We start from the raw sequence: 72,089 nt of genomic DNA, 5'->3' as shown, positions 1-72,089 counted from the left end.
ATTAATAATTCACTACAAGGCAAAAACAACGGATTTATATAAACTAAAATAGAAACAAGAGGACATCTGAAACTCAAAAATCCTTGTCGACATTTCGACTAACGTGATTTATTTAAAGAGCAAAGCTGAAAAACGGCAAAGGAAGAGACAGTACACAATTTAGGGGAATATATATATCCTTCAGAATGTGAGAGAATATACAACTATTTCCACAGACGGACAACGTCACAGCTCACAAGAACCATAATAGGAAACAAACTAGAAGCCCAAAACTCGAGTTTCGCCCTCATTTGGGATCATCAGTTGAACACACCCGACCTCGTGATTCGAAACTCGAGTCTCTTGAAGCAAGGCAAGCACCTTACTAATTAAGCACACCGCCACACACACAAGAAGTCTATTAACTGACACCGATCAAGCAAACCGCGACGAAAATCCAACAATGGAATGAATCTACTTCGTCTCAAACAAGGGATGTGATCATCACGACCATCAATCACCCAAGCCGATGTCTTACAAGTAGGAATTTTATACTCGCTAAAGATGCCAACACGGCAAGCTTAACTAGCAATAGAACTTTCGGAATGTGAGAGAATATACAATTATTTCCAGAGCCAGACAACGTCGCAGCTCACAAAAGCCATGACAGTCAACAAACCGAAATCCAAAGACTCGGGTTTCGTTCTCTATGGAAAATTAAATTCTGGAGCACAAAAGTTCGCTCGTATTAATAGTACTACTCCCTTCTTCATAACTCTTCACAAAAAGAGTTACGAAGTATTGAAAAATAGGAGTCTTTACTTTTGGAACGACATTATATATATATATGGCAATTAAGCTAGACAAAATATTACGCATTTTATTCTCGTGAGAATTCGTCAGGCTTATGACACTGAATATTCTGTGTAGCTTAATTGCTATATACATTTTTATAATTACTAACTAGCTCTACCTATGTATTGAGCACTGTTGAAGTAAATGCTGAAAATTTACGCATAAAATTGTATTTTCGTATATTAATTTATGTTGTTAAATGAAGTAGTCATATATATATATATATATATATATATATATATATATATATATATATATATAGATATATATATATATAGAGAGAGAGGGAGAGAGAGGGAGGAGAAATGTAAAGCTGCCGCATTCATTCAAGCGATCATTTTTTTATTAAAAAAGATAAACATTGTGCTTTTATTTGATCTATGAACCATTTTCTGCAAAATTTTAACAAGTATGCATTTAACATTCCAGTTCATAAAATCCTTGCAATAAATAAAAGGAAAGCATCATCCAAACAGCCATCATCTCTTTCACATCGTTTCGACAAAAATCGTTGCAAAAATTACCAACTCGAATTTCTTCATAGAAAAATACGCGAACGTAAAACGGGGTTGTCATTCACACACGGATGTTGTCATTAGAAGTTACTCGCGGAATTCGTGAAAATTCCACAATGGTTTCTACATAAATTTGTATTATTTATTCTTAATAATAATATTTATGTACTATACGGTCTATTGTTCCTCTCTTTAATGCTATTCTCACAACGATTCGGTCGATGTATAATCTCCGTGTATAATCTTCAAGTGTATTCAAGACAACTTCACAAATTTTTCTGGCGAACTCAGGAATTTTGACAGAATTTCGAACGGGATCCTTTATTTATTCCGCAAGAGTAGCATACTCTTTTCAGTCAGCCATGACTGAGTAGAATTCCTAAGTAACTGCAATTGTATTTTGCGTACCTCGTCGAACTCGAGAATCCGCAAGTATCCGTGGCGAACGAATAAAGTAATTTTAATTCATTGACACTCTTCTGGAGGTTGAAGGTTTAATCTTTAGTGAGGTGACTCTTAAGATTACAATTGCGAAACACTTAAACTGTCATGGCTGAAGTAACGGGAGAATGCTACCCCGTCGTGTTAAATAAATGCTTATGTTTGAAACTGTGCAAATTTCCGAGTTTCACAGAAGGATTTTCAAGTTCAACAAAATACGTCTGAATAACGTTACATCGGTTGAAACGTTGTGAGAATAAAACTCAAAATGAAAAGTAGTCTGAACAATATAAATAATAAAAATTATCCACATCTTAAAACTTCAGAAACATAATAACCTAAGCTTTTAAAATAATATCTTAAAATTCAGAAGCCTAATTATCTAATCTTTTAAAATAATATCTCAAAATTCAGAAGCATAATTATCTAATCTTTTAAAATAATATCTCAAAATTCAGAAGCCTAATAATGTAACCGTTTAAAATAATATCTCAAAATTCAGAAGCATAATTATCTAATCTTTTAAAATAATATCTCAAAATTCAGAAGCCTAATAATGTAACCGTTTAAAATAATATCTCAAAATTCAGAAGCATAATTATCTAATCTTTTAAAATAATATCTCAAAATTCAGAAGCCTAATAATGTAACCGTTTAAAATAATATCTCAAAATTCAGAAGCATAATTATCTAATCTTTTAAAATAATATCTCAAAATTCAGAAGCCTAATAATGTAACCGTTTAAAATAATATCTCAAAATTCAGAAGCATAATTATCTAATCTTTTAAAATAATATCTCAAAATTCAGAAGCCTAATAATGTAACCGTTTAAAATAATATCTCAAAATTCAGAAGCATAATTATCTAATCTTTTAAAATAATATCTCAAAATTCAGAAGCCTAATAATGTAACCGTTTAAAATAATATCTCAAAATTCAGAAGCATAATTATCTAATCTTTTAAAATAATATCTCAAAATTCAGAAGCCTAATAATGTAACCGTTTAAAATAATATCTCAAAATTCAGAAGCATAATTATCTAATCTTTTAAAATAATATCTCAAAATTCAGAAGCCTAATAATGTAACCGTTTAAAATAATATCTCAAAATTCAGAAGCATAATTATCTAATCTTTTAAAATAATATCTCAAAATTCAGAAGCAAAATTATATAACCTAAAATAATATCTCAAGACTTAAGAAATATAATAATATAACCTTTTAAAATAACATATCAAAAGTTCAGAAACAGAATAATGTAACCGTTTAAAATAATATCTCAAAACTTCAGAAACATAATAATATAACCTTTTAAAATAACATATCAAAACTTCAGAAACATAATATAACCTTTTAAAATAATATCTCAAAACTTCAGAAGCATAATTATTAACCTTTTAAAATAATATCTCAAAACTTCAGAAGCATAATTATATAACCTAAAATAATATCTCAAGACTTTAGAAACATAATAATATAACCTTTTAAAATAACATATCAAAACTTCAGAAACATTATATAACCTTTTAAAATAATATCTCAAAACTTCAGAAACATAATAATATAACCTTTTAAAATAATATCTCAAGACTTTAGAAACATAATAATATAACCTTCCCACCGGACTACAACTTGGATGTCTTCAAGTCCAATGTTAACAAATTCCTAATGAACCGCCCCCTTAAGTAAACACTTCATCAAATCTCCACAATAACGTAATGTACTTGCAATAACCCTTATCCCTGAGTGGCTTCCGGGCCTTGATAAGTGGTGATCACTGTGTAAAAAAAAAAAAAGATCAAAACTTCAGAAACATAACATAACCTATTATTTGGATTTTCAGACTACTGTTCTCACCTTAAGTGTTATGTTTCAGTCGATGTAACCTCTGATCATCTTCATAACCTGTGGCGTAGTGTATAACGTACTTGATAAAATTCAGTTGTAAAGTTATACTCTTCTGGAGATTGAAGGTTCAAACCTCAGTGCGAGCGACACGCAAAATACAATTGAGAATTACTTACTTCTACCCAGTCATGGCTGACGGAATGAGAACATGCGTGGATTAAATAAAGGGTCCCGGCGGAAATTCCGTGCAGATTCCCTAGTTCAACAGAAATTTTCCCGAGTTGGACAAGATGCACCCAGAGAAGATCGATGTTTACATCGACCGAAGCGTTGTGTAAATAACACGAGATGAGAACAGTATTTCGTAGAAAAATAATCATTATTTCAGATTAAAAGTATACAAAAGTAAAACAAAATAAATAAAAAAACATTAACGAAGTTGTTGATAGTGCCCCAGTTGTTGATAGTGCCCCATAAAAAAGTTGGATATATTTTTATATGATTTAAAAAAAAAAAAAAAAATACATGGTTACAATAATAACAAAATTACTCTTTCGATCAAACGATCACCTTCATTGGTTAACTTAAACTTCCGATTACATAGAGGCATGCTCTTAAAATGAAAGCAAAAAAAAAACCCATTAATTAAGGGCCCGAGTCACGTGATTTACAATTCTAATAAAAGAAAGGGAGATGAGTATAAAGATTGATATATTCCGGGTAATGGGTCACAGAAGGGTTGCAATAGTTAAACAGAAAATAGACAGGAAAGAGAAAAGGATGGATAGAGACGGGAAGAGGGTGTGCGGAAGAACTAAGATGAGTTCATACGAATGGGTGGTGAAAAAAAGAAAGAAAGAAATATGGTGAAAAGATGAGTTAGTCAAAAAATAGCTAGGACCACCCGTTGCTAAGGTGAAGAACAACATTATGTATTATAAATAATAGTTAATTTTAGTAATCCAAAATTTGTTAAAATCTTATGTAAATAATAGAAAACAAGAAATAAAATTTGAATTAACTCTAATATTCATTTTATAAATCCAATTAATAAAAGTGAAGAAGAAAACAATTTAAAATTTAATAATATATATGTATGTATATTAGTGTTGAGACGATTAACGAAATCAAAACTTTTGGAGGTACCGGAATCAGTATCAGAATCAGTACTGCAATCAGTATCGGAATCATTACCGGAATCAGTATCGGAATCAGTACCGGAATCAGTATCGGATTCAGTACCGGAATCAGTATCGGAATCAGTTCCGGAATCATATCGGAATCAGTACCGGAATCAGTATCGGAATCAGTACCGGAATCAGCATCAGATTCAGTACCGGAATCAGTATCGGAATCAGTATCGAAATCGGAGAAATTTGTGCACATTTTTCCGATTCTTTTAATTACTTTTTTTTTTAAATTTGATTCTGTTTACAGTGTTAGCAGTGGAAGGCTTTGTGCCTTCCACTGCTAGTCGTAATAATAAAATAATTTATTTTTATTGATTTGAAACTACCAGCAACGCTAAAATCTATAAATCACCCCCCCCCCAGTTTATGTTTACGTTTGAGAAAATATGTGCACTTTTAACACGTGTTTTACGGTAATCGGAAAAATAGCAATTTTATAGTTAGATATTTAAGGATTTATGAAGAATCGGAATCAGAATTGGTAATTGTATCGGAATCGGAAAAAATACTGGAATCGTCCCATCACTAATATATATATATACATATATGTACACACACACACACATGCGCGCGCACGCACACATATATATGTATGTATACACATTGCTCTTTATTATGAAATATCAGATATAGGAAGTGATTAGGAAATAAGGATTGTGAAATCCTTCGACAAATACTATAAGTATATCAGAAATTGCCAACCTTGTCCCTTCTTTATTTTTCTCCCAGAAGTTTTCCATCGACCATTTGATTCCCACAAGGCAATAATAAGTAGAACGAATGCATTTTCTCGCTGCAGGCTTCAACCACCGATTCTTGCTCCTTTCGGTCATCCATAACTGCTGCTAGTTAATCGTAGAGATGTCGACGCCAAGAAAAATTAATAAAAGCGAAAGTCCGTTTTGCCCGTGTCAGTGGGAGGAGGTGCTGGGCGCGCCCACCGCTTGACAGTTATTAAAGCCCGCCAGCTGCGGTGCGTCAAGACGGTGGGAAGAGCGGCGAGATTGCGACGGGCATGCAGAAGAGGTGAGTGTGTGTGTAGGGCCGATGGGTTGTTATTTAAGAATGCGAGGGCGGATGGTTTGGTCAGTCGTGCCAGAGACAGCGGTAAGACTGGAAACAGCTTTATTAAGGTTGGTTTGAATATTAGTCATCCTAGTAAGGCCAATAGACAAGAATCCATGCGTTGTCAATGTATTTGGTAAAGGTGGACCTTGGCAGCAGCTCTATTGTGGAAGGCGACAGAGAAGGTCATGCCATTTGCTTGAAAAGAACGGAGACGCACAACTAAGATTCACTGAAGTTTATATCTGCGCGATCTATAAATTTGTTTCTGAAACTTTTTCTTAATGACCCCCCCCCCATTCTTAACTTTTGACAAAATTCAAGGCCACATATGTTAAAATATTTTAAAACAGAAACGAGAAAATTGCGCAATAAAGCCGCTAGAAATCAAAGACGGCGCAAATATCTTTAATTTAATGTTAAAGTTAGACACTGATATTTTCAATAAGTGTTTTCTTTGGTTGGAAGACATACTTAAATAGACAAGATAATTCATGTATTATATTAGCGGCTCAGTGTATGTAGTATTATTGCTTTTAATTAAGGTACATATTTAAAATTCATTTTTTTATTATAATAGATGTTTTTAAAACGATAACAGGTGTTTCTTAAAATTATAATATGCTTTTAAACTATAATATATGTTTTATATAATATAAAGTTTAAAATAGAATTTTCTTTGCCCTTGTATTATCTACAATCTTGTTTTCATATAAACTCTAGAAGATATAACTTATAAAATACTAATTACTTGTAACGGATACACACTCCATGTTATTAATAAGTAAAGGAAAGCGAATGAAAACGTGCTGTTATTTTGCTTTTAGGGTTTGTATTAGTTCCTGTGTGGATTTGACACTGTATTTAATGGGTAAATATTGGCTTAATAGGTCATTGAGTACTGGAGGAATAGATTGGTATCATAACTTGCGATATGATGGATCGTAAGGAAGTTGGGTTTATGCACTTCAAACAGGTCCGTATAAATAACTCGGTTTGTAGTCTCCAATAACTTTGGGAAGTTGGTAGCTTCCGATTTGGACATCATTGGCAGTGGTGATGTGTTCATTTGTGTTTAATATGCCCGTGGGGTTATTGTTAACTTTTAAAAAATTTGAGCGGTTTGTATGTTTGGTAAAATACAAGAGTTTGTTTTTCTTGATTTTTCTGGCTCTTTTCTCAATTTGACGAGCACTTGTTTTGTTATCTGCTGGTAAATTATGTAGTAATATTTTTTATTGAAGAGGCTTTATTTGATTGTTTATATATATATGTTTTTCTCTAAGTTTTCTGGCAGGTAGAGAAGGATAAGGAAGAGCTTTGGCCGAGTTTATTCATGTGTTAGAATTACACGCACATATATGTATGTGTATATATCAGATTCGTGCAAAGATAATGTCGTTTTTTGACGTTCAACTATATATATAAAAACGACATTATTTTTGCACCAACCATATATATATATATATATGTGTGTGTGTGTGTGTGTGTGTGTGTTTAATATGTAATTACCTATATTCAATGCTATTTTGTTAATATTAGGCTGTATTTATTTTTAATTAGAATTGCTTCTATTAGGTTGATGCAAAAATAATATCGTTTGTTGACATTCAGTTTTTGCACCAAACTAATAGTAATTTCAATATTTGTGTACAATTATTTTAGTATTTTTTTAAATGTTATTATTTAATATATTTCTTAGCTTTAGTTTTTATTATGAAAGATAATATGGCGTTGAATAGTACTGTTTTGTGATGGGTGATATATGGGGCATTTGGAGAAGGTTGTCGTTGTATGACCAATATATGTATATAAATTTGCATGATGGTTTGGAAGACATACGTCGAATAGACAAGAGAATTCGTATATTATATTAGCGGCTCAGTGTATGGTTTGTAGTTTTATTGTTTTTAATTAAGGTACATATTTAAATTCGTTTTTTTTTTTAATTATAATAGATGCTTTTAAAATAATAACAGGTGTTGTCTTTAATTATAATATGCTTTTAAACTATAATAGGTGTTTTTAAACTATAATAGGTATTTTTTAAAACTATGACGTGTTTTTTTTAAAACTATAATTGTTTTTATTTTAAAACTATAATAGGTGTTTTTAAAAACTATGATAGCTATTTTTTTATTTAACTACAATAGATGTTTTAAAACAATAACACATGTTTTTCCCAAATTATAATAGGTGTTTTTTTAAAAACTATAATAAAGGTTTTTTTAAACTATAATAGGCATTTCTTCAAAACTATAATAGATCATTTTTGTTTAACTATAATACATGTACCTCCGAAGGCGCTACCTCGCCCCTCTCATACACAAATAATAAAATCTATCTATAATAATAAAGATACGATTTTATAGTACTAAGGGTATAAGTAATGAATAGGGCTAGGACAACAGCATATTCTTTTCATTGTTTTGACTCTCGAGTGTGTATCCGTTGATATCTTATATGCTTTTATATAGAGTAATGTGGTTCTCGGTTGATTAACCGTGTCGGATTTAAAACAATATAAATTAATTATCGAGTGTATATCCGTTGATATCTTATATGCTTTTATATAGAGTAATGTGGTTCTCGGTTGATTAACTGTGTTGGAGAGTCAAAACAATAAAAAGAATATGCTGTTGTCATAGCCTAGTAAGAAATACATAAAACAATACTAATCGTAAGTTTATGGCAAAAAAGCTATCTGTAAATACACCACTCGTTGAGTAGACCGTTCCCATGTTCTCTCAAGTAGTCTAATCTCTAAACAACTCCCAAAATTTATTACAATCGATCAAAAATCAATGGAGAAAAAAGTAACTAATAATTCTATACGTCACGTGGAAACGAGAAATACACACACACAGTTTGAAATAATAATACTCGTGTGGTTTCCTTGGATGATAGCTATGAAGATGCACCGGGACATCAAACCCCATATAAACTGGGACACAGAGAAAATATATAAATAAACAACATCTTTACTACGTTTCATTCATCTTACAAATCATTTATTTGAAACTAAAACAACAAATTCCCGAATATTGCCCCATGGGCTCATCAGAAATAAGCAGAAAAATTTCAATCATACAACTCCACCTCTAAGGAACCAACTTATCTCTCTCTCTATTATGTATATACAGGGTAAGCCCAAAGTAGATGAACTGTAATAAAAAAAACATTTATTTAGAGATTATGTACAACAATATGTAATAGGACAATCTATATATCTATAAAATGAACGTGTCTGTGTGTGTGTATTTCCCTACGCAATAACTCTGTCAATTTTAAGTCTACAGACTCGAAATTTGATATACAGGGTACTGAGATTTGAGAAAATCTATGTGATCGGTTTTCGGCCAGAAATTTGGCTGTTAAGGGGTCAACGTTCAAAGATTTGAGCTTTGAGAAATCTATCAAATTCCTCCGACAATTTTAGGTCTAAACAATTGAAATTTTAGATACAGGTCAAAGTTAAAAAAAAAAACTGACCGCTTTTTTTTTTGCTAAACATACACCTCCAAACACCCAGGAAACGCCGGGCTGAAATGCTAGTTATCCATATATTTATAAAACATATATAATTATTTACTATAATCTATCTATCCATATATCTATAAAAGTGAAAGTGTCTGTGTGTGTGTTTCTGTCTGTGTACATTTCCCTACACAATAACTCTATCAATTTTCAGTCTACAGACTCGAAATTTGATATACAGAGTATGGAGATTTGGGAAAATCTTTGTAATCCGTTTTCGGTGAGAAATTTAGCTGCTAAGGAGTCAAAGTTCAACGATTTGACCTTTGAGAACTCTACCAAACTCCTCCGTCTATTTTGGGTATAAACACTTGAAATTTTAAATATAGGTTCCTTGGACATGGATCTAACTTAATAACTTTATTAGAGCCCAAAATAGTAAATGTTAAGGGGTCATAATAGGGGTCAAAGTTAAAAAAAAAATGACCTCTGCAGTCTCTACCAAATTACTCAGACAATTTCTGGTCTAGACATTTTAAATTTTACATAAAGGGTATTCAGAGATAGGGCAAGCATTTTAATCGATTTGGGTCGAAAATTTGAGCTCCCAATATATATAAATGTATGTATGCTTCCATGTCAGCCTAATACTTTCGACAGAGACAACAGATCCTCACAAGATCAGTATCGTTTTGAAGCTCGACTCTTCAAACCACAAATATCGAAAAATTGGCTAAAAAGATTAATTTCTTATCTACAGGGAGGGTCGCTTTTTTTTTCACCGATATTTCCGAAAGTCATCTTTTTTCGATTGTCTAGCTTTAATTTAAACCTATGTTACTTCCGATTTGGCGGTGGTCGTAACAGCAAAGACGTCACGTTTTCCCACAGTTCTTTTTCTCCTTCGCGGTATGGGTTTGTGCCTGCCTTCCTAGTACCACTTTTTTTTTTGCTCAACACACACCTCCAAACGCCCGGGCAATGCCGATGTAATACCAGTCTACGGCACTCGTCTGCTTTCAATACTATCTCTCTAATTATCTCTCTTTCGTGATATCATTAGTGAATTAGTAGCAACAGTAGTCGCTGAAGCGACATGGTTGCTTTGGAAACAAGTCATAAAAACGTCGCTCACCTCCTTATTTTTTTTTTCGATTTTGAACACCAGAAAATTCATCATAACTTTTGTTTTACTGAACGAAACGTGAACATTTTTTTCACAATATAGCTGAGAATGTTATCCATAAACTATAATAATTGTTTGAAATTTGGTCGAAAAATGAGTGAGCGAAATGACTATAACTGCCACCTAACCATATATTCAAACACGGTAATGTTTGAATGATATATATATATATATATATATATATATATATATATACATATATATATATATATATATATATATATATTTCATTTACTCACATAAAATTAATATACGAAAATATAAATTTATGCGTAAACTTTAAGTATTTACTTCAAAAGTGCTCAATACGTAGGTAGAGCTAGTTAGTAAGTTATAAAATATATATGGCGATTAAGCTACACTGAATATTCCGCGTTTCATCCACTCTAGGATTTTTCAGGCTTATGCGCGAATTTTATGGTTGTCTGTCCTTTTTATACACGCACCTTCTATTGAGATTTTAGTTAGCCAATCAGCTTTCTAGTATCCACCGCGCGCTTCCTATCAGCCAATGGGCATGCACTTACCGGACAAAGGCCTATTTGACCTCTGGTTGACTTATTCCTTTGTGTATGCTTTATTTTGCCTGGATATATAGCTTTAAATTTAGGTTAGTTTTTTTATGTTAGTTTATATATATATATATATATATATATATATATATATATGTGTGTGTATGTGTGTGTGTGTGTGTGTGTGTGTGTGTGTGTGTGTGTGTGTGTGTGTGATAGTTTATGTATAATCATGTTTATTTAATTTATTTATTTGTTTATTTTCTATTGTTAGGTTAGTTTTAAAATTATTTTGTATCGCTATCCTAGAGTAAATTTTATTCTGTGAACACAATTGTTCGCTATTTCTCTTCTACAGTTTAAGAGATGTTGGGGTTCTTTACAGTACAGGATAGCAAATTTTTCATGAAGGCATAATCTACATGGATCGTCTAGGTACCTACATGTGGTAGCTTATTTTATTATTTTCCATTCAACTACCGGCGAATGTCCGCTTTCCTTGAGTTCCCAGTATTTATTTGCTAGCGTTGTTTTCATACGGTGCTTTTTATTGTTGAATGTACTTTTTGCATTTGCTTACCATATTATGCCAGCTGATATTTGGGCCTTAACGATCTTAAAAATAGTCTTTCATCTCTTATAAATAAAAAATAAGAGTTTTTACGGGGGAATATTTTACGTTACGCCGGTGTAACGTAAAATAATTTCATGTATAAATTCTTTTTATCTATAAAAAAAGTGACTATTCTTGATTGTTTTTTTTTTTCGATTTTCGATACTTCCCGGAAGAATTTCTGTATAAAACATGGCCAGAAATATAAATTAACTTTGTGTGAAATTTGCAAAAGTTAAGCTGTTTTGAAACACACATTTCAATACGAACTCATTTTTAATTCTTAGTGGTGCTCTCTCAACATTCCATCTAAAGATCTTGGAGACTATTTACGTTCGGTTGAGGACGCCTTGTCTCTGTAAACAGACAAAATATCTCTTAGGTTTGAGCGTGATTAATCTCTAGGATCCTCGAGAATATCATGACGTAGTTTTGTTTTAATTACTTCTCTGTTTTTTTTTACCCATGAACAGAAGGCAACGTAACTTTATTTTAATAATGTACATATTTTTGATTTTTCCATTTTTAAATCTCTCGATACAGCTTTGAAAACGCGAGGGCGTAAACGGTCAGTTGACTCTCCCCTTTATTTTTCTTTCCTTTTCTCCTCCTCTTTTTTATGAAAACGTTTTTTGCTGTTACATGAAAAAGCGCTGACCCCTTTCCATGTAAATAAGAAGAATATATTAGATAAGTGAAAAATGAGATTAGGATAAGCCTAGAATCGAACCCTGTAGGCAAGGCTAAGAAATGGAATGTTGGAAATAAAGTCTATTGGTAAGTCTTATATAAATCTGAATATTAAATATGTCAGTAAAAGACTGAACAATGCAAATTAAATTATATTGTTTAAAATAGGTTCGATTAGAATTGAGAATTCTTTTGTTGTCAAAAGTGTGTTAGAGAAACATATGTAAAGCCACGTGAAATTAGCCACGTTTGAAAAACACACTTCTCACGTCATAGACAAAGGACGTTTCTTCATATTATGAGTTCGGATTTTAGTAAGTCAGGGCAGATGAGATGAGTTGAGAGTTAAGAGTCGGAGAGTTGAGAGTCAGTCAGTTGATCCTTTGGAAGCGAAGGGAGAACATTTAGATTATGTGGATCCAAATTTGAATTCCTGACGTCATCGACCGGCCGATCAGATGAATAAAGAAGTCATCATTATTTGTAACTGTTGTCTTGTGTCATCGTTCATCACGGATGAAAGTTAATTGTGTTTATCATCTTATAATGAACATTGTGTAACCCTTCGAATATTATGTAACTCCCCCTCCTCTGTGTTAAGAACTGTGCATCATATCACCCTCTTCTTTAATATGTGTTAAAAGAACTGTAATATATATATATAAATGTCATTATCATCTATCTGTTTTATAAGAACTGTTGATACGAAGTCCCTCCAAAATATAAGAACTGTATAAATGTCAGCCTCATCATCGTTATATATGTCTCCGTCATCCTTAAATATGAACTCCTCGTCATCTCCAATATGTACAATAATACAATATGTACCACAATAATACACCATTACGTATCTTACTTTTATCATGAATAATAAAAGTCTTCCCTTTATGATTGCGATATATATTACACACACGCATACACACACATATATGCATATCATATATATATAGTTGTGTGTGTTTGTGTGTTTGTCTGTGCTTATGTGTGTGCGTGTGTATACGAGGGACGTGCCAAAAGTAATGATCCTATATCTTATTCAACCCGAATGGATCAGAGGAGATTGCAGATTACCTTGTTATGATGACTAAACTTATGCATTCATGCCCCGAAAGTTTCATCTTTATGTTGAAGATATTGACAATGTGAAAGTATAAAAAAGCCAACCCTGTCATAAACGTTCGTCAGAAGCAAAAATGCATCATTAAATATTTGTTTGGTTGAATATCAGCGCAAAACTCTACATCTTTTTTTTTATCTGTCCATTTTTTTTTTAAAATATGACGTGCTAACTTCCTATCGTTTATATTTTTTTTTGCAAGAGAGAGTAGAGAAATTTGCCAAACGTACTATCATTTTCAACGCACATGTGTTATCTTTAGGTACTGTGGTATAGTGAATGTTCATAGACTGATCAGATGATGCGTCTAACAACATATTACGCCTGCCTATCTTCGAGGTATTGTTCATTCGAGCCAAAAAATAAACATTAACAACCAAACCTGTATAAATGAAAGAGTAGTCCCCAAGTATACGAATATATATATATATATATATATATATATATATATATATATATATATATATATATATATATATATATATATATATATATATATATGTATAGTCTTCGAAGTTTTATATACATATATATACTGTGTATATGTACTCTGTGTGTGTATATATATAGACACACGCACACATACACACATATATATATACACACACACGGCATAATCACGTTGACACACTGGTTCTCGTCAGATTACCGAAGTTAAGCAACGTTGAGCCTGGCTAGTACCAGATGAGTGACCATTTAAGAATTCTAGGTGCTGCATATGTTTTCCGCGTATCTCGACATTGTTTACAGTCTCCAGTCTCTGATATTCAAAAATGTCGACTCAGGAAATGTGTGGTTTCAGATTGCGCTACTCTTGCCACAAAATTCCACGCGCAGGCACCCTTACAGTGAGTATCCATATTATATATATATATATATATATATATATATATATATATATATATATATATATATATATATATATATATATATATATATATGTACAGATATGACTTCCTTCAGTCTTGGCTAAGACTGAAGGAAGTCATGTCTGTACATATATATCTACATCTTTTACACCTCAAATTAAAAAAACTAAAGTTCAAATTAAAAAAACACAACTTCAAATTAAAAAACACAACTTCAAATTAAAAAAACTAAACTTCAAATTAAAATACACAACTTCAAATTAAAAAAATCCAAGTTCAAATTAAATTAAAATTTTATTACATGATAGATAAACCATTTATTCTCCAACAGGGAGGTCCTCTTCCCTGAGACATCTAGCGTGATTGCGTTGAACCCGATTACAGAATGCCTGAGACATGGCAGGAGTTACCACTTGGTAGGCTCGGTCGATGGCGGTCTCCACAAGACGAAGACGGTGCTCCACTTTTGTGATATCTTCCGGTTGTGGCACATGTATAACGCTCGGTAGATCCCTCTTGATGACGGCTTTGATGGCTGACCAGGCCATTTCGATGGGGTTGAGAGCCGGGCTGTATGGAGGCAAGCGAATAAACTCCACTTCTGCAAAAGCTGCCTGGTCGTGTACTGTATAATATAAAGCTGAATGTATGTGTGTGTGTGTGTGTGTGTGTGTGTGTGTCTGGTCACGAATAGGCTCCTATATGGTTGACTATTTTAATAAACGTATTACATATAATGATAGAAGATGTATCGAGACACAGGAATGGGTATGTTTGATCTGGCAGAACGGTGGTTCATTAAAATTGTGGGGTCTGCGTTCGCGCCTGGTCCACAACGTATGGAAATAAAAATGTAAAAATAAAAAAAAAAACGTTTAAAAGTGTTTTTGATATGGATGTACATAAAAATACGTTCATAAGTATGTTTTAACTTAAATAAGGATGGTATAATAAAATTGTGGGGTCTGCGTTCGCGCCTGGCCTCCATAGAATGGAAATAGGCACAAACTTTAATAAAGACTTTTCATATCTCTCTGCGTAAGAATACTTTGATAATTATGTTTCAGTTTGAAGAAATATGGTATAATAAAATTATGGGGTGTTCGTTCGCACCTGACCTCCATAGAATGGAAATATGTCACAAAGTTTAACAAGGTTTTTTTAATATAGATCCACAGAATATTGTGATAAGTGTTTCAGTGTGAACAGGTATGGTATAATAAATTATGGGGTTTATCTATTTTATTTTTACTTTCATCATATTTTGCTTTGGTTTTGATACCCCCAAATTGGAGGCTATCTCTTTACAACCCTTCCTTTTCATAACCTATCAAACTTTCATAAATCAGAGTCCATTTTCTGTAGGCTGTTTTTGAACCTAGTCAACGACGGGTACTTTTGCTATCATATATATATATAAATTCGTATTCCTGTCTGTTTGTTTGTGTGCTTGTTCACAATTTGATTAATATATACAAAAGTTCCTTACTTTACTCTTTCATTTATTTCTATATATAGTTTCATTCTTGCAAACTAGATACAATTAAGAGATCACGCCATTTGCATATGACATTAAGAAAATCGATTTTATTAAATAGCGGTATCTTAATTAATGTTTTTAGCGAGAGAATTGTTTTATGTTTTCTATTTAAAATTGTTTTTTAATAAATTTTAAACAATAATTTTATTGATAACATATTTAATTTATTTGGACTTATTATTCCAACATCGAATTAAAAAAAAACTTTTAGAGTTATTTGCCCTTAGAATCTTCCGAACATTTCATTTCTTTGTTATTATTCTTTAAACAGCTACACGGAAATCGCTAAATTTTTACGATGTGACCCAGCGTCGTTTAATACCTAAAAAATAAAGATCTACTGCCCTCCTCTCTGAATTCCACAATTCACACTTTTCTTTATTTTTTCACGTTAATCTCATCGATTACAAACTTAAATTTCGTATTAAAAAAAATGGTAAATTTTTTCGACGTGACCCAGCGTCGTTTAACCCCTAAAAACATTAGGATCTACTTTTTTTTACCCTAATACATTAAAACAGCCTTTATAAATAATATGAAAGAAGAAATTAAGAAAAAAAGAGGATCACTTTTTCACATAAATTTAACGTAGAATGAGCACCCACAAAGCGTTCAACGAGACATGTCATCTCTAGCATTCTTTCAAGTTTGGCGATCGAAAGGGGTGGAGCAAAACATGACAAATACTGTTTTTTTGTGGTGGGGGCGGAAATTACATTTGTAACATAAAATAATGATAATTTAATTAATTTTTATGACACCATTCTGTACTTTCACCTAACAATTTATAAACAAAATGAATCCCAACATATGATAAATTCATTTTTTTATTTTGGAGGGGGGGATTACATTAGAATCATAAAATGACGAAAAATTTAATTTAATTGGTTTTGGAATTAATTTTTGGTAGATCTTCATTTTTTTAGGGTTCTACCTACTTGGCTATATATATATATATATATATATATATATATATATATATATATATATATATATATATATATATACAGGGTGGGCCAAAATAAGGGTCCTATCTTTTTATTTTGATTTTTTTTTAAATAGGACCCTTATTTTGGCCCACCCTGTATATATATATATATATATATATATATATATATATATATATATATATATATATATATATATTTGCGATCGCACGAGCACTCGCTGCTATTTTTATTGAAGCAAAAGTTGTAATGATTTATTTTTAATTATTTATTTTTTAGGAAGGGGGTTCTTTACAGTACTCAATACCCGGAGAATAGTTTCTTCTATTTGTATCCATTCTGCTGAAATATCTGGTAGAGAGGGTATCAGGTACTTCTTCTTTTTGGGGGACGATTACATTTACATGTTTTTATCCGTTCTTTTATTTTTGGAATTGTTGTGAGGGTATCCACGTTGCCCATGATGAAAATGATTAGTATAGCAGGTGTGTTCCAAACGGAACTTCATATCAACCCAGACAACGCTGGGTACCCATGCTAGTATATATATATATATATATATCGACATGTAAATGTCCTTATGAACTTATTGACATGATGACACTGAATCTAATAGATGAGATTGCGACTGCTTGATTTAATAAAATTGTAAATCTTTTGATCAGTTGTAGAAAAGAGTAAAGTCTGATCAAATTGGCGAAAAGCAATATCAGATGCTCGTTCATACACAACGGCTTTTGAGCGCCGTTTCAAATCGGTGGATCAGGAGAGAAAGAGAGAAGAAAAAAAAGCACACAAAAGACACGTTTATTGTAGCTTCGTTATGAAGTAAATGGTTACCCCCCCTTTTTTTTTTTTAGGGAGAATGTTTTGAAACCCAGAACTTCAGTAGAAGCAGACAATCGCTAAACACCGGAACTAAGAAGAAATAAACCCACAAAAAAGAAATCGATTTCAATTCACGTGACATGAAATAGATAACAAAAACGAACTAATATACATTCGTTCAATGTACGCATTTAGCGATGAATAAATATTTCAAAATTAAGTTTTGTAGACAGACCCACATACAGAATCTCATACAGAAATGCGTAAACGCATATGAAATTATATTTCAAACTTAAGCGTCACATAATAAAGAAAATGCTACTTAAGTTATAAACCGATGAAAAATCTATTGAAAACTGCACATAACTCCTGACAGACGGGTTAATATTTAAGGCACGACAAAGTACGACAAGGCACGACAAGGCACGACAAATGGCTCTGCCCGATTGTCTATTCAACACTTGTCATTCGGACAACCTAGGAGTTTTATGTCAAGAACAAGAAAAAAAAACTGATTTTAATTTAAACGGACTGCCATTCACTATTTTTTTTTTCATCTAAATTTTTGTATAAAAATATATTTTTTTTAAAACATAAGGGAATGTTTTAAAACAAAAACAAACTATGAGTCAATCGTTAAAGGAAAAAAGTATCTCTTAAATTCTAAAATGTTTGGTACACACTTATTATTAACAAAAAAATAGCATAAACAACTTTTACGATTAAAAAAAAAGTAAAAAATATATTTTTTTAACTAAAAGGATCTTTTTTTATGCTTGACTCGTTTTTTTCTTTTTTTTTTAAATATTTCTTTTAGGTCTAAAAATAAACAAACAAATGGTTTATTTTTTCCAAAGATTTTTTAACAAAATAAACAAAATGAAAAAAACATAGTCCGTCTAAATTAAAATCAGTTGCTTCTTTTTAACGTAAGAATCACACGTTGCTGGAATGACGTGGAAAATATCACATAGGTAGAGAATCAGCATGAGGCATTAGCCGTGCATTGTCGTGCCTTAATTTTTCGAGCTCTTATTTGTCGTGCCTTAATTTTTCTTGTCTTGATTTGTCTTGCCTTAAATTTCGGACCTTAATTTATCGTGCCTTATTTGTCGTGCCTTAATTTGTTGTGCCTTAATTTATTATGCTTAATTTCGTATCTTAATTTCTCGTGCATTTACTGTCGTGCTTTAATTTGTTGTGGTTTAATTTGTTGTGGTTTAATTTGTCGTGCTTCAATTTATCGTGCCTTAATTTATCGGACCTTAATTTGTCGTGTTTTAATTTGGTGTACTTTAATTTGTTGTGGGTTAATTTGTCGTGCCTTAATTTATCGGTCCTTAATTTTTCGTGCCTTTATTTGCTCTATGTTAATTTATTGTGCCTTAATTCGTTGCGCCTTAATTTGTCGTGATTTTATTTATCGTGCCTTAATTTTCCTGCCTTAATTTGTCGTGCCTTAATTTTAGTCTTATAATTTGTTGTGTCTTACTTTGTCGTACCTTAATCTATCGTGCCTTAATTTGTTCCGCCTTAATTTATCGTGCCTTAATTTGTCGTGCCTTAATTTATCGTACATTAATTTGTTGTGCTTGCATTTGTCGTATCTTAATTTATCATGCCATAATTTTTCATGTCATTATTTGCAGCACAGAAATAGTAAAATCGGTGTCAGGCAGTCTCAGTAATTACTTCCTTCTCACTATAGCCAAATGTGACAACGCCGGAAAGAGGAGGAATTTGGTAACACGAAAAACCTAATGATATTGACAGTATATCGACGAACAACACTATGAGAGGGTTGGAAACAAGAGGTGGACTTTCTAAAATCCGATTTTTAATAGGATAGACCTTCTAGCTGGGAACAACGTGTAATATCTGTTTTGATATAGCACTTAGTCTCTTCTGTCCTGAGCCAATGAATAAGAAATCCTTCTCTATTAAAGAAACTTTATTTTTTATTTCAATCCAGAATGTCGCTTTTTAGGCAAGCTGGACTCTCTTCACATTGAAACCGACACTGTGTCTAGAGTTGCCCTCTCGGGGAGGCAAGTAAATTGTATTTTAATACGTACTTATTTACATTTGATAAGAAGCCATCTCAAAGAAGTACACTCTAAACTAAAAAAAATAGTCTAAACAGTCGCGTCGGCATTTCCCTTTAGGAGTGCCTCAGATAAAAAGCCAGCTCCCTTCCAAAAAGAAACGGTAACGCCTGGGAAATGCATGCACTAGGACTGAGCAAAACCCTACGTGATCCTGATAAGTCATAGTGCCCCATACATAGTCTGACTGATTGTCAGAAAACGTATCTTTGACTGGCATTAAGAGAATAAAGATTGCAAAACAGACAGACAGCGCCTGTAACAAAGATGCAAGGACGCATTTAAAAGCATGCCAGAAAAGCACATGAAAAGTAAATAAGATAAAGAGCAAAAGACATGTCAAAAAAAAAAAAAAATGGATGAGGTGAAATATTATTAAATCTCAGCCCATATATACTTGTATGTAAACACTTCCACCTTAAATAAAATGGATGCGGAATTGGCGTAATGGATACTGTTACGGACTATAAAATCGACAACTCTAGTTGGACTCCTATCGGATATAATTTGTCCAATTTATGCACTAAACCGTTGGTAAATTAGCAACTTGAATTGCATGTTGAAATTGCAATGACTTTTTTTTTTACTGTTTTAAAGATTAATTAATCAGTGAAGGGGTTGGATTTTTCTGGTTGTCGAGTTACTCAAAATGTATTTACGTCGATAGAGCACCAATGCAGCAAGTTTATAAAGACGTAAAAGTAATTGAGAAATTGGAAACAAGGGGAGGTTTTTAGCCACATAAACTACGTTATGGCAGAAAATAGGGGGAATATAAAGGGAAATCTGGATGCTAAAAGCAATGATAGCCAGGTGACATTGGATAACCATAAGCAAGTTTAAATAAAATAACAGTTCGTAAACCTAATGAAAATATAGATATACTACCAGGACCCGTTTCTGAGCGTTGCCCGAGGAGATATGAAAGAATGCTAAGTGTAGAGAAAATATGAAATAATCATTTTGCATTGGTAAGTACCTGCGTTCAGAACAGATTAGGTAAGTGAAACATTTGTTTCGATTGTTTTAGCGTGTTTTTTTTTTTGTCTGACATGCCCTAATTTCGAAAGTGTAACAGCCGTAATCGTACTGATATAAGTAATCGAGTAATAAAAATAAGTAATTACAACAAAAAAATCATGTTTTTATGCAATTTTTAGTTTCATATTAGTTAAAAGAAAAAGGTTGGCACTCTAGCAGAATATGATCCTGTTCCTCGGGATTTTCCGGCAATTATTGTTCGGGTTCGACCGGCAGTCCCAGCATTACGCTGAACTAAGTAATAGACGCAGACGAATTTCAAAACAAACAAAATATCATATATAAATACAATAAATAAAAATAACAAAAATCTACTGTAAATTTACTGAATATAAATGCATATATTTTTTAAGAAACGTGGCACTTTGTATTGTTTATTGACTTTTATTACTGATTTTGCAATTTTTGGATTTTTTTACGACAGTATCCAGCGTAGTATAAACACCAGCAGCCTGGAAAGCCGTTCTTAATATTGGTATTTTGGGGATGTTTATTTCGAAAAACGTTTTTAAGTTGTGGATGTCGGGGTTGTTTGGAGTACGGTGGGTACTGTCGTAACAATTTTTTTAATAAGCAAAAGTTTTTTTTGTGTTTTGTTTCAATAAAAGATGAATATTGTTTGGTACTTTGTTTGGTTTTCAATAAAATATTACTATTGTTTGGTATATTGTTTTTTATTTTCAAATACAAGATAAATATTTTTTAAAATTATATTTTCACTCCAAATAAGGCACAGCGCCACTTTGACGTAGCGGGGCTACTGTCATGTCTGTTCACATTACACTTGAACTTCTGTATGTCAGTACAGTTGGGGAAGCAGGAACCCGGAAGAGAATTCCAGAGTCTAGCAGTTCTAGAGAAGAAACTATTAGAGTAGAAGGCGTTCTTACATCTTGGGATCTCTATTGTGAAGGGGTGAGATTTTGCTGCTGGTCGGGTTTGACAGGGTTATTTACGTCGAGTGGGGTACAAGGGTTTTTAGTTCGTTGTTACTTATGTACTTATGTTACCCTGCTTAAATAACATCAGTATAGTAGGGTGTTTTGTAATTATACTGTACTTTTACCTAACGCATTAATAAAAAAGATATCGTAAAATTTAAAATTAAGTTCAAAATACTATTTTACAAATTAGCGCGGTAACATAAGTACATAAACACCTAATTCTTTTTATTTATCCGTAAATTGTTAGATGAAAGCAAAAGTTTTATTTTATTTATTTTTTTTTTCAAGAAAAAAAAAACGAATGTTTTGGTCATTTGTTTTTTTCTTTATCGATAGAAGATGAATATTGTTGGTACTTATCGACTTATGTGACCATGCTGAAATAACGTAATTATTTAGAAAGCCATTGTTAAGATACATAAGTACATAAGCACCTATTTTTTGTTTATTTATCTGTAAATTGTTAGGTGAAAGTATAGTACCTGTACACAAACAGATACAATCTCAGCAAAGGTTATAAAATAAACGGACCCCTATCATAAAAGAAATATTTAAACAGTTTTGTAAACAAAAAACAATGACAAAACGTCGATTAAGCGGTTTAACATTTGAACAATGCTAGGCTTATTCATATCTTTTAGGCATTTGTTTTGAAAGCAACACTCCGTTTTCTATTATACTTTTGTGTAGTGTTGCTATCGACTAGCCTCCCTCGAGTATCATAACAGGAAGTACACGTTGCATGTATCCCTAAAAAAAGTAGACATAAGGCACCGCCATATTTGAATTCAATGTAACGCGATTTCCCAGTATTCGTTATTACAAGAGAATCGCCGTTCCGGAATAACGGAATGCATAAAGTTGGCCAATCAGATCACTGGGAAATATTTGCTGCGAGAGCAAAGGGACGATTATTGTGTCCGTGTATTAATAGGTGTGATGAAAGCGTAACGAAATAAGACCGGCCGTCTTTCACTGTGTAGTTTTTATCTCCGGTGTATAATGGGTCGGGATGAGGACTAATTATTTAGAGAGGGTGAATTATGCGACTCCCTCTAAATGTTACTTGCATGAGAGAGTGACCGCGGATGGAAATGTAATAGAAATTTAGAGTAACGATTCAAATCGAAATATATTTACGCAGACCGATGGAGAAATGATATAAAACTAATGCGGGCATACTGTAATTTTACATGATGCGCGTGTTTGGAAAGCTACTAAGTAATTTTATGCAGTCAAATTATTATATATGGAGAAATATACGAAAATAAAACCAAGGAACTGAAACTTCTTGATTAAATAATAACAATAAATATATCTAATTTGAGCGCCAGCCTGAAATCGCAAAGGGAATAAGAGTTGATACCAGAGAAAATGAACTCAGTGGATTTGATTGGTAAGAAAGTTCGAAGAGGAATCGAAATATCAACGCTTCGGTGAAATTTGAATAACATCAGTAATTGTTTCTCTCTTTTTTTTCATTTTTTTTGTTAATTTTTAAGTCTATTTTTTAGCCGTACTCAAAACATTTGGTTTGTCAACAAAGATGTTAACCACTACAAATAATATACGAATTAAATGCAATGCCGATAGCAGCTGGCATGTTTAACGGATGAAGCATAAAAAGGCCATAACGTTTAAAGTAGTATATATCTTTTTATTATGGACATCCTTTGGAGATGAGCAATTTATACATTTATTTATTTGCGGACTATTTCCGGTTACAATCCTACCTAAAGCGGGCCAGAAGCTTAGTTGGCAAAAACGTGATGAAACGGCAACAACTATGGAAGGCAGTGATTACTGAAAATACAGTTAAGAGATTCAACCTTTCTATCTCGTCGCGATTTACAACCTGACGAAGGCCAGAGGAATAGTTGGTCGAAACGTTGTGAAACAACAACTATAAAGATGAAAATAATAGTCCGTCAATAAATAAATATTTATTTTAGGGCAGTTAATCGGAATCGGAAATCAGAAAAATCGGAATTGGGTATCGATACAATTCTCGGAACCAGAAAAAGATTTAAACTTATTTCCGATGTGAGTTTTTCGTTGTGATTGAACTTATTTCAAAAAATGATCCTCGCAATGCTAAGACGACCAACTACAGATTTGCGGTCTTTGGAATATGCCATATTTGCACATCTTAAATGAACTTTAACAAAGATAGGGGTTATAAAATTCCAAGCAATCACCGATAATAAATGAGTAAAAATATTCTAGTGTATATAATATTAAAGTAGACATTGTGGACAACAGGACGAACTAGTAAACCACATTATTAATAAATGCAGCAAACTGGCCAAAAAGGTATGTAAATAAGCTGGATAAAGACGATTGTTTACTAAGGTCTGTAAAAATGACTTCCCTTTGATAGACAAACCGGAGTAACTATTTGGAAACGAAAGAAGTAAAAAAAAAAAAAAAAAAGGCTAAAAGGTAGATTTTTCTCTCCTAACAGTTTTCTGGGTGGAGCTGAAAATTACAAATTAAAATAATACAGGGTAAAACAATAAAATTGTCTCCCTCGAAAAAAAAACAACTTAATACCGTTTCCGTTTGATGAAAACCGGTTTTCTTTTTTTTTTGATGCAAACAATTTACAAGTTGTACAAATCACAAGAGCGATAGTAGCCTTCAATCACGTCTGAAACTAACACAACGTTAAACGAGCGATATTGAAGATGCACCGCTATAAAACTCATGCTCTCTACAGATCCAAGTTATGACAACAGGACCATTGCCAGCACCATCAGAATGAAAATCCACACGGTTCAACGTTTGAGAACGTGCTCAGTGTGATGAAAACAAAGTTTCCGGCAATGGTATGTTGTTTCAAGTAAGGGCCACATCATGCCACCTCACATCTTCGAAGTCGGGTTGAAAGTCAACATTAAAGTGTATCTGGATGTGTTGAAGAGTATGGTGATCCCTTGGGCAATCACGTGACCCCTGGCAGACTCTAATTGTGGCAGCAAGATTGGGCGTCAACCCAGAAGTCCAAAGATACACAGAATTGGCTTCAGAAAGAGTGCTACGACTTTGTATCCTTCTTTCCCTGTCCCCCCCCCCTTTACTTCCCCGAACTGAACCCGCTGAACTACTTCGTTTGATCACACGTCGAGAATATCACCAACATGACCTCTCACAGCACCAAAGCCAGCCTGATCGCCGCCATCCGTCAAGTATTCGCGGAGCTCACGTACTGAGGTGATGATTGAGGCTAAATAACACTTCGTAAACACAATTAAAATACGAAAACGAAACGAAGGAACTAAACATTTCTTAAGTAAATAAAAACACTTAAGCGCCGACGTTTTGCATATGACTCGACAAAGAACACAAAAAAATATCATAACATTTAAAGTGGTATATATTAGTGTCGGGACGATGACCGTAATCAGAATTCGGAAAAATCGGAAGATTTAGGGTATCGAAATCGATATCGAAATCAGAAAAAAATTAGACTCATTCCCAATTCCAAAAACAATATTTTATTTATTTCTGTTTAAAACTGAGTTTTCCAGTATTTTTACTGGGATGAAATTTTTTTAATTAATTTTTAACTACCAGTTAAACTTAAATCTATACACCACTAGCAGACCACTGAACGTTGTATAATTATACGATTAAATGACATATTTTAATTCATGCAGATTTCGTATTTGTTATTATCGAACAAATTCTCTATTCTACCCAATATATATATATACAGTGATGATCATATTTATTGGCACGGTAAAATAAAAGTTAAATTTTGTCTAATAAATTCTAAAAAAGGGATTAAATTAAAGAAAATAACAAAGTATATTATGTATTTTTAACTGGCCTTTCCGATGCAGCAATCGGATTTTAGAAAAAATAGATAACAAAGGAACAACAAACATAATTGCAAAAAACCCTTGTTCAAAATTATTGGCACGATTTATTTAATAATCAATTATATAGTCTTTGGCCTTGATTACCTTCCTCAGTCGCTTTTCATAGTTTACAACCAAGTTGTTGCACTCTTCAGTAGTAATTTTAGCCCACTCTTCCTGACAATAATCCTCCAATTGAATAAGATTCTTAGGTTTCCTTTGCATTACATAGACATAATAATAAAAATAAATAAAATAAAAACCTTCATATATATATATACATATATATATATATATATATATATATACATGTACATAGACACACATAAGGATAATTATATACACGTTTATAAATTATAACAGATCCTATATATATATATATATATATATATATATATATATATATATATATATATATAAAGTGATGCTTGTTTAGTTCCGACGAGAGAAAAAATGTATATTTAAAAGAGTGTAGCCATCAACAATCGTCGTATACGTTATGTCTAATCCAGAAGCAAGTTCTCGAACAGTTGTGCGTGGATTGGTACAGACTAATGCTTTTAATTTATCATTGTCAATATCCGATGGTTAGCCATACGCTCATCATCTTAAAAACTCTTGCCGCCGCCATAAAATTTCTTAAACCACCATTGTGCTATGCGTTCAGTAGTGGTTCCTTTTTCGACTAGCTTAAAATAAGAAAATGATGCAAATTTACCTTTTTTCCACCTTGTATTCAACGTTCTGAAAAGAATACATAATTGTTTTAAAACATAATTTAAACGATTAGATAGGGTGAAGAACACCCTTTAAAATGATATGTAAAGTAAAAGTATTATAACGAAATGTTATTTGAAAATACCTCATTTGAAATCAAAATTAAACATTCCACAAGAACTTTTTTGTCACTCTAATATTTAATAGTGCGAAAGGTTTACACGCATTGAAAAGCAGCATTTGAAGGACTGGGTTCTATCTGGGCTTGAACACTGACTAATTCTAATTATATTAAACAAAATGTGTAAACTCGATTGCGGGTTTCTGATTTGTTGGCATTTATTTTGCAGGTATTTCCCCGGAATGTGTTTTGATGAACTTACTACACTTGTATCCCATCAACAAAAATATCCCCAACCTATTTGACTAACAGCAAAATTTCCAAATATTCACCAAAAAGATCCCTAGATATTTTAAGATTTTCTATCTCTAACTGCTATTACCTACAGACCACTTGCCTATGGAATTCCATTCCTGTTTTCCGTTTCTCTGACTGTATCAAATTATAAAGATTTAATCGTAATGTGAAGAAATACCTCGCTGCACGATTCCCCACTCACTTTGCTCTTTTATAAATCTGCCCCCTATCACAGAAGCTCCTTATGTTTCATTTGCGATACGTATTTGTAAAAAAAGTAAAAATAAAAGATAGAAAAATATTGGTAAGAAAACCTTGTTCAGAAAGAAAAGTATGGGTTATATAGCAACTTGGGTTCAATTAATTAAATACAATGAAATTCGACATTAAATAATCCACAGAGGTTGATATGGCGTTATGCTTACAAACCAAATCAAACAAGGTGAGATTGTTACTATTAAACAACTTGCAATTGTTAATGTTAAATACGAAACTATTAATGTTAAATACGTTAAAATCAGCTTATTAAGAACGAGACTTAAACGAGAAATAGTTGTTCTGAGATTATATTCGTAAGGAAACAGTTAGAAACTCGTCCTTAACAATAAGTCCGACAGTGGTCTTGTTTATGTCAGGCTCAGGCATGGTTCTATGGAACTCTAGGAGGGCCAACCTCCTAGGCTTTACCTCCCTTTTCTGTTGTTAATCGCCTGAGCTACTAAAACATTTTTTCTATGAGAAAGGTCACTTCTAGCTCCATGCTTTAAAAAACGTCACCTGATTTTGTCTAATCTCTTAAAGTGGAACAATTATATAATGGTTTACATTGCCTTTTTGGCTAAAAACAAAGTGTAGTATCTGTTCTGATACTATATTAAATCTTTTCTGTCACTAGTTGTGAAGAAGAAATCCTTCTCGACTAAGTGAATTTTTACCTTTGTTTTAATCCAAAGTGTCCTTTTTGGTGCTACTGAATTTTTTCCTGCATTAAAAACCGACCATTTTATCTCGCTCTGCCCTCGTGGGGAGGCGAGTAAATAGAGAATTCTAGCTTTGTTGTAAGCAAATACAAAAGCCAACTTGATAACAAATTTTGTTTGCCCCCCCCCCTCCATTTTCTTAATTTGAAAAAAGGATAACAGAAATTTTATTGAAAATTGGGGAAACATTTTTATATTGGACTGGGATTTATTCCAAAGCAAGCACCGTAACGGGGATCACAAAAGTGTTCAAAGAATTGTTGCGGGCAGGGGAGGTAAGAATCAGGGAGAAAAGGGAGATAAATAAATATATAGCGAGAGAAGGAAATTGTGTGAGGTAGGAGCAAGAAATGTAAAGCGGAGAGGAGAGATAGAAATGAAGTGAAACAAGATTAAAAATAAGGAAGAAGAAAGAAGAAAGAAAAGAGAAAAGGTATATAAAAAGCTGAAAAGAAACGAGGAGAGAACATAAGGAGGCTATGAAGAAATACAGAAATAAAGTGAAGGAGGTGGCAATAGTATACAGTGTGGAACAATAAAAGTGTCGCCCAAAAGAAAACAACACTTCATCTAGATTTTAAAACTTTTATTGAAAAAAAATAAATTCAGGTAATTTGATTGTGAAGTAGAACTGACATCTATATAATGTAGATGATTTCAGCCTCAATGACTACCTCTATATGGGTCCGGAACTGGAAGCATGCCTTTTCCACAAGCGCCGGCGAGAGCTCGGTGAATACTTGGCGGATGGCGGCAGTCAGGCTGGCTTTGGTGTTGTGGGAGGTCATGTTGGTGATGTTCTTCACGTATGACCAAACGAAGTAGTCCAACGAGTTCAGGAGGCAAGTGAGAGAAATGTACAATGTCGTAGAACTCCTTCTGAAGGCTGGGTAGGTTGGCACCAAGCCCTGCTGCCATATCCAGGGTCAGGCAGCGGCCACCTGATCGCAGTAGGGGATCACCACACTCTACAGTACACCCAGGTACACTTTGGTGTTTTTTTTCAAGCCGACTACGAAGATGTGAAATGGCATGAAGTGGCCTTCAATTGAAACCACACCGAGGATCATAACCATAGCCGGAAACTTTGTTTTCATTACCCTGAAAACCTCCCTGTTATTAGTGGCAATCCAGTGATGCATTTTAAGGCTGCTAGTAATGGCTTTGTTGGTATAACTCGGATAAGTAGAGAGCATGAGTTGTACAGCGGCGCATCTCCGATCTCGCTCGTTAGACATTGTGTCACTTTCAGACATGATAGAAAACTCCTATCACTCTTGAGATTTGTACACAACTGGCCAACTAATAGATGGTCTGCAACAAAAAACAAAAACCCGGTTTTCATCAAACGGAAATGGAATATGTTGTCTTTTATAGGGCGACAATTTTATCGTTCCACCCGTTAAGACGAAACAGAGAGGAGAAAGAGAGAGAGAGAGAGAGAGAGAGAGAGAGTAAAATATGGAATAATAGTAGGCAAAGGAGATAAAGGAGAAGAAAAGATGATGAAAAAAAAGAATGAATATGCAGAGACAGTTACGGAGAGAGAGACAAAGAAAAGAGAGAGAAAGGGAAGCAGACTGAAAGAGAGAGAGAGAGTGAGAGAGAGAGAATATTAAACATACAAGAGTAAATTGAAAGATAGACGAGCGAGAAGAGGAAGAAGAGAAAGGAGGCAGGAGACAAAGAAAGAGGGAAGCTGGATAAAGAGAAGAGAGAAAGAGAAGGAGTGGGAGAGAAAGTGAGAGTAAAATAGAGATAGAGAAAGAGATGGCAGAAAGAAAGAGAGTAGCAGAGAGAGAGATAGAGAGAGATAGAGAGAGAGACAGACAGACAGAGAGAGACAGAGAAAGAGGAAAGGAAAATTAGAGCAAAAAAGGTAAAAGTAATAGAAACCAAACGGATGGAAACAGAAAATCAAAATGTAGAAAAAAATGGGGAAAATAAAAAATTAATAGAGAAAAAGAGAGAAAACTAAATAAAAGAACTAAAGTGGCAGATATATTTAAGAGAGGGGAACGGAGTGAGAAGTTAAAGGATATATGAAAAATCTAAAGATAGATGGAGAGATAGATAGAGAGAGAGAAAGAGAGAGAATAGAAGAGAGTGAGGGAGGGAGAGGAGTTAAAGAGGGATAGTTAGAGAATTGATCTTCTATTAGACAATGGGTGAATGGACTTGATGAGGGTCGAGGGCATATTTGTGTGAAACCACGTGGTCTCGGCGCAGTGTTCTATGACCTTGTCTGATGTCTGCTCCAGTAAGCTGCAATAAAAACAAACAAATTCAGTATCCCAATAAATTAACACCAGCAGCATATCATCACAAATTATTAAATTCGCGCTCCAAAGATGACAAGCACAAAAACGCATACATCTGTTCAAATCTGACTTGATCAGCCAATCAGAAAACTCATTCACAATTCAAATTTGTATTCATTAAGAAAAAAAAAGAATATATATACATATTTCGTACATTTTGGTTATTCTTTATTTTATTTGTTAGTTTAAAAAACAAATCTTTATTAAAAAGACAAATCACGGGAGACGCACACAGAAAATGGTTCAGCTTTTCTAAAAAAAATTCTTTTCCAGGCAAATAAAAACTCCAAATTTTTTTTTAAATCTTTGTTTTTATTCCTTAACGTCTTTATGTTTGTTTTCTGTTTTATTAAGTTCGTTACACAGCTTTCCTCGTTTAATTTAAACCGTCATCATCATCATCATCATCATCATCATCATCATCATCATCATCTATATATTAATACGATAGTGTGTGTTATTTTCTGTGTCACGCTTACATCCGGGTCGTTTAATTGCTGTGTACTTCTATTTCTTGTAAGTTTTGGTTTCGGTTTCGATTATAGCTGATGGCACTCAAGTTATTTAATTTTTATAAATAATTTTAATAAGAATTCTTCATAATTTTAGTTTCGGTTTCGATTATAGCTGATGGCACATAAGTCATCTATTTTTTTTTATAACTAATTTAACCAAGAATTCCTTATAAGTTTTGGTTTCCGTTTAGATTATAGCTAATGCCCCCCCCAATAATCTATTTTTTTAAAATAATTTTATCAAGAATTCTTCATAAGTCTTGGTTTCAGTTTCGATTTTAACTGATGGCACCTTTGTAATCTATTTTTTTTATAAATAATTTTATCAAGAATTCTTCATAAGTTTTGGTTTCGGTTTCGATTATAGCTTAAGGAACTAAAGTTTTGCAGTTTTAACCCCCCCCAAAAGCTACAATAATATCAGAGCGTCTCCATTTACACTGAACATCTACAGAATGCTAACATCAATATGTTACATATGAATGAGTCCCCTGTGGAATTTCCATAGGTCTTGCTAGTTGTTGTTATTATTATTATTATTATTATTATTATTATTGGCTCACAAGGAACTTTCGCACAGGTCATCAAAAATCTCTCCTTGAAACACGTTATGGTGTTCCCTAGAAGCTGAGTGACAAGTAGTCTCCCCAGATTTCCTGTACCCTCTACCTCTTTCGATATCATTTGTAAATGAATTTGCGTTATCACAACAACTGCTTACCTTTGATTTCTCACTGACAGCGGCCATTGGTCTTTACTGGAATTTGAGTGGCAATAAGCCTCCCCAAGGTCCCAGTTCTCTTCGCACTTGTCCAGCGGAGGTCTGGTCAGCGCTCTTTCCTCGGTCTTTTCATTCTCCTTGGCCCTTCTCAACTATTTGGCATCACTCTTTGAGGGAGAGGGGATAGAGATCTTATAGATATGCAGCTTCAATGTTCTTGGTTCCATGTATAGTGCTTCTTCATCTTTTGCCTCTGCAACAGCTCATCTGCCTCGCGTATGTAGCTAAGGGTTTCCTTAATATTTCTGCTGTTTTCATTATTGTTATTCGTTGTATTTTTTTCAGCCATTCATCTGATTCCAATTGCCCCCATTCTTTTTTTTATAAGTTTTTCGGAATTGTTCTTTATGCTCCTACTATAATAGGTATTACCTTGGTTTTCTTCATCAATCATATCTCTTTCAGTTCTCTGGGTAGCTCTGTGCATTTGCTCCGTTTCTCATTTTCTTTGATATTCACCCTGTGGTCAGCTAGAACAGAAAAGTGTACGATTTGACGGGACTTTTTTTTCTTGTTAATTATTATGGCATCCGGTCTTCTTGCTTGGGTGGGTTTGTCTGTTTGTATGTCTATGTTCATAGGAGTTTGTGATTCTCGTTTTCAAGTACTGTTGCCGGCTTATGATTGCGTATGAGATGCAGTTGTTTGCATAATTCTCAGTGTACTGCCTTCTCCACTTGGTCGTGCCTGGTCTTGTATTCCTTTTGGGCCAGTTTGTTGCATTCGCTTACTATATGGTTTTATCGTTTCGTCTCTTTGTCCACAGAGTCTGCATTTGCTTAATTTTGTCGATCTTTGTTTGGATGTGGTTGGTTCTTATCGAGTTGTCTTGACTGCAGTTATTAGGGAGTCAGTTTCTCGGTTTACGTGTCCATTTCGCATCCATATACAAGTGTTTTCGTTATTCTCATCTTTTGTCATTCTTATTAATCTTCTGTGTAGTTGTTTATCTTTCCATTTTGTTTTCTGGTCTTATCCTCTTTTTTCTGTTTTATTGATTTTTTTCCGTGTCTCTCGCTGCCATAATTATCCTTTCAGTTTTCTGCACTGTTCTTTTTTGTATCATTCACACAGTCTTCTATATAAAGCCGTCATTCCCCCCCCACATCTTTCCTATTAACGTAGAGTCGGTCAATATCGTCCTTTGGGTGTAGTGCATTGTGCATGGTTATGAGTTTCCTGGTCTTCGTATTGAGTTGTCTCAGTTCTGTGTTATTACACCCTATGAACGGTCCTGAGTATCTTACTAGTGATACTGCCCATGTATTTATACCTTTTATTAGATTTCTGCTATATGATTTAGTTTCCAGGAGTTATCTTGTTCTCTTGAGATATTTCTTTCCAATTCTATCTCTCATTTCCGTTGCTTTAATGATGTCTGCTTCCAGAACTCCCACGTATTTATAGGCGTCTTGTTCCTCTAGTGCTCTCATCTCCGGTTGGTTGCGTAGTTCCATGTCTTCTATCATCTCTAGTTTTCCCTTCCTTATAAACAGTTGTGCGCACTTTTCCATACCAAACTCCATTTAGATATCCTAGCGGAAGATCCTAGTAGTGTTTATTAGTGTCTCTAGTTCATTTTTGGTCCTTGCAAAAAGTTTCAGATCGTCCATGTTTTTTTCCCTGTATATTAGAGAAAGTATCCAGATTGGCACTTTCTCAGTATATTGTTCAGGGGCATCATGGCCATGATGAACAGTAATGGTGATAGTAAATCACCTTGGAAGATGCATTTATGCATGCTGATGTCTGTTATGTGTTGTCCCTCAGCTGTCAGTTCCAGTCTCCACATTCTCATTGCATTTTCTATCACTTAGATGATCCAAATTGGTATTTATACATTTTAAAGCATTCTATTATCCATGTTTGTGAGATCCTGTCGTACGCATTTTGTAGTTGATCTATGCCATATCTAAATTATTTCTGCTTCTTTTTAACTCCTTCAGGATCTTTTGATTGATATATATATATACAGTACTGATGAGCTGTGAAACAGCGAAACAGTACTGTATGTGGATGACTATATATATATATATATATATATATATATATATATATATATATATATATCAGATCATGTGTTCCTCTTTTTCCTTTTTGGCATCATTTCTGTTCCTCGGATAGAAGTCAATGATTATTCAAGGAATCATAGGTTTGTTCCCTTAGTTGTACTGTTAGTATTTTCCACATAATTAGCAAGCACGTGATAGACATTTAGTTGCTGAATTAGTTCCTTTCTCTGTGTCTTACCGTATCAGTGTGGTTCTACCTTCTGTCATCCAATCTGGCACGCTTGTTTCCTGCATATATCTTCTCAGGGTTTGAGCTAGCCTTTCATAAAATGTTGTGAAGTTTTTGAGCCAGTATGCATATATCCCGTCGTGCCTTTATGCGCTCCAGTTTGTCATTTTTCCTGTGGTTTTCTTTAAGGTTACCTTGCTAATTTCATTCTCTGTTCCTTCTTCGGTTTGTGGTAACTCTTCTATCATATCTTTCAGCTATTTGACATTTCTATTGTGATCCAGTTTCTTCCATGTCTTACTCTAGTAAAGTTTGGTCGTTCTGGTTGTTTTCTTTTTTCTGTTCACGTTTTGTTAGAATTGTTTTTCATTGTTTTCAAATCTTCTACTTTGCTTGCACTGTTCAGATTTATATCTATATCGTCTCAGTCTACCTTTCTTTTTCTGCTATTTTTTTTGATTCAGTTCTTCATGTTTCTTGTTTAGTTTCTCTCTGCTACTTACATTTTCAATTTTCCATCTTTTAGTCATTTTCTTCTTGTTTATCGTTTTTGGCTTCTTTTTCTTTTTCTACTTCTTCTCCATGTCATTATCATTATTAATATTATTATTATTAATATTATCATTATCATTACTATAATTATCATGGTTATGGTTATTATTATTTATTATTATTAAGACTATTATTAGTAATAGTAGTTGTAGTATTATATAATTATAATTTTTACTTTATAATAATAATTATTATTGTTATTAATGTTATTAACATACTTATTATAATTATATTTATTTATATTATTATTGATAATATTATAATTATAATTTTTATTATCATTACTATTATAATTATTATTGTTATTATTGTTATTATTGTAATATATTTAAATATTATTTTAATTAATTTATTATTATAATTATGTCATTATTGTAGTTATTATTATTTATATAATTATATTATATTATAATTACTGTTATTATAATTATTTTAATTATTACAATTATTATTATCATTATTTTTATTATAATTATTATTATGATTATTATTACTATTGTAATTATTATAATTAAAATAAAAATTATAATAATTATTATTAATTTTATTTTATACTTAATTATTTTATTATTTTCATTATTACTATTACTTTAATTTATTATTATTATTATTATTATTATTATTATTTGACCATTTGATTTAGTGGCATTACTTTTTTATGCCATTTCAGACGGTTTAATTGTTTTGAATTGATGTAATGTTCAGTTTTTGTCAACGTTATTTCCTAAAATTAATGCATTTCTGAATTATTTGTACATCATTTTAAAAGCAGACTGTAGACATTTCTTTAGAAAAAAAATCCTTGATTTTTCTCCTCTGGTAATTGAGCCTCTTAATCAATCAAGATCGATAACTTCAGGTTAATGCGTTTGTAAAAACACGAAAGAAAAAACAACTTCAAAAAAGGATTAACTAAAATAGTGAAAAAAAATCCAAAATGCAAAAGAAATTCTTGTTTAGGCGGATAAAACCACAGCGTTTATAAGGTAAGCAAACCGGAATTCCTTAATTAGAACACAATATTACATTATAAAAATGTTACATTATAAAAAGTTTACATTATAAAAATATTAAATTATAAAAAAGCAAATTTTGATTTAGTGGAAAAAATAAACTCTGACAGCAAATCCATTACCGACAAACTTAAAATCAGCAATAGGGTTAACAAACTAGCAAAGAAGCAAGCATACACTCTCTTAAAGGACCACGAAAAAAGATTTCAGTAATAAACTAACCACGAAGCTGACCAACCCCACTAGATCGGAAGAATCAGTAAGAAAATTTTGGAAAGAATTAACCTGGAGATAAAAAACATGTATATTCTTAACCAATGAATTAATACTGCTGAGGCTATCAGGTGGTTCTCTAGAATAAAAACAAAGTTGTTCCTTTATACAATTTGATTTTGCAAATTACTACCCATCTATCACAAAAAATGCTGTTCAATGACGTAATGGAATTTGCCTCTCTCCTTACCGACATTTCCAAGGAGGAAATCGATATCATTAGGTAATGCCGGAACACTGTTTTAATTAGTAGAAATGAGCAATGGATTAAGAATCAAGCTAGACCTTTTGATGTTCTGATGGGACTTCTGGCCTCTGCGTAATTGCAGACTTAGTTGGACTATACATCCTATATAACCTAACTAAGGACATTGAAGTTTACACGATCGGCCTATATAGAGATGATGACCTTCTTTTAGTAGAAAATTCTGACGGCCCTAAATGTGATAGGATCAAAAAAATATCATAAGAGAGTTCAGGAGAATTAACCTTAATGTTGAAATTACCACGAATATAAAAAAAGTAACACTTAACATCAACAAAGGAACTTATGAACCCTATAAGAAAGAGAATAGTAACCCTTTATATGCCCACCCCTTCTCTAATTATGCTAAAGCTATCATTAAACATATAACTAAATCTATTAATAAAAGAATTAGTTCTAACTCCTCATCCAAATAAATTTTGATAAACATAAAGATAACATAACCCTAGTAAACAGTGGATGTAAGGAAACCAAGTTAGAATATATAGAACCCTCAAGTAAAATATCCACATCTAGGAAACTCCGTAAAAGAAAAATCATTTGGTTCACCCCCCCCCCCTTTAATCAAATGGTCAAAACCAACTTGGGAAAAGTCATTAATCTCATATAGCTATATTCTCCCTCCAACAACATTCACAAAATATTTAACAAAAACACTATCAAACTAAGCTACAGTTGCGGCAATAACTTAGAAAAAATAATTAAAAATCATAATAACAAACTATACTATCTGGAGAATTGGATAATAAAACATGCAATTGTATTGATAAATCCAAATAGCCCCTTAACGAAAATTGACTCACAACCTCTGTAATCTATCAAGCTAGTATTGGGTCCAAGAAGGACCCCACCACTTGCAAATTCTACATCAGTCAAACCAGCAATACTTTTAAACAGAGATAAATGGGTCACAAAAGCGCTTTCCTAAACCTAAATTATAAGAATAAAACATCATTTGCTCCATATTACAATGATCTAACAAGTAAAAATATTTAATTAACAAAATTTAAGAATATCGATCAACTCTTGAATAAAAAACAGGAAACCTTAATAAATTCTAGGCCTTATAAATCACAACTTTCTCACTTGCAAATTGCTTCCTCATAATCCCACATAAAATTCGATTTCAACACTAACCACATGTAATATCCGGGAGATAAACACCTGCCCATCTAAATCCCTTCAAGTCCAATATTCACTAAATCTAAAACAACACCCTTCCTAAAAAAAACACGCATGTAAAAATATTCCATTTTACCACACCCAGCACTTACAAATTCCTCTATATACTTTAAATATTCAATATTCCCCTCAATCCATTCGCTATAGAATTAATATTTAGCATATGCATGTATGTTATACCCCTGAAAGTTTTTTTCCCCTTAAACTTCGTTAACAATATTCACCCGTAACGTAAAACTCGAACTAAAATTCAGCTTACATGTCTACGTGCTGCTCACGGCCCACACTATAACTCTAACACTACAAAAATGGGGTTACATCTAGTGCAACCGTAACCTAAGAAATAGAAAAAACACAACTATTTAGTAACTGAAAACATACACTGGAATCAATCGCTATATTTGCACTAGAGTGAAACGCTCTAACAAAAAATGTTTAAATCGCTTACCTCAATCTTACCACAAACACTAAGTACGGTCTAAATTTAAATGATTAATGGTTTACAACGCTATATTACATGGATATTAAAAAAATCCAAATAATACCTGTGTGCATCTACCCTAGGGGGTTATGTAATATATCAATATATGAGTACGTGTGTATACACTCTTTTACAAGATCTGCGAGTATTACTATTTATAAATAATTAATATAACCTTCAGTAAAGTAGTATCATTGCTAGTTAGTAGCAAATAACTCAATTCCTAATCAGCCTCCATTTTGAATAATTATTATGGCTGTCATAACAAACGACTGCATCTGAGCATAATAAGTTTAATAACGATATATATTCTGAATTTACAATTACGAGGGGCGTGTAATAAGTAATGTCCCTGACCCACTTCTAGTTGTCTGATCTAGCTGAAATTTTGCATGTGCAATGATTTATATCTCTACGGATTATGTGGCAAATTACAGCTCTGAACTAATTGTGGTTCCTGTTTTACAGGTGTTTGAACTGAGTCAGGTGTGAAATGGAACCTGTTGAATGTTGAGCAGTGATCCGGTTTTTGTATTTGAAAGGACGCAAACCACAGGAGACTTTTTATGAAATGAAAGAAACTTATGGTGATAATACCCCATCATATGATCTTGTAAAACGCTGGCATCGTGAATTCAAACACGGCCGGAAGTCTGTGGAAACAGCTCCCAGACCTGGTCGCCATTGACGAGGCATCTGTCCGTCAAGTTGAGGCTGCCATTTTGAAAGATCATCGTATTACTATTCGCCAAATAGCCCAAGATGTCAAGATTAGTACAGGGTCTGTGGAAACTATCATTCATGACCATTTGCATATGCATAAGGTGTCTGCCAGATGGATTCCCAGGTTGCTCACACCATTCCAGAATCGAGAACGCGTCGAGTGCTCGAGGATGAATTTGGAGATGTGCCAAGAAGAAGAGTCAAAGCTTTTCAAAAGACTGATTACACAGGATGAAACCTGGGTCCATCACTATGATCCAGAGACCAAAGCCCCGTCAACGCAGTGGAAGCACTTGGACTCACCACCTCCAAAGAAAGCAAGGGTGCAGCCCTCTGCTGGCAAGGTCATGATCACAGTCTTCTGGGACCAGGACGGAGTAGTGATGACAGATTTCCTGGCAAAGGGTACCACAATTACAGGAGCCTATTATGCTTCACTTTTGAGGAAATTAAGGGAAGCTATTAAAATCAAGAGGCGGGGCAAGATCAGCAAAGATACGCTCCTCCTGCAGGACAACGCTTCGGTCCACAACTCGCATGTCACCAGATCAGAAGTACGGGCGTGTGATTATGAAATTCTTCCCCATCCTCCCGACTCTCCTGACCTTGGACCCTCTGACTTTCACCTGTTCCCAACGATGAAGTTGTTTTTGAAATGAAAGCGTTTCCCAGATGATGCAGCCATGATTTCTGAAGTCACGTCGTGGTTAGAGGATCAACCTGGGGCGTTCTACAAAAACGGTCTCCAGAGCTGCATCAAACGATGGGAGAAATGCATAATTCTGGGTGGTTCCTATGTAGAGAAAGACATAACTGTGCCAAGTTTTGTTGCTCTACTGCTATGGGAAGTGGGCCAGGGACATTACTTATTGCACGACCCCTGTATATATACGTATGTGTATGTGTGTGTGTGTGTCTGTGCGAGTGAGAGAGTGTGTGTGTGTGTGAGAGAGAGAGTGTATGAGTCCAGGTTACAGTTTCCATGGCGACACTTTTATTTGGAATACTGACAATTTTCACGTGGTTCCTCCTGTGGATACCTGCTTATAGCGGTCAAACCAATATAACCGTACTTTTTCTTTAACAAAGCGGTTAACATATATCAAGGTCTGAGGGTTGCTCGAGGATAAAGGTTAATGTATGTATTTTAGTCATTGGGACAGTAGCATAGTAATCGTTTGTGGTGAAAATTTGGTATAATCAGATTATTTACGAGAACGGTTCGATATTTGTTTACGTTGGACTTGAAGACGACAACATTGTAGTCAGCTGGAAAGTAGACTACCGGAACGTAGTTCCACAAACGGGCTGTTCTAGGAAAGAAGCTTTGTTGATGGAATCCACCGTTTAGGTTTAGGCCACGAAAGAGTGTGGGGGAATTTATAGATTGTGATCTTGGCTAGGCGAGTATTTTTTTTGTTTTTGTTTTTTTGAAGACTGGCGAGAGGGGGCATAGATTGAAGCTCATTTGAACACTTACCATGAAAATAGCAATAGACTAGAGACATACCTTCCGTGGTAAAGAAGTTGCAGAGAAAAGAAAAGGGTATCGACCACTAGATTACGAATTCGATTTTAAAATTATTTACATGCGTTTTTCTTTTCTTTTATTTTATTTACTTTGTCGTATCGTTTCAAAAACGCATCCAGTGTAATGAATAGTGCTTTGTTTCCAAGGTGACAAATTAGTCTTTCAAAGTTATCGATAACATGTGTGTATATATAACATGTGTATACATATCACATGTGTATATGCACGATAAAATGTGTATATGTACGATGTGTGTATATATATATATATATATATATATATATATATATATATATAAGCCGATAACATGTGTATATATAGCATGTGCATATATATAACATGTGTATATGTACGATGTATATATATATATATATATATATATATATATATATATATATATATATATATAATACTAGCTGTTCCACCCGACTTTGTTCGGACCCTATATACTATTCATAACGTTATGCAAATATGTATGGTAATGCCTTTCTATATAATAGCCTTGCTTAACTACCATGGAGAAAAGTTTGTAGAGACCGCAGACGTCAAATTTTTTAAAACTTTAACCCCAATTTTGACCCATTAACATTTATTGTTTTGGGCTCAAATCAAATTAAAATGTTTGACCCATGTCCAAGTAACCTACATCTGAAATTTCGAGTCTTTAGGCCCAAAATTGGCGAAGGAAGTTGGTAGAGTCTGCAAAGGTTAACTCTGTAAACTTTGACATCTTAGCGGCTAAATTTTTGTATAAAAAACTGATTAAAAACTTGCTGCATGTCTGAATACCCTTTATGTAAAATTTCAAATGTTTAGACCCAAAATTGGCTTAATAGTTTGCAAGAGACCGCAAAGGTCAAATCTTTTGAACTTTGATCCCTTGGAAGCAAAATTTTCAGAAAAAAAACGATTAAAAAGCTTGCTCTGTGTCTGAATACACTTTATGTGAAATTTCAAATATTCAGACCAAAAATTGCCTGAGCAATTTGGTAGAGACCGCAGAGGTCAAATCTTTTTAAACTTTGACCCCAATTTGTACCCCTTTAAATTCATTGTCTGGGGCTCAAATCAAATTATAATGTTAGATCCATGTCCAAGGAACCTATATCTAAAATTTCACGTGTTTAGAAGCAAAATTGTCGGAGGAGTTTCGTAGAGTTCTCAACGGTGAAATCGTTGAACTTTGACCCCTTTAACAGGAAAATTTCTGGCCGAAACCCCATTAAAAGATTTTCCCAAATCTCAATACCCCTTATGTCAAATATCGAGCCTGTAGACTGAAAATTGACAGAGCTGTTTGGTAGCGAAATGTACACAGACAGACAGACATTTTCACTTTTATAGATATATAGATAATAAGTCGATAACATGTGTATATATAACATGTGTACATATACGATAACATGTGTATATGTACAATATGTAGATCTTTGGTTGAGTCTCTCTTTTAAGTTTACTAGTTTATCCCACTAATTTTATCGAAGCCATTTTTTTTATATCCTAAAGCTGTTGACGTTTGATAGATGTTTTTTTTTAATTTAATGTCAAAATTTCTGCCCTTTTATTCATGTAAAAATATAGTTTTTGTTTTCTTTACTTCTTACCATTTTAACTTTTTTCTAAAAAAAAAAAATCTTTTCATCCATTTTTATTCTTTTGTCATGTGTTCCTGCGCGTTTTTAAAAACTCGTTCGAGCGTTTCTTCGTGTTTTGTTTGTCATCTGATCTTGTGTGTCTTTCTGTTTGACACTCACGAATTCTAAATTATCCCTTCACTTTAATCGATTCCTCCTTTCCTTTTTACGGTCCTTCTTCGCGATTAAAACGCGTAATGTGTGACCAAAAGACAATAAATGTTTGAAATCTTCAAGCCCCTCCCGCATACTTTGACAAAGGAGACAAAACACTTGACAAATTCAAACATCCACCCTTAATCGTCTTACCGTACAATTTTACACCCCTTCCTCCCTTCCCGAAAGGCGTAAATCGAAAAAAGTTTCTCGTCTGTTTAGTTTCGCTTCTGATCGCTCCAACATTTTTCACGAATCATTTCATCTTCGCAAATTTTATTTTTTAGTCAAAATCATTCTTTATATTAAAAAAGATTAAAAAAAAAAAGATTTAACGAGACATATCAGATTTTCTTCCTCCTTTTTTCCCCCTTTTCGATGCGCCCTCAAATCTCTATAATAGGCAATGTCCGTACGGTACACCAGACATTTGAAAATACAGTTTGTCCAAAAAGTCACTGAAGGGTTTAAAATCTTTGTCATTTTACTATTAAAAATTTTTTTTTTTTCTATTTCAAATATTTAACATAAAACAGTTTGGAAATTAATTATGGATCAATATAGTATAAAACAATGTACGCATACGACGAGAGATACTATTGAGCTTCTCAGGTAATTCTTTGGTGACAACATTATCTCTCGCTTGGCAATGTCAGATGACCATCACGTTCCTCAGACTTGACTAGCCTCGACTTTTTCTTGTGGGGATATATTAAAGAAAAAGTTTATGTTAACAAACCCCAAACCTTGCAAAAAATAAAGGAAAGCATCCGGAACGACATAATGGTGTTAAATCGCCATCCACAGATTCTGCAATCTGTCATGTTTTGGAAAGATCACAAATATACGAAGCTGAAAATGGGCAACATTTAAAAGACATTATATTTTGTTATAAATAAAGATTATTTGAATTTTGCACTTTTTTATAAACATTCCCAATGATTGTGTTTCAATTACAGAAAGATATCACATAAAAATAAAGAATCTATTTAAGTTCAAAACTATTCAGTGACATTTGGACACCCTGTAGAATTTTTATCGTTAAAACCGCAGATTTAATAAACATGTCTTGTTTTAGATTTGAATAAACATTTTTTTTGTAAGAAACTCCGCCCGTAAGGTGTTCTGTCGAGTCTAAGTTTTAAGTATTTTTTACGGGGGGGGATCACTGCTTATCAAGGCTCAGTAGCCACTTGAGGATTAGGGTTAGACATCATAGTGAAGATCGTAATGGTAGAAATTGGGTTAAATTTTATTCTTTAAGAAGATGACTCAACAAGAACTTGTTTACATTAGACTTGAAAACGACCATCTTGCAGAGTGCTGGAAAGCATCAAAGAGGTATTATGTTCCACATCCGGGCAGTTCTACGAAAGAAATTTTGCTCGTAGAATGTTCGTTTAGTTTTAGGTAAAGATAAAGAGTTAGTGAAATTGTTGACAGTTGTTGTAACTAGACGGGTATTTGTTTTTCAGGGGAAAACATAGATTGGAGCTCAGTCGAGCACCTGCCACAAAAATAACGGTAGAGCAGAGATAGACTCACAATTCCTCTTCTGTAAGAATAAAAAGGAGAACAAAAGGACATCTCTCACCAGATTTCGAAGCCATTCTTTTTTTCATTGATTTGTTACGGTTAAGTTTTAAATGACACTTTTGTTTTTATGTTACGCTTAAGTTTGAAATAGCGCGTTCATTATTATATCACGCTTGAGATTGACACATCATTTTTGCGGGATTGCATACATCAGTCTAAAAACGAAATTCTATGAATGCATTTGGTTTGAGATGAGTCTAAGCATCTTAATAATAGCTTGTCTGCTGATTTATCTGTCATGTTTAAATTTAAAATTACACTTTTTAATGGAAATCGCCCCAGACAATGCGTGAAGCCACTAGATATAAGGAACTAACTAGAGAAAAGACATAGGTAGGAGAAAAACAGTCAGCAGGATGAAAATTCCACAAGTTGCGATTCTTAGAACATAAACTACTGGAATAATAAGCGGCATTACAATGAAGTATTAAAACAGAGGATTGATGAAGACCACTAGATCAACTAGTCAAACGAGCTGAAACAAAAGAAGCAGGAAGATCAGACAATTCTGAAGAACACTTGTCATAATCTATAGATCCGTAAAAGTGAGAATGTGCCTGTGCGAGGACACTTCTCAACTTATATACTCAACGAATTTTTAATCTATAGACTTAAAATTTGGTATATAGGATATTCAGATATGTGAAAAGCGTTTTAATAGGTTTTCATCTGGAAAAAGGGCTTCTAAGGGGTCAGAATTGAAAACTTGGTACGTGAGAGTCGTCGGATTTTTCTTTGTTTCGTGTTTCACGATTGCGCATGCGTGAATGGTTCACATTACGGATTCCTTACGTTAAGCAAGAGTCGGCTTGAAAACACTTTTTGAAGAGCGTGTCATGTGTTAGGTTTTTCTTACGATCTCAGCTCGAGTATTTCTTTCTTGTTTCGAAAAAAAATATTGGCATGCACATGCTTGAGTTTCTCTATTAATTAAAATATTAATTAAAATATAATATTTATGCGTATTTTTCGACCGGGCAACGCCGGACGACCTGCTAGTAGTATATATATATATATATATATATATATATATATATAAAAAAAAGACTGCGTTTAGCAACATCACGTTTATGAGAAAGAGGTTGCAGTGAAGAAGTAAGAAAGGTTGGGGACGAATCAAATTACGGATGCACTTTATCAAGCACCCTTAAACGAGATAGAAATTCACCAACCCAAATATGACAGCAGTACGCCATACTTTTCCGTCGGTTTGTTGGTCTGTCCCATTAACTTTGAAATAACATTTCCGTTGCTATATCACATTTGAAGATACTGGTTAGAGTGTTCGGGAAACCTGGGTTCAATTATCGTGCGAGTTTTTTTTGTTTTTTGTTTTTGTTTTTCTAATTGCATTTTCACCCCAAACAAGGCACATTGCCACTTTGATGTAGGGGGCTACTATCAGGGACCTAAGTTGTAAGGGTACTATGTAGGGAGTTTAGCAGCAAGATGTGTGTTCACATTACACTTGAACTTCTGCATGTCAGTACAGTTGGGGAAGCAGGAAACTGGAAGAGAATTACAAAGTACTGCAGTTCTGGGGAAGAAGCTATTAGAGTAGTAAATACCTACGGATATCAACTGTGTAGGGGTGGGACTTTGCTGCTTGTCGGGTTTGTCAGGGGGTTATTTTCGTTGAGGGGGTACAAGGGCTTGTAGTTCGTCAGATATCCACCATTAAAATACTTGTAAAACAGGCTGAGGGATGCAACATTTCGTCGATAGGATAGGGGCTGAAGATTAGATAACAGTTCGGGACCTATTAGGTTGGCGACTCTGTTTTGGACCCTGTCCAGGAGCGAGAGACTAGTAGTAGATGCGCCAGCTCAAATGTGACAGCAGCGCTCCATACACGGACAAATGGTGGCCTTGTAGAGGTACATGATGCTTTCAAGTGTAAGTAACTTTCTGGCACGGTATAGAGAGTTATACTAAAAGCTTCAAAATTGTACTTGATCCCCCTTCTTAAACGCTTATCACTATAAGGGGAGGGGCACGGGCAATTGGGTTAATCTTAGGAATAGAGTGACTCCCCTACATTTCGGTATAGCAGCGGATGAAAAGGAGCCTCAAAGTCGCCTTCGACTATAGTCGGGCACTTGGATGTTTTAAAATTTAAATAATATTTTCATTCGTCTGGCAGACTTAATTTAGTTAACGTATTTTCAATAATCTGTTGTGCTCATTTTGGAGATAGCATTTTCGTTTGTCCGTCACGTTTTATTTTGATGCAGGATTTTCGTTGGTCTGTCACATTTCACTTTGGTGCAGCATTTTTATTCAGTTATGGTTTAGTTTGAAACAACATTTTTGTAGGTCTGTCACGTTTGAGTTTTTAGATTGGATTTTCACCACTAAACGCGTTCATTGAATGGACGCATCTGAAAAAAAAGAAACACACACACATTTTTTGTCTTTTGTTTTGTTTAACTTTGTTCAAATCAAATCTTTCTCAACGCTTTATCAATTTTGTTTCTCGTTTAAGTTTTCTTTTTTTTTTTTTTTTTGCATTATTGTATTTTATTTATCGATTTTCACTTGCGCATGCGTGTCTGCATCGGGCCGCCTGCGCACATCCTATAAGAGTCTGCGTCTTTCTGCGTCTGCGTTGCACATGCCTATGTTTATTTACAATCGCAGAGGCGGGGGGAGGAGGGGGAAGTGGGCCCTTTGTGCGATCGCCAATTAGTTTAGAAAGTTGTTATTTGTTCGGAGGAAAAGTGCGTATTTGCTCGAAGTTAAGTATTTGTTTTAAGCTCTCGTTTGACCGAGCATTCTTCAACATCGTTCTCCTGCTTCCCTTCTCCTTCCCTTCTCCTTCCCTTCTTCTTCTTCTTCTTCTTCTTCTTCTTCTTCTTCTTCTTCTTCTTCTTCTTTTTCTTCTTTATTGCTTTCTATGTCCGTCTCCCTCTCCTCAACATCAGATGCGCTTCATTTCAGTAGCTCGACTATTTACTTTGCCGTCATTTCCTCTTCTTTTACAAAGGATCTCGTTCAGCAAAACGCGACATAAAAACCCCAAACGTGAATCGAATCAAACGGACACCCCCTCCAAAAAAACAAAAAAAAAAAACAAACAAAAAACAAAAAACAACAAAAATAAAATCCCTGAACCAATATTTCCACCATTTTGTTCTTTATCGTAGCATACTCGATCAAGCTTATTCGGAAATTTATAACCTTACAAAACGAAAGCAATTCTTTTTATTATTCTCCACTTTATAATAAAGACCAAGGTGTATTTGTATATAAATAAATGTACGGATTTTCATCCCTTCAAGCAAAATGTAGCTTGAAAGAAATGTGTATCTTTATAATAAGAAGTTTTCTGTTTAACTCATCAGAAATAATAATTTACGAAGTGCTTTCAATAAGTTTACAGACTTTTTGTACAGGCATTTAAAATTATTGTAGACTCTTGAAAATTCAATAAGTTATTGTCATAGATCTTATAAGATGACTGCCCAATATTTTATGATTTCAGGTTCAAATGAACAACTATAGCAAGATTTGAAATAGACCCTACTAAAACCCGATTTTCACAGTTGTTGAATTTCAAAAATACAATCCAAATGTGAGGACACTTTAGAAAAACGACGTGAATAAAATTCTGTTTTAAACTTAAAAAAAAAAAAAAAATGTCACAAAAACGTATGGGATTCTTCAGACTGCTTTTGGATAATTTTGCATGAATCGAGCATCAGCTTTTGACATAAGAGATTAAAGGAAGACAGGGAGTCTGTGAGGGATGATGAAAGGTGTGGGAAGAGTAAGAAAGTCAAAACACTAAAGTTGATTGGCCAAATAAAGAATTTCATCGATAAGGACTGCTGTGTGTCTATAGAGACAATAAGTGCACAGTTTGATGTCAGTGTAGGTATTGTAAACATAATTATTCGTGAGGAACTAAAGATGCGGAAGATTTGCGAGAAGTTTGTCCCAGGGGTGCTCAGAGAAAATCAGACTATTTGGCCAAGATAGGAATCAAGGCAGTTCCTCACCCACCCTATAGTCCAGATCTTGCTCCCTGTGACTTTTGCGTATTCTCTACGCTCAAGAAAACATTAGAAGCTGTCGTTATGAGACAATTAAGGAAATGAAAGAGGCTGTGATTAGGGTCATTGACACGCCTGCACAAGTGGACTTCCATGGGGCCTTGCAAAAGCTCTTAGAACGGTATAACAAGTGTGTTGCGGCCGGAGATGATTACTTCGACGGGGACTAGAGTTTCATGTGTGTACTATCAATAAACGTGGCCATACGAAAAAGTCTGGAAACTTATTGAAGGCACCTCGTATATATTCATACATCAGTCTAAAAATGAAATTCTATTAAGATCGTTAATATATAAGCTTTCCTCTAATCTGTGTGAGAAGTCATATAGTACGCACAACATGAAATATTTTAACGTATTATTTTATAGATAACTATCGAATGAAAACACTGACGAAGCATAATTATGCCAGCATTTTTGACTGAAGATGCACACTAGTTGTAACATGATAATCAAAAGGCCAACTTTTAATCTGCCTTTTGCAGAGAATTTAAATGCTTTATTTGGTAAACTCAACCAGTAGGAGTAAGTCATTTTGCCTTAATGGTATAACGTCACGTCTGAAATAAATTCGGAAAGAAATCCGTAAATTTATAATAAGAAGTTTTCGTTTAAATCACCAGAAATAATAATTTCTATCTCCAAAATAAATTACTGAGATAATTCTATGATTTCATAAGAATATTGTATTATTTAGCTTATTCAGATTACTGCTTTCATCTTGAGTGTCATTCGCACAACATTTCAGCCGATGTAACCGCCGATCTTCTTTATGCATATCTGGTTGAACTCAGAAATCTTTCTGTTGAACTCTTTATTTAATCATGCACCCGTTTTGTCTGCAATTCAATCCACAGCTAGAATAAACCCCTAGAAATATGAATGTTTTAGTAATATGTCTAAACCAGAGGAATTTTACGGAAATTCCATGGTGTTTTTCTATATCATTCTGTATAATTTACTGTAAATAATATTCTTTTATGAATAATAAATGTCTATTAGGATCAGTACGATTAGAATTACTTTCTCTTTCACTAAAAGTAATTGATGTTTGCAACTAAATATCTTCGAAATTTTAGTAACTGACATTCTTTTTTTTTTTTTTTTTTTTTTTTGCAAACGAGTGTTAGTTTTTTTATATTTAAAATTATACTGTATTATGCCATAAGTTGATTTTAGAACAATTCATTTTCGAATGATTAATGTCAAAATTGTTTACGATAGCGCCATAAGATTAATTATCAATCAACATCCTCGCCGATGGACAATCTCATTTCTAATATGTGTGAAAATTGATAACAACATATAATATTATTTTATGGATAAATATCGAGTGAAAACACTGACGAAGCATAACTTTTTCGCCACTTTTTATGGGAGATGTACACTAGTTATAACTAGGGCTATGACAACAGCATATTCTTTTCATTATTTTGACTCACGGGTATATATCCGACACAGTTAGACACGGTTAATCAACCGAGAACCACATCACTCTATAAAAAAAGCATATAAGATATCAACAGATACACACTCGAGAGTAAAAACAATGAAAAGAATATGCTGTTGTACTAGCCCTAGTTATAACATATTAATCAAAAGGCCAATTTTTAATCTGCCTTCTGCCGAGAATTTAAATTCCTTATGTGGTGGCTATTAGCATATAAATTCAACCAGAAGGAGTAATTTTGACTTAATAGTATAACGCCACACCTGTGTAACAATAAATTAAAATCGTTGATATACAGGGTGATCCATTTAAAAGTAGCCTGAGTTCTCTAAACTTTTTCTAATGATTTTTTTCTAGATTAAGCGGCCCACTTAAAAGTGATCTGATCTCTTTAATCTTTCTCTTACCGACCAACTGACACCACGAGACAAAATGCAATTTTTTTTCCAACAAGATGGCGCTGCATACCATAGGTTTTACAAATCACTGACAAGAGTTCATGACATATTTACGGAAGAGAGACCAATAAGCAAAGAGTTATGGCCACCACGTTCCCCGGACTTGTCATCATGTGATATTTATCTTTGGGAGACCTTAAAACAAAATGTTTATACAAATAATTCTCACAATCCGTATAACCATTATTAAGATCATATTTTGTGTAGTCGCTATAAAAAAAAAAAACAAACAAAAAAAAACCCAACCGAAATCGATTCAATGTTTGTTCATTTTGTAATATTTCGATATAACCACGAGAAATTCTATTTCAGGCGATTTTACAATGCATTTAATGACTAAAATAAAAACAAAATTAAATTTTAGACATTTTTAGACAAATCATATAATGGATTTTGATGAAAATTAGAATAAGGATTCGGGACTTAAATATTCGTAGCATTGTAATAAATATTAATATTTGTAAGCAGACATATAAATGATACACAACTCTTCTGTTCGATTAATGGATTTCACCCATCGTTGGTCCGGAGTTCTTGTAATTTATATATCAGGTTAACAAGAAACTTCTTGTAATTTATATATCAGATTAACAAGAAATTTCTTGCGATTCAGATGAACATATCTCGACTCCAAAAAAAATTTATTGATCAAAATAAAAATCATCAGGATCAACACACTTTTGCACACACGAAAATAAGTGTATTTATGTCAGTAACGTAAAAATCTTGCGTTCTGGTGGCGATGAAATCGCTGAAACCGTTTTTAATATCTCTTAGAATTTTTTAAGCATTTCTCACGCGGAAAGCTCTCGAGATCCTTGAAAAAGTGGTAGTTTGTATGTGAGAGGTGTAGAGAGTAAGGCGGATGAGGGAGAGATTCGTAGCTCAATTCGTCCAACTTCTGCAGGGTCAGTTTAGCAACATGCAGTCGAACATTGAAAATTGGGCCTTTTCTGTTAACTACTGTTGAGTGTTGTTGTCGAAGTTCCTGGTGCATTTTCTCCATTTGTTTTCAATACTTCTCCGCCGTAATAGTTTCGCCTGCATTAAAAAAAAACTGTAATGGATGAGATCAGTCGCAGGCCACCAAACACTCAGCATGGCCTTCTTTTGGTGCAACCCCGGCTTCAGGAAGCATCGTGCAGCTTTGTCAGCGTCTTACCACTAAACTGAGCGTCGCTGATTGTGGTAAAGAACCCACTTTTCATCGCAAGTCACAACCCGGCCGAGAAACGGGTCGTTCTTGTTGCGTAAAAGAATGGAAGATAACACTTCATAACAACCTTTCTTTTGGTTGTCGTTCAATTCGCGAGGCACCTAGTTATCAAGTTTTTTGTCTTTCCAATCTCTGTCAAGTGGTTGGAAATCGTCGTATACGTTAGGTCTAATTCAGAAGCAAGTTCTAGAACAGTTGTGCATGGATTGGCTTCGACTAAGGTATTTAATTGATCGTTGTCAACATCCGATGGCCGATCACTACAATACTCTTGTCCCGCCACGAAATTTCTTAAACCACCATTGTGCTCTGCATTCAGTAGTTGCTCCTGGACCAAACCCTTCGTTGATATCGCGTTGATATCGCGAGCTGTTTCAGCAGCATTTCGGACTAGCTTGAATTGAAATAAGTAAAAATAAGTAAAATGTGCGAATTTGCTTTATTTCCGTCAACGTTTACCAATTCTGGAAAGAGGACATAATTGTTTTAAAACGATTGTAATTTAAACAATTACATAGAGCGAAAATGCTCTTTAAAATGATATATAAAGTAAAGGTATAATAACGGAAGCCTCTTTGAAAATACATCATTTGAAATCAAAACAAATCTTGCGTTCTCGTGCCAATGAAATCGCTGAATGCGTTTTTGATATCGCTCAGGTTCAAGAAATTTCTTCTCAACATAATACGAAAAATTAAACGCGTATTTCTATGATTTTATAAAGGAATATCAGTGCGAACCTTGGCGGAGCATAATTTTTCACGTCTTTTTGGCGGAGGTTGTACACAAGCAAATCTATAATTTCCCTCAAACTACAGGTAAAATAGCAGTTTGTTTTCAATTAGTTGTATACAATAAATTATGATAGAAATTCCATTTTCGCATGCAGTAACTCCCCAAAAAATTCATTTGACCTAAACAATACAAACCAAACATTGGGATGCATAACGTTTTTGCATACTAACGTCATTTTATCCATTGGGATGCGTAGACATGTTGTCGCTTGATCTCCCGTCAACACCAACACGCACCTGGTACGGACATGGTCAATAATAACAATAGCTTTCTATTTCACAGTGACACACGACCACATCAGTCACATTGTGCGATGTCACCAGCCGTTCGGGCGTCCTTTAGAGAAAATCTAGCAGAGCGCTGTGAAGAGACGCCAGGAAAAGACACACGACTTGATCGTCTCCTTTTCTTCCACGTGTGCGCCCATAAATAGAGTTACCGCCCCTCCCCCTTGGGTGTTTCATTTGCCTTTTCCATCGCTTGAATCCAGCATAGCAGGAGGGAAAAACTCCTTTTAATCAAGGACTCAGTGGGAAGTACGACGCAAGACATTTTAATCGACTGTCACTCAAATGATTCATTAGTTTGAAATTCTTGTAAAGTTCGACGACATAAGTTTGTTGTTGTTATTATTATTATTATTATTATTATTATTATTATTATTATTATTAGTAGTAGTAGTAGTAGTAGTTATTATTAGTCATTATTATTATTGTTATTTATAATCCATATATTAATACGACAGCGTGTGTGTTATTTTCTGTGTCACGCTTACATCCGGGTCGTTTAATTGTTATGTACTTCCATTTCTTTTAATAAATAATTTTACCAAGAATTCTTCCTAAGTTTAGTTTCGGTTTCGGTTATAGCTGATAGCACTCAATTCATTTATTTTTCGCCCACCGACATATTTTATAAATAATTTTAGCATAAATTTTGGTTTCGTGTCGATTATAGCTTATGGCACAAGTCATCTACTAAATATCTAAATAATTTTACCAAGAATTCTTCAAAAGTTTGGGTTTCGGTTTCGATTATAGCTGATGACACTCCAGCAATCTATTCTTTTCATAAATCATTTTATCAAGAATTCTTCATAAGTTTTGGTTTCAGTTTCGATTATAGCTTGAAGGAACTCATATCTTTTTTTTATATATGTTTTGGTTTCGGTTTCGATTCAAGCTGACGCACTAAAGTCATATGGATATATTTTTTTATTTTTTGAAATCGCAACTTTATAATATATAAAAATCGATAGAACATTAACTCTATAATAATATATACGAAATCTGCAAGAATTAAAATATCATATTTAAGCGTACTTTACGACTGGGCTTTGCCGGTCGTCCCTGCTAGCTTAGATAAATACTTTTGCAGTTTTAACAAAAGAGCTACAATAATATCAGAACGTCTCCATTTACGCTGAACATCTACAGAATGCCAATGTAAATATATTGCATATGGATGAGTCCCTGTGGAATTTCCACATGTCCTACTAGTTATTATTATTATTATTATTATTATTATTATTATTATTTGCTTACTAGGAATTCTCATACGAGCCGTTACTAATGAGCGCTTATTGCAAAAACACGTGTTATTGTCTGGAATCTGAGTCACTAGTTTTCTCAGATTTCCAGCATACACCATTGTAATTTGTTTGATGCCATTTATTATCGAGTTTTTGCTGAAGTTTTAGTCGAAATATATCTCATAAAATTCTAGTACTCTCCGTGCCCAGCCATTCGATATTTTGATGTAGATATTCCACCTTGGAATTTTCATCCTTTCACGCACTCCACGGTTATTTCGTATGGTACGACACGATATTGGTGACTCTGCAATTTACAAAGAAATTGTACGGCTACGCTGTCAGTTTATAAGATGTTTTCACATTTTTACTCAGGCAATCTCGTTGGGGGGGGGGAGAGGCTTAGCTTAATAATCCCTATCGTGATTTTTAGCTCTTTATACGAAGTTGTTTATATCAACTTACTTGATGTTGATTAGCATAAGTTGCCCAGATAGATAGATTGGTTTCCGCACTCTCTGATTTAAGAAAAACATTTCGGCAGTTTTCATCAACGCCGTAGGTTGTTATGATTTACTTGTAGGTCGTAGTTAAGTGATGTTCCTTGGAGCCTGAGTGACAACTCTCTTCAGATTTTCAGTACTTGGTGCCTTTTTCGGTAACCATTGTAAACCATCTGGCGTTATCGCAAGAGCCGTTTTCTATTTCTATTTTCTATTTCTATTTCTCATCCACAATATAAAATTTAACTGGTTCTCTCTCTCATCAGTCTTTCAGTCCTTGGCCGTTCACGATTATTTTGTGTGGCGCCAGACATGTGTGGTTGTATTTGTAAAATGTTCGGGTTTAAGAGATTTTTGACAGTTTTTTTGTTTCAATATATTTTGTTTAGATTTCAACTAACCTGTAGCCCATCTATATACTAATAGGATAGCGTGCGTATTATTTATTTTGTGTGCCACGATTACATCCGAGTGACTGTCATTTAATTGTTATGAACTTCCATTTTTTTATAAATAATTTTACCAAAAATTCTTCATGAGTTTCGGTTTCGATTATAGCTAAAGGAACTGAACTCACACACACACACACACCTATATATATATATATATATATATATATATATATATATTGCAGTTTCAACAAAAGAGCTACAATAATATCAGTGTCTCCATTTACACTGAACATCTTCAGAATGCCAACGTCAATATATTACATATGCAGTAGGAAGTTTCATGGACATATCAAGTTCACAATACATATATCTCGATAAAGGGAGCTGACGACATTATGTTTTTGCAGTCCTTGCAGGAAGATATCATCGTCCTCCTGCATGAAGCATTTAGTATTCCCAAATGGTTACCCATCTGATACTGACCAAGGTCAACTTTGCTTAACTTTGGGGATTCAACGAGAACAGGTGTGCCAACGTGAGTATGCGATAAGTACATCACCGCAAATTGTTGTATGATCACAACTTTTACTTTGATTCTTACTGTTCCGCCTTTCCCAATTATTTCGGGACTACTCTCCGTGCTCGTCCAATTTATTTTCCGTTCAATGACTAACTTAATCAGACTCTGAATGTACGCAATATTAGATAAAATATCCGTGATTGGTTTTAATTCTTCATTCAATTTTGGTTTAGAACAAATAATAAGGCTACAATGTGTTAGGATAAAAATTAAATTGATCTTGTGTTTGTTGGGCAAAATAGATTCCACATGTATACAATCCTGTAAACGTGGGTTTACGATATATTGATGTGAGTTTTTTTTAGTTACACGACAGGGTTTGTGTTACCAGTACATCAAGTAAAGCTAAAAAAGAGTTTGTGTTACCAGTACGAGGAGCGTGCAATAAGTTGTCTGATCTAGCTGACATTTTGCATATGCAATGATTTATATCTCTCGGGTTATGTGGCAAATTACAGCGCTGAAATAATCGTGGTTTCTGTTTTACAGGTGCTTGAACTGAGCCAGGTGTGAAATGGAGCCTGTTGAATATCGAGCAGTGATCCGGTTTTTGTATTTGAAAGGACGCACACCACAGGAGACTTTTGATGTAATGAAAGAAACTTATGGTGATAATGCCCCATCATATGGCCTTGTAAAACGCTGGCATTGTGAATTCAAACATAGCCGGAAGTCTGTGGAAACAGCTCCAAGACCTGATCGCCCCCTTCTGCCATTGATGAGGCATCCGTCCGTCAAGTTGAGGCTGCCATTTTGGAAGATCGGCGTATTACTATTCGCCAAATAGCCCAAGATTTCAAGATTAGTACAGGGTCTGTGGAAACTATCATTCATGACCATTTGCATATGCATAAGGTGTCTGACAGATGGATTTGCAGGTTGCTCACACCATTCCAAAAGCGAGAACGCGTCGAGGAGATGTGCCAAGAAGATGTCAAAGTTTTTCAAAAGACTGATTATACAGGATGAAACCTGGGTCCATCACTATGATTTAGAGACCAAAGCCCAGTCAATGCAGTGGAAGCACTTGAACTCATCATCTCCAAAAAAAGCAAGGGTGCAGCCCTCCGCTGGCAAGGTCATGCCCACAGTCTTCTGAGACCAGGGCGGAGTAGTGATGACAAATTTCCTGGCAAAGGGTACCACAATTACAGGAGCATGTTATGCTTCACTTTTGAGGAAATAAAGGGAAGCTATCAAAATCAAGAGGCAGGGCAAGATCAGCAAAGGTACCCTCCTCCTGCAGGACAACGCTCCGGTCCACAACTCGCATGTCGCCAGATCAGAAGCACGGGTGTATGGTTATGAAATCCTTCCCCCATCCTCCCTACTCTCCCTCTCACTTTCACCTCTTCCCAGCCATGAAGTTGTTTTTGAAAGGAAGGCGTTTCCCAGATGATGCAGCCTTGATTTCTGAAGTCAAGTCATGGTTGAAGGACCAACCTGGGGTGTTCTAACAAAACGGTCTCCAGAGCTGCATCAAACGATGGGAGAAATGCATAACTCTGGGTGGTTCCTATGTAGAGAAAGACTAATAGCTGTGCCAAGTTTCGTTGCTCTGCTGCTATGGGAAGTGGGTCAGGGGCATTACTTATTGCACGCCCCTCGTACATCAAAGAAAGCTACAGTTAAGTTACGGTCTCCTTTATAAGAATACTTTAAAGCAGGATGCGTGTTATTCAGTAATGAGAACAATTATCTGCCTCCATTTCATCATTAATGAGACACAATGTGTCGTCTTTAAATCGAAAATAGACTAAAGGTTTTACGAATTTCTCATAGAAACCCGACAAAAAATTTCACCATTGTTGGTTCCAGGAATGAGTCCATGGATACTCAATCTATGTGCTTGGACATTACATCGTTGAAACTAAATTCAACAGGTGTAGTAGTAAATTTCATAAATTCAACAAATATGCTTTCAGGAATGTGAAGAGGCGATAATTACTCATGATAAGCTCAGGTATTAATTGTCTTTAAAATAGTGACACAAGTAAACAGATTATCAATATCATACGAGCACATGAATTTATAAGTATTATAAAAACACATCAAAAGCATGTGGATAGTGTTTACTTCTCATGTAGATAAAAAATATTGTGCATTATCACACGTACATAAAAACATGGACAGACGGTATAACTACGAGTATAAATAATTAAAAAAATAAATAAATACTGTACTCATGCTAAATCTTCACCGATAACTTGAATATTTATGTTTGAAGCACGGATTTATATTTCAATATGAAACCCTGCGATTATCATCAAGAAACTTAAAAAATAATAATTTCAAGTTAGAATGCGTGGTAAAATACTTAACTAATAAATAAAATAATTCGAATTTAAAAATATAAGAAAAATAATACTGAACATATTAATTTCTCTTTCTATTAATACCATTTAACAGTGTGAGGAATCGATCTAGAATATTCCATCCCTGCATTCTACGGTTGCTAAAGCAAATGTGTTACTTTCTCTACCGATAATTTGAACATTTATGCTTGATTCACAGATTTATATTTCAATATGAAACCATGTGATTACTGTGAAAAAATCTTTTAAAAATAATTTCCTTTCAGATTATTATTATTATTATTATTATTATTATTATTATTATTATTATTATTATTATTATTATTATTGTTGTTGTTGTTGTTGTTGTATTCATTCGTTGGGTAATGACTAAAGTAATTTAAAATGGATAGAGATCACTTATATATGATGGTTGTAGGATCGATTCCTGACTTAGGATGGACGCTAGTCTAGCCGCACTGAAGAGCTGTGATACATGGAAAAACCTTTGTGGAAGACCTTATATATAATATATGTATGCATAAATATAAATATATTATATATATTATATTACATAATATTAGTACATTATATTATATAACTAGAACGTATACTTTAAGTATAGTGAAGCCGAGAACTAAACCTAATAATATATACAGGCCAATGTCGTCAAACCTTACAAAATCAAGACAACAAAATAATATAAACACACACATTGTGATAGACACAGCTTAAACTTTTTTACAATATACGATGTAATAAGCAAAAATATTTCATTTACATGTAAGTTTGGTCCAAGACGATGTATATCAACACCCGTCAATGGTTGCTAACAAATCAAAGAATAAAATGATAAAAATAGAAATAATTACAGAGCGCGTATGAGCGCGTGGAAAAAATATCAGCAGGAACTGTAAGATAGCTGGCTTGCGATGATAATAACAGCAGTAGCCGGATAAAAGCACATATGCAAATTAGGAAGTGTACGCGAGCTTGCGCGACAAGAAAAAGTGAAAAGGACGCCACGTGATCGTGAGAAGAAAACGTGCGGTTGAAAAATATGGATGGGTAAAGTTGAAGACGAGAAATGGTTATTTACGGTCGGCGTGTAGTGGAGCAGAAAGGAAAACACGTAGTGACAGCGAGAGATTTTTAAAGCTGGTGTCGAAACCGCGAGGTGTTGAACTGTAACAAAGTCAATTCGTTACATTACCACATACTTAAAAAAAAAATTAAATGTGGTCGCTACTAAACTTACAAAAACGAATTAAATAATTAAAACACGGCTTTACGTACTTTTAAAGAACAAATAAACTGTTGTAAAACTACAACCGTTAAGAGGTTCGCAAACTAAATTAATGATTTGATAATTTACAGAACGCACTAAACTTTGATTACTAGTAAAGATATTATAGCACGTTACAAAACTACAACCGCTTAGTGTCACAAATAAATGATCAAATAATCCAACACATACACACCAGAACTATTAACTAGTCGATATCAAATGACGGATAACATAACTGCCCTAAAAATGAACGCTAACAGATCCCCACCGTAAATGCAGCAATTAAAATAAAACAAAACATAAATAACCAAATAACATCTACATACAATCTCGTAAAAAGTTTTATAGTAAGAATATACTAATCAAAATACAAAATTACTTAACAAACTACCGGATCTCAGATAACATCCTCATTGATTTACAAAGTAAACCTAAACTATTCAAAATCGCACCAGTAGTTGTGCTAATAGTTTCGCATATAGATCATATCAAGCTATATACGTAAAACAATCACGCAGCTACAATTTTGTAAAAGAAGTCTTTAAACATATTTAGACAACAGTTAGCTACTACTTCCCTCTCCTCCCCCAAAAGAAATATAACCATCTATATTAATATCCCACACGTTGCGCAACGAAAAAATGCAGAGCGTTTGAAATTAATAATAATAATAATAATAATAATAATAATAATAATAATAATAATAATAAATTATAAAAAGAAAAGAACAGCATTATCCACTCATCCTTATCAAAATATATCAGTAGAACTATGCACAGAATACGAAACTAAACTATAATTGCTTTTCTATAAAGATACCACGTTAATAGAAATAGTCACACAAGTATTTTTCTCATTTTTGAAAAGTTTTTTTCTTTTATTGGTAACATCCTGCGTACTCTTGTTTCAGCCCCCGATGTTGGCATATAAAAATATAATCGTTGAATCAGCGAGGGGGGAAAAACAGTTAACACAGGGCGTACTATTTTTTTTTTTTAATCAAAAACTTATATATAAAGTTTCAACCGAGCTTTATATGCATTTGAGACTGAACACACTTGCCTTCCAACGCAGTAATCATTCGAATTCTGTAGCAGTTGATAGCCAGTGCGTACTGGCTATCAACTACTACAGAATGGTGAATCTCTGTAAGTTTTTATTACTGAAATAATTATCGGATCAGATAGTATATAAAATTACTATAGCAATCAGATTTTTTTCTGACAAATAGCACAAAGTAATTATTTTAAAACATGATTGGCTAGTCTGAATTAAACATCAAGTTGGCTGATACTTTGATATCTACTTCTAACTTTGAAAATCTGACAAAATAACTTTATATATAAATATTTGTGCGTCGACATCTTTCTCTTTTTCTTTATAACCTTTGCTGCTCTTCTTTTTCCTTACCTGGTGCTACCAGACTAGGCTGTCTGAAGATACTGGCTTCCTGGTCTAAAATCCACCCAAAATTTATATTATTGTCTTTTTTTTATATTCTATTTGATAATCCATTCATGTTCTGCAAAATCAAAAACAAAATCAACAATTGTCCTATATAAAACAAGCAAACCAAACACTATGAATAAATATTTTAATTTAAAAGAACTTGAAGCATAAAAATTTTTCCAAAATTCCTGGAGTCGACATTATGCCGTAAAAGAAACCAACCAAACTCTATGAATAAACATTTGATAATATAAAGAAGTTGAAGGATACAAAACCTTTCCAAATGTTCTGGATTCAGTATTAAATCACCCAAAAAGGTTGGGTCCTGGATATGACCTAAAACTATATCCGATGGTGAGGCCCCACCTTGCGGGCTTTGGGGAGTGTGGAGTCACCCTTTAATTGCCATTGCTCCCAGGTCCACTCTGACCCGGAGTGGTAGTATCTGTTAGGGTCCCAACTATGGGTTAAATAGAATCTGACGTAAAAAAATATATACTCCATCAAAAATCGTTCCTCAAAATAACTAGATTCGGCATTAAATAACCTGAAAAAGATTGATATGCTGTAAAGCAAAACAAACACACTTTCTCCGCCATGTATCTCTCTGCTTTATCTTTTTTTATCTCCTATAGATTTCTAGTTGTTCTATAATTTTGTATCCTCCCTCCCTCTCTCTTTCTCTCTCTCTTTCTCTCTCTCTCTGTCTGTCTGTCTGTCTGTCTGTCTCTCTCTCTCTCTCTCTCTCTCTCTCTCTCTCTATATATATATATATATATATATATATATATATATATATATATATATATATACTCTGAACAATTTAATTCTGTCGTTTTTTTAAATTACTTTTTCCCTCCAAACAAGGCACATTGCCACTTTGCTGTAGGGGCTACTATCAGGGACATAATCTACAGGGGTACTATGTGGGGAGTTGGGCAGCAAGATGTCGGTTGACGTTGCACTTGAACTTCTGTATGTCAGTACAGTTGGGGAAGTAGGAACCCGGAAGAGAATTCCAGAGTCTAGCGGTTCTGGGGAAGAAAATACTGGAGTAGAAGGCTCTCTTACATCTGGGGATCTCTACTGTGAAGGGGTGTGATTACGCTGCTTGTCGGGTTTGTCGGGGGTATTTATGTTGAGGGGGTACGAGTGCTTTTCATCTCACTATTTTTCTATCTATGTGATTCTTATTTTGCTCTTCTCGAATCCTCTTTTTTTTTCTTTCGTTCTCTTGCGGAAACACTTTGTTATTTCTCTCAGTATTTCCATTTTTCCGTTTCACTTTTAGCTACACCCCTTAGAGTCGCTAACTCTCTCTCTCTCTCTTACCTCTTCTCATACCCTTTCTCTCCCTCCTTTCTCCCGCTCTGTCTAATTTCCTTCCCTCTCCCTCTCTGTCTTTAGGACTCTTTTTTCTCTCTGCTTCTCTATTTCTTCTTCTACATTATCATCTCCCCCTTGCATTTCCTTCCGCTGCTCAACGCCCCTGTTATTCTCTTTTCATTTTTCAGTTTCACTTTTTTACCACAACTCCTGAGAAGTCTGCATCTCAGCCTCAAAGCCAATTCAACAACAACAACAACAACAACAACAGCAACAACACCAACGATAACAACTATAAAGAAGAGTAAAAAACGATGACAGTAAAACACGCATCGTTTCCGCCATGACGGAAGTGGACCTGATTAAACTGCCGGAAATCACCGGTCGTGAAAGCGGCGATCACAAGTATTGGACGTATGCACAGCGAAACGGAAGTCACGTGAAGCCCGTGTTTAACGTTTGAAAGTAATTACTCAGACAGAATCTAATTGAAACTTAAAGAAGTAACAGCGAAAATCGGTGGCGGGAGAGAACAGAGACAAAATGGCGTACAACGAGAAAACGACGCAATTCGTTCGGGTTTTCCTTTTTTATACGATTTGATTGCCTTCCGGTTAAGCTTTGGTTAAACTCACGTTACTTTATCAACCGTTACACAGGAATTAATCACTTTAATTTCAATTGGCATTGTTACATAAATCATGTGTGTCTTAAATATACGAGTAGTACCAATTGTTCTGGTCACGTGACCCCATGCTTACAATATGATTTTCTTTTGAGGCACATTTTTCGATTTAATAATTGCCATAACAAGGCTTCTGCCGCTATAGGCTTTAGTCTAATCGTGTATGAATATGTAGCTAGAAATTTTTGTCTATACTAAATTGGCGCGACACTTGCTAAAGCCTTCTCTAGAAAAGTAAAGAAACACTTAATCCCACCAGTAAATTCCATATAATTAATCATTTATCATTAATAATAAACATTTAAATATTCATATCATTTTGTAACGAAGAGAATTATCGTAGCAATGGAGAATTGTAAATGATAGCGTTTGTACACAAACACTGGGAGAAAGTTTCTATTTTATAACAAATAAAATATTTGCAAATAAAATAATTTTTCGAAGCATTATTTTAAAAAGATCAACATTTAATTAGAGAGAATAAGCGAACATTTTGTGCAAAAAAAAAAAAAAAAACCGAATTCCAGGTTTTAAAAAAGTGACATTCAATTAAACTTGAATTAAAATAACAAGTAAAAAACATGGATATGAGTTATCAAACAGAAAACGGCTTATCGGATGAAATACAAAATTGTTCAATAAACAACATTATATTTTCTTGTAAAAAAACACTTACTAATAATTGAACTAAGAGTTTAAGCACATTTTTATATGCAACTTCGGTTTATGAATTTTATATCGGTCAATCAAATAGGGGGATCCTCACACAAAATCTATATATCTAAACAAAAAGTGAAAATGTGTGTGAGGACACTTCTTAACCTATATACTCAACGAATTTTTGATCTACAGATTTAAACTTTGGTATACAGGGAATATGTGGATAGCGTTTTAATTGGTTTTATCGGAAATAAGGCTACTAAGGGGGTCATAATTGAAAAATTGGTACTCGGGGGGGGGTATCGGATTTTTATCTGTTTATCAATAATTTCACGGCTGGGCATGCGTGGTCGAGAAACATGACAGCTTTCTTATGTTAAGAATAAGTAGGTTTAAATGACGTTTTAAAGGCGTGGAAAGCTGGTCTAATGGTTATCGTACTTGATTAGTTGTCTTTAGGTTTGGTTTCCATCTCCGCTTGATAACTTTATATTTACAAGAATTGAATTGCTTAAAAAAACATAATACTCGCATACATATGTCTCAGTTCCTTTACGTTGTTTTTTTTTTTTTTTACTTATTTTTAGTAAGAAAATATTTAACGTTACATTTAATACCTATGGTATTTCTGTTTATAATGAATAAGAAATCTACATTAATTAAAATATAATATGCATTCGTATTTTACGATCAGGCAACGTCGATCGGCCTGCTAGTATATGATAAATATGCGGAACTATTTATAAGGGCAGTAAGTTTCATATGCTTCATATAATTGTTTCTACATCTGTAAGATTATATCTATATATTGTATATGTATTTTAATTGCTTTACCAAAAGATTAATATTTTTGGCGTAACTCATGAATTTACAAAAATACTTACGAACCTGTTTTCTCTTCTCTTAAATTTATAAATAATATCAGGTTTAGAACTGATTTTGGTGTCGTCAAGAAAAACGGGCATTTTAAAACACGTTAAAAATAAAGAAATATATATCATCTGTCATATGAGTTGCATAAATCAAAACGAAACTGTAAGCCCTTTTTTGTCTTAATGAAGAAAGCCTTTACTTTTGTCAAGAACCCTATTTTATAGACGATCATATTGCAACTTCATTATACAAAGTCTTATACTATTTCTATTGTACTTTGGTATTACTTTAATTTAACAATAAGAACGGAGCTATGCTATTTTTTTAAACATTTTTATTTAATAAACTTTTAATGCTGTTATTACTTTTAAAGTGCACTCAGATGTTGTATGTAGAGACAGCCGCAAAAGAAAATAAAAACTTTGACACTAACTATTTAATCGAAAGAAGAAAGTTATTTCTTTCTATTCGTTTATTACACCAGTCGCCTACACGTATTTACAACACGGCAAATATGTTTTCTCTTTTCTTCGTTTTTTCGTCAGATAGCAATCCCTTGTTTTTAACTACAACATGTTGTGGGGTGACCGTAATTCTGTTTAGAACCCACAGGTTGACCAACTTGCTTTTAAATGGGGTAGGAGGAGGATGCCCACGTGCTCTCAAGCGTATCTTTCAAATCGCCATGCGTCTCTTTTTTCTTCTATTTTGCTTTTCCTCCGATCTTAATATATATATATATATATATATATATATATATATATATATATATATATATATATATATATATATATATATGTGCATTTCATTCCATGACGCCACGTGTCCTGGCTTGGTTATTTAATTTTACTATCTGTACTACTACTAATAAAAAATATTAATAACTGGCTTCAAAGTACAATAGTCACATCATATTATAAATATAAAGAAGATAAAACGTTCGAGGATAGATAACCCCAGTAGAGAAAGTGTGCGTTTTAATTTGCAAGTTGTGGTAAGAATCGAATAATGGGAATAAAACGAAATTAACCAATTACTGAAAAAAGAGTACACAAAACCTCAGCTCACGTGTGTCCCATATGCTCCAGTGGCCTGTTTTTTTTTTATAAAACACAGAGTCCTCCAAAGTTGCATATGTGCACGAGAGCACGCGAGATTCTGCGAGACTTCATTGTTATATAAGGCCGCAGGCGCCATCTTTGACCCTTTTTAGCATCATGACGCTGCGTCGGCAAAGCGCACACCGAGGCCGTTTAAGAGGTAAGCCTGCATTCCCACAATTTTCGCCACAACGGACGCAGACAAAACCTCCGATAAATGTATATTTTAGCAGATTAAATCGAGATATTAATGAGACCAATAAGACTCGCGCAGAATTTTTCTCGTTGTGAAATTTCTGTCTTCTTAGTCTAATCGAATAAATAAGCTTTTATTTAATAACTGTATCACATACGTAAACTCAATCAAAGACAAGAGTTATATCTAAACCCATTTTTTCTTTTATACTATGTAATAAGATATAATCCATTTGTTCCCCGAAGATTCGGTCACAATACCCCCACATTTTTCATAGATTTATTTTTCGTTAATCAGCTTAAATCCTAGTTCTAGAAATTATGCATTAGTTCTTTTGCCCTTTCAATATTTATTATATTCTATCCGCTACATATGACTCTCCCAAACAGAATTTCTAAAGCGGAAGTGGCCACCCTTCTCACCCACTTCTAATTATCTACTTAAACCGCTACTCAGGCTACCGTGTTCTTTGTTAACAGAAGGGAATTACGGTTAACTCACTGCTATGTTTCAGATACTTTCAATACTATCTACAAGATGTTTTCTTCTTCGGATTTTCCATTGTTATCAGATAACAGAACTTCTTCCTTAACGAAAATTAGTACGTTATATTTTTTTCACATGAACTCTCTTGTTTCATAACGGCGTAGTATATCTATAAATTCTACTTTTTTGTGGCGATTACGTGTAAAAGCAAGCATCAAATATCGGCCAAATATATTTTTTAAAAGAAATATTTTAGATTGTGGGATCACTTTAAAAAGAAATTCTCTTCAACATATAAAGGGGCGATTATGTGCAAACAGCACGAAAATATATTAAAAAGATGTGAAAAAATAAAGACAGCAGTTTGAATTTGACGTTGCGGAATCACTTAAAATAGTCGTAATTTAAAACAAAGTTCTCTATTATAAAGATGGCACAGTGTAAAACAGATTCTACATTTTAGAGACTGATTACGTGTAAATCGCATGAAAATATATTCGCTACAAAGTAATATATCAGGGTTTTATCTGGGGAAATCAGTTTAAAAACCAATAAGTTCTCTTTTTTAAATACAACGTAGTTTTCTCTCTCTCTTTTTTTAAATACAACGTAGTTTTTTTCTCTTTTTTTTAACACGGCGTAGTTTTTTCTCTCTTTTTTTTAAAATACAACGTACTTTTTCTCTTTTTTAAATACAATGTCATTTTTTCTCTTTTTTTTTAAATACAACGTATTTTTTTCTCTTTTTTAAATACAATGTAGTTTTTTCTTTTTTTAAATACAACATAATTTTTCTCTTTTTTAAATACAACGTAGTTTTTTCTTTTTTTTTAAATACAATGTAGTTTTTTCTCTTTTTTTTAAATACAACGTAGTTTCATAAAAATAGATTGTACTTTTGGAGGTGATTACATATAAACAGCAAGAAAATATATCCACTATAAAGAAGTTTAAAAAAGAGAAAATTTAAACGTATAGATTATAAAAAGCAACAACTTTTAATTTTGAAGGACCCAGTTACTACGTGCAAACAGTAAAAACATATATCCCCTATAGAGAAATTTAAAAAAACAACATATTTTTAGGCTGTGAGATTATTTTGAAAATAACAAATTCTAATCTTGGGATACGATTACGTATGAATAGCACAAAATATATCCGCTTAATACAAATTAAAGATCTAAAAATATTTTTTTACGAAGAGGGATCACTTTACAACCAGGCCGAGGAGTTTAAAAGATGTATTTTCAGATAAAGAGTCATTGGCCATTGCTATTGGTGGTAGGGAAGGTTTCTTGTAGTTACTGAAGGAAACAAGAATAGATGTTGATATGAGTTTATTGATTTTTTGTTTATTTTAAACTGGTAGACTATTTTTTAAAAATATAGTCAACATTTAAAAAAAGTACTTTCAGGAAAACAAACTAAAACATTTTTATATTTGTAAAAATAATTATCAAAAAATGTTTCATTATTTGTAATAAAATGCCAATTACAAATGTAAACAAAATAATGACTATTATTAAGCATAAGATTGGGCGCTCTTGCATCTCAGACGTAAAATTAGTCGGATTGTTATAAAGCCGTCTATATAACGTGTATGTAGTATAGACATATCTTTATACAGGGTGTGCAAAAAGTCTGGCTGCATTATGTAGCCAGACTTTGTGGACACCCTGTAGATTATGTAGTCAGACTTTGTGGGTACCGTATAGATTATGCAGCAAGACTTTGTGGGAACCGTGTAGATTTTGCAGCCAGACTTTGTGGGCACCGTGTAGATTATGCAGCCAGACTTTGTGGGCACCGTGTAGATTATGCAGCCAGACTTTGTGGGCACCGTGTAGATTATGCAGCCAGACTTTGTGGGCACCGTGTAGATTATGTAGCCAGACTTTGTGGGCACCGTGTAGATTATGCAGCCAGACTTTGTGGGCACCGTGTAGATTATGCAGCCAGACTTTGTGGGCACCGTGTAGATTATGCAGTAAGACATTGTGGCCATTGTGTAGATTATGCAGCAAGACATTGTGGCCATTGTGTAGATTATGCAGCAAGACATTGTGGCCATTGTGTAGATTATGCAGCCAGACTTTGTGGGCACCGTGTATTACTGAGACACATCGTCTCGTGTCTCTTTTAATGTATTTATATGTTTTTTCCGTGTGTCTCCTATGTGTATGTGTGTGTGCGTGTTAATTACTATCAAATACATGTATGTGTAAGGCATAGCATTCACGGAAACATTCATTTCATGATGACGAACATTTTACGATAACCAACATAGTTTTTTTTACAAAAATAAACAAATGAGCATGAAACGTTCTTTTACAAACGTATATAATATCCCTTTTTTGCGTGGCTCACCAGACAAAGTTAGACATGCCTTATTTCACTTTATTCTTTTCTTTTGGTTGTCACCCTGCAAATGAAGAAATCTTCACGCGAAGAAAACACCAACCAAAGGTTATAATTACTAGTGCTATAATAACAGCATATTATTTTCATTGTTTGACTCTCGAGTCACAGTTAGACACAGTTAATCAACCGATAACCACATAACTCTATATGACAGCGTATAAGATATCAACGGATACACACTCGTGAGTCAAAACAATGAAAAGAATATGCTGTTGTCATAGCCCTAATAATTACATATAAATTTATTGATGTTTCGCTCGGAGTTTACAGAACATTTATCTTAATTTCTACATCTTCTATAGTTATGGATATAACTAGATGCTTCAATGGACGGTAGGACACCAAATCTCTTCCGAGACGACAACTCCAGTCTCGACTCAAACCCTGTCCGCAAGCTAACTTAAAACTAACTGATTGATCTGTGTTTTATGTACATATGATAACCTTGGGTTTTTGTTAGTTATCTTACGTCAGGCAACCATGCCAATCTTATTGTTTTGGTAAATGATTATTTTTGTAACTAAATTCCAAATCTTTTATTAATCTAAATATCCAGTAAATATTTTATTGTTTTATATATTTATCTTCCAACAATATTCTTCCGCTATCGAAAATACTTATCTCACCAACATTGGAACATTCCGCAGCGCCATCTATTGTTTCCTCGCTCCATCTGGTTAACCCGACATCGCCCGGGAGTCACAATATGCAGCAGGATAAGACATTGTAAGTCATTTACTTTTTATTTATTTAAGTCATTTCAGCCCATTTTTCGGTAATTTTAGTTTATCTTTAAGAATTTCATGTAAATCCTACATTCACGCATTCATTCATTACTCGAGAGCACGCGACTAATGGCTATCGGCCTTGTTTATTCAAATCTGTGTAATAAACACTGTCTCCTGTTGGAAAGAACATTGAACTTTTCCAATTTAAAAGATATAATTAGTATTGTTGTTTTATTTATCTACCCAAGTTTTAAATCGAAAGTTGAGGTGTCGTCGTAGATGCTGGTATCATCTGCATAGATGTCGACGAATAGACGAAGATTGCGATTTGGAAGGTCGTTGATGAAGATCAAGAGAAGAGTTGGGTCCGGGATGATCTCTGAGGCATACCAGTATTAATATTGTGAACTTTGGATTTCTGCCCATCAACGGCCACTTGACTAGATCTTTCAGATAGAAAGGAGTTGATGGTTAAGAGGACATTTACAGCTATTCGGTAGTTGGGAATCTTAAGAAATAGATCTTTCTACCAGACCTTATCAAATGCTATAGATGTATTAAAAGTATTGCTCTAGAAATGTAAAATCATATTTTAAAAATAATTCCAAATATGATTTCAACCAAAATCACCATCGTGCAGATTCAATTGTTTAATTCGATATGTCTCGCCTCTGCTGGTTACATACGATTAGATCTAACGATATTTCACACAAAGCTCCCATCATTATTCGTGCGATTACTCTCTCTTTCTCTCTCTCTCTCTTTCTCTCTTTCTCTCTTTCTCTCTGTGGAATGGTAATTACTGACCGGCCGTGGCACTATTCACGAAGCGTGACCATTGACTCCAGTTCTGCGCCATTCTGAGCAACTCAACATTGCTTATGTCCGTGATGTCCTCCACGTTGTCTGACATTCTTGATTTTGGTCTTCCATGTCCGCTTTTACCATAAGTTGTACTAAAGAGCACATCTTTTGTTGGGCCATTTGTTCTGGCCACATGTCCCAAAAATCGAAATTTCTTGTCATAGAGGTTTGTGGGGAAAATAGAGAACGCTTATCGCAAAAATGTGCTCGTGTCTGTCTGCTGTGTAGGCTGGGAAGGAAAAATGAAAAGATCCAAGATGGTGACCGTGTTATTTTAATGCCCACGGTCTCGAAAAGTTTTCGAAAAATTGCATCCCACACGTGATTTTAAAATGTGTCCGAGCACCATAAAAGCAGGTTACTGGGGGGAGTAGGCAGAAGCGTTCAGACCTGTGTAGAGTGAACATCGTCAGACTTTTCCGAAATTGTTTACATTGGATTTGAAGGCAACGGTATTGTAGTCGGTCGAGAAGCAAGCCAGCAGAGCAGTGTTCCATAGGCAGACAGTTCTAAGAGAGTAGTGTTCAAACCTGTGTAGAGCGAACATCGTTGTGTGACTCAGACTTTTCCGATCCATCAGTCTTTAGCATGGTCCAATTTTCTCCAGAACCCATTCGTTTGTACGTTTATCCAGCCAGCTTACATGAAGAAGTCTACAGTAGAACCACAATTCAAAAGCAATAATTTTCCTCTTTTCGACTTGTTTCAAGACCCAACATTCTGCTCCAAATGTTGCTATGGAGAATACTAAAGCTTGCATGAGTTGTTTCTTTGTTCGCTTTGAAATGGATTTGTTTTATATTAAACTAGCAGAAGTACCCGTCGTTGACTAGGTTCAAAACAGCCTACAGAAAATGGACTGTGATTGATGAAAGTATGATAGGTTATGAAAAGGAGGGGGTTGTAAAGAGATATGTTTTGATACTCAATAATTTTACCTAAGCAAAAAGTAAAGATAATTTTCGCGAAAATATATTTTTTTACATCAACTATGTTTCCATTCGTAGCCAAGAGTGACCAACAAAATGATGTTACCTTACAAAGAGAAAATGTTATATATATAATAATATAAATATACAAGCAATAAATGTTACCTTAGTCAATAAAAGTTACTTTTATGGTAGAAAAGTTCATTGGTTTGTATTTTTAAGTAGTTTGTAAAAACTTTTCTTTTTTTTTAATTCACAAACCGGTTTTAAAAAAATCAAATGGCAGCGACTTTGAAATGAAGAGTCCCGTTTTCAATTTGAAGGAGGGGCACGTGAGCATTCTGTATTAACAATTTAAGACAGTTCCGTCAACGTAAGGAATATTTATAAACATATTTTAATGTTTTCCGTTATTTTGTGCTTGAGGAATATTCGATTATGGGATGTGTAGGTTATATAAAAATTCATTTAAGTAGTTATCGCCTCAAATTTCGTTTTAATTTCGGTTCGCTGAAATTATTTCAATTAAAGAGCATTAAAAACTATTTCCAAACAAAAACCATGAACTTAACTTTTATTGACTGTGGTAACATTTATTTCTTGTATATTTATTTATTCGGGTAGTCGTTTGTTGACTTTTCTGCTAAACAGTCTTACTAAATAATATCGACGAAATATCGAAAAACAAAGAAACAAAAACAGTTTTGAAAAATAATGGAGCTTTACTTACTGTAGTAAAATACTCCGAAACAGCAAATTAGGATATTAAAAAAGTAAACACGTAATTACTTTAGTTTTTTAAAGCAAAGAATCGATATAAATATGAATAAGAAGAAAATGGTGCCGTTTTCAAGCAGAGCAGCTTTGTTTCAGTTTTACAGTATTGAACGGTGTAGTATTGCGCCGTCGGATTCAGGGCTGTACTATTGTAATGTAAAGAACACGCAGAAAGGTTGTAATCAACTGAATTCCTTCTAGTACACTGACAAAAAAAAAGCTTAAACAGATATATACATGAAAATAAAAAGGTTATGCAACTGTTTTTAAAAAGACACGTAATCATGTGAGCAGGATTTTTTCCTTCTTTTGACACGATAACAAGTAACGTTCTTATTTTTTATTATTTATCTCGTTATCTATTTTCGAAAGAGTGCCACGTGCAAGTGGAGAAGGAAAAAACAGAGTTATGCAAAATTTGTGTCGAGAATTGTCTAAAGTTCCGACTTTTTTGTTTGGCTTTCACTTTAATAAGAACGTGAATTTATGAAGTGAATTTATTCGACACAATATGATTCAACTCAAAAAAATACATAAAAGCTAACGTGAATTAAGATTAAAGTTAAAGTGTTATTGTGGACCCTCACCCCTTTTAAAAAACCTTGTTAAACTTTGTAACATATTTACATTCTATGGATATCAGGCGCGAACGAACACCCAATAATTTTATTATACCATATTTCTTCAAACTGAAACATAATTATCAAAGTATACTTACGCAAATAGATATGAAAAGTCTTTGTTAAAGTTTGTGCCACATTTCCATGGAGTACATGCGCGAACGCAGACCCCACAATTTTATTATACCATCCCTATTTAAGTTGAAACATACTTATCAAAGTATTCTTATGTACATCTATATTAAAAACACTTGTAAACTTTTTTTTTCATTTTTTATTTCCATATTTTAGGGGCCAGGCGCAAACGCAGACCCCACAATTTTTATGAACCACCGTTCTGCCAGATCAAACATACCCATTCCTGATACATCTTCTATTATTATATGTAATCAGTTTTCTTAAATAGTTAACCATATTTGAGCCTATTCGTGACCAGACACACACACACCAACACGCACACACAGACGTTCAGCTTTATATTATAGATTTAAATTACACGAAATTAAACTTTTAATGTTACGTGCGATTACACATAACATTAAAAAACAAAACAAAAATAATTCCATGAAATTAGTTCTATTCATCGGCCTATTAAAATATCTCATCACTTATTACGGGATTTTTAGTCCATCTTTTCATCAATAAATCGGCATCCGTTTTAGATATTCTTATTACAGAGATATCTAATAATCCTCTGTCATTAAAAACATCTCACAATACAGCGAAATATTACAAAAATTTCCCTCCAATGGAGGGGGGGTATTTCTCCCCACCAACATTTACCATAAGAAAGCAAATAAATTAATTTCTTTATTTAAGCATCGAATTTAGTTTTAAAAATGATTTTTCACAAGGTACTTTTGTAAGCTAGTTTACTCAGCAGTGGTAAGGTCGCTTGCGTTATTGTCTTAACTGAAATGGATCATCACCTCTTAAATGATCAAGTTCGTTTGTGCACTTATGAATAAAGGAGTTATTCCATTGAATTTAGATTTTGCTTCTTGTACTTCTGCTGCAGTTGCACTCACAATCTCCAGGTTTAATTCAGCCTCTACTTACTCTAAGTTAGGATTTGTTACTGTAGTCTTATTTGAAGCTATTACATCAAAAAGGCTTTAAATAGATACAGTTTAAATTTACTTTCATCCTCTCATTAGACTTTGAAGAAATGTATCCTGATTCTGCTTCATTATTATCAGTAGCAAATAGATGTAGAATCCAAATCTTAATGCCATTTCTTCTTATTTAAATTGGTGTCTTGGATTTTGGAACGTATGCGCCCACAACGGTTTATCATTTAGATAGGATGGCAATCTTGTTTCCGTTGAATCATTTTGGTGTTCAAAAATGATGAGAAAGATTCCACTAAAGTCAGAAATATCAGGATTAGATTGGACATCTTTCTGA

This window comes from Euprymna scolopes, chromosome 10, assembly GCF_053919585.1.
Source record: "Euprymna scolopes isolate OS-2025 chromosome 10, ASM5391958v1, whole genome shotgun sequence".
Lineage (NCBI taxonomy): Eukaryota > Metazoa > Mollusca > Cephalopoda > Sepiida > Sepiolidae > Euprymna > Euprymna scolopes.
This window is presented reverse-complemented; position numbering follows the sequence as displayed.